Below are 72,089 nucleotides of genomic sequence, written 5' to 3'. Positions count from 1 at the left end.
CTGTTTTCAATTTCTATAATTCATCATTTCAAGAATATAATATAAATGGAATCATGCAGCATATAACCTTTTGCAATTGGCTTTTTTCTCTGGAGATTCATCCAGATTGTTGCACCAATAGTTCGCTCCTTTTTATTGCTGAGTAAGAGGCATGGTACGGATGGAGCACAGTTCATTTAACCATTCACCCATTAAGGACATCTGGGTTTCTTTGTTGACTATTACAGGTAAAGCTGTTATAAACATTTGTGAACAGGTTTTTGTGTGAACATAAGTCATCATTTCTCTGAGATGAATACCTAGGGGTGCAATTGCCGGCTCGTATGGTAGTTGCATATTAAATTTTTAAAGGAATTTCCAAACTATTTTCCAGAGTGACTGTATCATTTTACATTCCCATTATATATACATAACTTATCAAAGTTTATTGGCATCATTTTAACAATTTAAGTAAAGTATAGAAAACTTACCTCCCTTGATGACCTTTTACCTTGCCTATTGATAATATAATTGTCTTAAGTATTTCTTCTATACACATTTATTTATTATTTATTTATTTATTTATTTATTTATTTTTGTGTGAGGAAATCAGCCCTGAAGTAACATCCATGGCAATCCTCCTCTTTTTGCTGAGGAAGACCAGCCCTGAGCTAACATCTATTGCCAATCCTCCTCCCTTTTTTCCCCTTTTTCTCCCCAAAGCCCCAGTAGATAGTTGTATGTCATAGTTGCACATCCTTCTAGTTGCTGTATGTGGGACGCCACCTCAGCATGGCTGGACAAGCCGTGTGTCAGTGCATGCTCAGGATCCGAACCCAGGCCACCAGTAGCAGAGCGCGCGCACTTCACCGCTAAGTCACGGGGCCGGCCCCTCTATACACGTTTAGAATCACATCTATAACACAGATGATGTTAAAATTTTTGCTTCAACCATCAAACATAATGTAGAAAACTCGAGATGAGAAGAAAAGCCTATTATGTTTATCCATAATTTTGCTGACTGTGTCCTTTCTTCCTTCTTGATGTTCCCAGATTCCTTCTTATATCAGTTTCTTTATTTTTTAGAGATCTGCCTTTAGCCATTCTTTGTAGGTCTGCTCAAAACAAATTGTCTTAGTTTTCCTTCCTCTGAGAATGCCTTGATTTCCCCTTCATCCCTGAAGGATATTTTCTCTGGGTATAAGATTCTGAGTTGAATTTCTTTTTTTTTTGTCAACACCTGATGAATATTGTGCTACTTCCTTCTGACCTCCATGGTTTCTATGAGAAATCTGCAGCCATTTGAATTGTTTTACCCCCACAGGTAAGGTGTCATTTCTTTCCAACTGTTATCAAGATATTTTTCTTTGACTTTTGTTTTCAGAAGTCTAATTATAATGTGTCTCAGCATGGATTTCTTTGGGTTTATTTTGTTTGGGGTTCTTGCCAATTTGGAAGTTTTCAGCTATTATTTCTTTGAGTGCTTTTTAAGCTCCCTCCTGTTACTCCTTTCCTCAGGTCTCCAATGATACAAAAAAACAAAAATCTTTTTTTATAATTCTTTGGTTCCTGAGGCTCTGTTCTCCCCCTCCTCCCCTCCTCCCCTCCTCCCCCTCCTCCTCCCCCTCCTCCCCTCCTCCCCTTGCTCTTCCTCCTCCTCCCCATTCCCCTCCTCCTCCTCCTCCTCAGTTTCTCTCTGTTGTTCGTATGAGTGATTTCTATCGTCCTGTCTTCCAACTCACTGATTCTTCCCTCTGTCTTCTCCATTCTACTCTTGATCCCTTCCACTGAGCTTTTCTATTTGTTATTGTATTTTACACTTTATATCTTCTATTATTTTGCTGAGACTCTATTTCTTTGCAGAGATTTTTGATGTTTTCATTTGCTCTTATCTCAAGCGCATTCTTAATTGCTCATTGAAGCATTTTTATGATGGCTGCTTTAAAATCTTTGTCCAATAATTCTAACATGTCCATCTTCTTGGTGTTGGTATCTATTGATTGTCCTTTTTTTTCCACTCGGAGATTTTCCTGATTCTGGGTATGATGAGTAACTTTCAATTGAAATTTGGACAGTTTTTTTAATGTTAGAAGACTCTGGATCTTATTTAAACCTTTTGGTTTAGCTGGCTTTCTCTGACACTGCTCTGGCTGGGGAATGAGGGGTGGTGTGTCACCTTGTTACTGCCAGGTGGGAGTAGAAGTCCAGGTTCCCCCCTCAGCCTCCTTAGTGCTGAGTGGGGGTGGGAGTTTGAGCTCCTCACCTGGTCTCCACTGACACTGTGGGGAGGAGGCCTCATTACTTCTGGGTGGTGATGGGAGTCCAGGATCCCACATGATCTCCACCGACATGGGTGGGAGCTCATTGATGGCTGGAAGGGAAGAAAGTTCTAGCTCCCTGCTTGACCTGTTTCAACACTACCCCAGCTGGGAACTTGGAATGCTTCATTACAACCTCACTCGGATGGAAGTCTACGCTCCCCACTCAGCCATTGCTGGCCCAGGGGACGGTGTGGCTTCAGTTTTTTTCTGTAGTGTTTTGCTGGAGTGGAGTTGTTGTTTTCTAAAAGTTTCTGTCTTGCTAGGCTACTCCTTTCTGAGTCCTTTGCTGAGGCTTTTATTCATCTGAGAATATTGGCATTTCCTGGTTGGTGGTTTCATGCACTCCAAGTCTGGGATATATGAAGCAGAAAGAAAACTCAGGGAACTCACTGCTGTGTCCTTTCTTGGGTCTCAAGGTCCTAGTCAGCCCACCTTCTTCTGTCCACCTTTCAGAATCTTCTTATGTTTGTTATATATATATGATGTCCAGTGTTTTGTTGTACTCAGGGGGAGGAATAGGGGAAAGCATGTCTACTCCATCTTCTCAGACGCAGAAGTCACTCAGTCTGCATTTTAACAAGTCCTCCAGGTGATGGTGATGCTGCTAAAGTTCTCAAGAATCTGTGCCTTCTTTTTGTTCTCATATCCCCTTTCATTCTACCACAGCTGTGGGGCAAAGAACTGAGCATCCGCGCTTAACATAAGAAGTTTTGTGTCACTGTTGCTTAGCAGAAAATCTCTTCCCGTCTCTGTAAATCCTCTTACAGCTCCCTTCTGTGTGTGTGCCTTACATCGCTTGAAACTAAAGGGTTTGGGATAGCTTCAGAGGTGAGTAGACAGACTAGAGTGGGCTTCAGGGACCCAGGTCACAGCAAGAATACAGTCAAGAGTGGCCTTTGAGTGGAATGCCCTAGGCCAGAGTTTGTGGTTCATACTAAACATGAGAAAACAGGCAGAAAATGTGGTTCTGATTTGGAAATTATTCAGAAACGTGGCTGAGCCTTCTCCAGCACAAAGGGAGGATGCGACAGTCATTTCCACCTGGGTGTGTTTGCCCCCTACCCCTTTCCTTCCCAGTAAGGGCAGAGTGGGAATTAGCAGCAGCTGAAAGCCCCCTGGGGAAGCTGTCTAGTTGGAACAAGATTACAGAAGATAAAAATGACATCTTTAAATTGGCCTTAAGCATCCAGTAATTTCAAGAAGTTATTTGTTGATATCATTAGAGCAATAAGATTGCCCTAACAGCAACATACTTTTTTCAGGTTAAGGTGCAATAGTCATTGTTGAAATTTTCCAAAGTAATAGTGTGTATGAATGTAGTTCTTTCATTGCTTTTTTTTAAAAAAGTCAAGATTGATCATCAAGATATTCCTTTGCTGTTGACATACTGTCATCAGATGCCCCTTAATAGATGAGCAACTGAGGAAGTGAGGTGAAGAGAGTTAGTTCTCAACAACTCTTTGTTAAAGTTTATTAAAAATAAACAGCATCAATTAAGCACTTACTGTGCACGAAGTGATGTTCATAGAGCTTTTTATACATGTGCACATTCTAGGTCTTTTAATTCTTGTGGCAACCCTATTATTACCATCATCCTGATTTTTCCATGTCGTCTCATTTGTACCCATGGAATTTTAATTTACAGAGGTCACCAAGTGATGACACAGAGAGGTCAATGCCATTGAAAGAATTTATTACTTACACTTCCCCAGAGAAGAGATCATGCCAGACCATGCAGGGCCACAGGGAAGCACCAGATCTGGACAGAAGCAGAAGCAAGAGGAAAACGTAGGACAGAGCTTTATTGCGGTTTCTATAGGAGAGGCGAGGCAGGACAGAGCAAACAGTTTAGGATTGGCTGGTTTGAGTAATTTCAGTGAACTTTGGGCTCTATGGGTGGTCTCTAGTTGTCTAGTACCTGGCCTTGGGATGCTTTAGGGCAGAAAAAATATTGACGTGGTGTAAGAGAGTTAGATAAAGAGGGGTATATAGACTTAGTATGGGTTGGTTTGCATCTGAAAGGCATGCTCCCTAGTAAGTTGTTTACTATCTTTAGGGATTAAGTAGTCCTGGGAGAAGCAGTCTCTCTCCACGTCTGCAAGGCCACCAAGATGTCAAAACATCATAAGATACAGAAAATAAAAATATAAGATAAATACAACTGTGAACACTGAGGCATGGAGAGTTTAAAGGACTGGCTCAAGGTCACGCAGCTGGGAAGAGGCAGATCCTGGATGTGAACAAGCTCCAGCTGCCTCTGAAGGACCCACAAGCTTCAGCCTCAGACCTGGTCCCTGGTTCTTGTCACCATGCCACACTGCCTCTAATGAGCTCAGGTACAGACTGCTGGTGGAATGTGAAAGAGAAGTGCTTTAAAGAGAGCAAAGAAAAGAGCAAAACCCTTCAAACTAGAGATTGAGAGATAAAGCTAATAGAAGTGGGATCATTTAGCCTGGTGAAGAGCAGGGTGGGGCGCGATCTTCGTTTGTGAAGGTTAGTGATACACTGGACGGTGAAGAGCTGGGATTTGTCCTCATCTCCCATGAGGGACTCAGGACAGAAAAGCAAATGTTCCCAGGAACATCGATTGTAAATGGTGGTGAGTTGCAGATTAAGGATACAAATCTACTTCTCAGGAAACTGCTCTCCCCTCTGCCCCAGTCTGTGCTTATCTGCTATTCTTCTCGTAATTATCAAAATAATTAAAGTGCAGAGTGATCTGGAAGCATATCTTCAAAACCTTTTCCTTTTATGTTATTCTACCTTAAATAATTATTTGTCTTCTCACGTTTGTGAAGGGTTTGAATTTTACTCTACTATATTCCAGCGCAAGAAATATCACACTATCATTCTAAATCATATTTAACCAGATTCTAATTCTCTAATCGTCGAGATGGTGAGAAATTCATTGCCAGTCATATGGGTATGGGACTGGGTTGGAGTGGTCCAGGTCCTGCACTTCCAAGGTCTCGCAAGCGAATAGAGATCTAGACAGTTGATGAAACATTAGCATTTCTTGTCTTCCATATGACGATTAGAAAGAACTTTATTATTCAAGTTTTCATGATCATTACAAAAGCAGAAGACTCTGTGTCTCTATGGTCCCTTTAAATCTGGGTGGCTCTGCTATACCTGTGCCAAGCGTGGTCACAGAAGTGGTGGTCTTGGTCCTGGTGCACAGCCTTGCAAGATGCACGACCTGTTGACAAAGGAGTCAGGGTCGATCCTGCTACTCTGTCAAGTACTACCTTCCTCTTCCCAGGCTTTCAGAATCTCCTCCATCAAAGACATGGAATTGTCCTTCCAGCTTTCCAACCCAAAGACGTACTTTCCCTTCTTCCTCCTCTCATTCATTTCTTTAATCAATTCAGGCTTTCAAAAACAAGCCAATAAGAGGAGTTGTCTTTGAGTAACTTTCGCCTTTGGCCTTGGAACTCAAATACACTGAACCAAAAAGCTTTCCCCATTTTGATGAGGGAAGAAAAAATACAGTGAGAACAAAATGCAAATTAGTATCTCAGTAAACCACCCTATCGTCATTCTCACAGACTTAGCGCAGGTTGTATATCTCACATCAACAAGGTGCTGCAAATCTATTCTTAGTGAGACTTCAACCTCAAATCACCATCTGCCATCAACCTGCTGCCTCCAATAAAGGGCTTTGTAACTATTAGAGACCAGCTGGTCATTTCTCTCATTATGTGATGCAAATATGTTATACAAAGAGAGCATAACATGAAATAACATTTCAGAATATAATGCCACAGTAGGAAAAAAATCGTAAATACCAACAGAATGCATTTTTTTTGGCCGTGGGACTAAAAGCAGTTTGTTGGAACTCATTTCGTTTGTTATAACTAAGCCACTCTGGAATGATTTCTTGTTTTCCAATGTGTGATGGTTCATTTCATGCATGGAACAACTGTAATGACAACAGCTTTTCACTAAGTCTTTGCTTTTGGCTTTAAATTACAATTAAAATAACATTACTCAGATCTCGGTGGTCCCTCATCTTTACCTCTCATGCTTAGGTGGTGGTATCTATCTAAAATTCTTTGCCTGATGTAGAAATACGTGAGAAGCTGAGAAAATTAATTTTAATGAAAGCATGGATGGGAGAGAAACAGATAATATTCCAGAAACTCAGAGATGGCAAAAAGCTTTTAAACAGAAGCAACAACCATCATGAAATGCATCAATAAAGGAATTAAAGACTTGGGAGGCAGCCAAAATATATAGTTGCAGGCAAGTGACTAAAGGGTGTTAATAAATTTACACCCCATTACGGAGGACAGTCAAGGTTAGTGTTAGTGTTATAGCCAAAGAGGAGATGTTTGAAAATAAAATAGATAACTTCCACACGGTTGTGTTTTGTGGACTCTGGGACCACACAGGAATATTCAGGATGAGGCAGCAGTTAACCCTCCAGTCTCCAAATCCATCCCCATCTGGGATTTTTCTTCTCCCTCTTCATGAAAGCCAAGCCACTGAAGCCATGACTTTTCAGGGTATCCGGAGTCAGCAGCAGCAGAGCATGGATCACCTATTCTCTGTCACCAGTCTGATCAATCCCGGCTCCCAACTCTACTCTGTCCCATTCTCTTCTTCCCCTACAACCACCGCCCTTACTTAGGTCCCATCATCTCTCAGTTCTTTCACTGTAACAGCTCTCAATCTCCTCTCCCTGACTCCAATTTAAAACACTCCTGCAAGAATTAGCTATCCAAAATGCAAATCTGTACATGTCAATCCCTTTTACGATTCCTGGTTGCCTACGGATGAAATCAGAGTTCGTTAGAACATGTTTTTGTCTTATTCTCTCATTTTTAGTCTTATTTGTTTTATTTCTACATCTGAGCCCCCATTTTATTTTGGGAAACATGCCAGTGTCTGCTATTCATAGGATGCATGGCCTCTCTCTGATAGTTTTCCAAAAAATCTTTTCTTTTTATGTGACCCAGGGCCCATTTATGTTGCTTGCTAGTACAACCCTGATCTGTAGGGGCAAGTCTCTTTCTGGTCTGTTACTTGTTTTTTCTCTTCAGCCTTATTTCTTGGTACCCTCAATTCTCTCTCTGTTTAATCCTGTCCTCCCAATCTACCTGGAGTCCACTGAAAGCCTGATGCTCTCTCTCCTCCAAGTATCAGTCCATGCTATTCTGTCCTCCCTCCTAGAACACCCTTCCCTGGGCATGTTCTATCACATTCTTCAGTTTAAATGTTGGCTCCTTCAGGAAGCTTTTGCTTGTACTCAAACAATGGGATATCTTCTCTTCTAGGGTTGTATCTTTACTTCCTTATTGACACACAAGCCACCTGTTCACCTTGTTGGGTTTTCTTTTGACTGTAAGTTCCATGAGGATATGGACTTTTCACTTAAAAATATTTTTTATTTAATATTTTTGCTATTATTTCTCCAGTACTTAGCTCCTCAAAGTGAGACATGGGAAAAACAGTAATTATCCCTCATCAAGTAAGTCGTCAAATTAACTTAGTTGTAAGTGACTTAAACATGCATATTTTCTTTTTTTTTTCCAATAGTAACATATACTTGAATATTGCCTGCCAGGATGAGGTTTTCTACATTTCAGTTAATCACATCTCATAACTTTTGTCTGCTCTAAATAGAGTTTTCTTTAAATAAATTCATTTTTATTAAAATAAGTTTATTTAAAAGGCAAGTTTATGCCACTACTGTAAGTGAAAAACAAGATTATTTGCCATAAATAGGATTAATACTAATTAAAAGCAATACACAAATAGTAAAATTTTATGTCTGATTATTAATACTAAACAATGTATACATACTTTGAAATTTGTCTTATGTGGAATCAGTAGTGTATGTACCACACTTCAGAACCAGTGTGTTATATTGTACCGACCATCTATAGTCTTGTTTTAAGCGAATCTTTGCCCTGCATGATTCACAGAGTTAAGACCAAGACGTGAGATTAAATTAAGCTCTTCTTATAAACTGTAAAGCTCTACACAATGGTTATTAGTTTTATTTTATTTCTATTGGGGGAAGTAAGCAGGCAAAGGAAGAAGCCGAGGAAGAAGTGTGGGGCGGGGGGGGACTCATACTCCATTCAGATAGTTGCTGGTGAAGAAGTAGCTCCGTTTTACTTAGTCACACTTTCTAGAGATTGCCAAAATTCAACGCTATTCCAGGCAGTTGTTTTCATGTCACTTACTCATTATCAAAGTGATTTTTCAGATTGCAAAGTTAAAAATGTTTCCTTACAAACTAAACATTATTTCAGTCTCAGGGAGTGCGTTAGTTGGAAACAAAAGTTATTAGTACATTAACTCTACTACCAAAATAAATTTTTATTTAAAAGTAGAGTAAATATGCACACAAAGTAAAAGCTTACCATACTTTTATAGAACAAATTCTAAATGATTCCGTTACAAAGAAGCTTTATTTCCATCTTTCTTATTCATGTGCTTAGTTTTGAATTCTGTTATTAAAAACATGATGAACACCCACGAACTTGCTATCCAGACCAAGAACTAGAACATTAACAATGACTTATATCTACCTTTATGCTTTCTCTCATCGCACTCCTTCCTCTCTCCCAGAGGTAATTGCCATCTTGAATTTTGAGCTTATCATTCTCTTTATCAGTAGCTTTTTTCCCCCATGGTTTTAGGATATATCAATGTCTAAACAATACATTACTTAGCTTTGTTTAATTGGAAAATTCTAGAAAGGGCATCAGGCTGTATGTAGTCTTCTGAGAATTGTTTTTTGCACTCGATACTGTATTAGGTCACTAAGATTACTCCATATTGTTACATACAGTTGCAGTTAATTATTTTTTATTGCACATGTGTGCATGCATGTGTGTGTGCAATATGAAGCAAATTATTTATCCATTCTTCTGAGTTGGGCATTTGAATTGCTTCCAATGTTTTGCTACTACAGCTGTGCTGTTGTTGTTGAGCAAACACAGATGAATAACTCGAGAGCGTGTCCCAAGGCTTTCCTACACAGCACTGGGGAAACTTGTGGGGACGGGGCAGTAACAATCTAAAGACTCTCAAAGCTGTCCTTTGGCGTAGCTACTACCTGCGACCACTACTACGAAGCAAGTGAGGCCTTGTTACAACACGCAGCTCCTATATTAAGAAGATAAACATAGTGAATACTTGGCTACCCTCAAGAGGAAAGAAAATGGATATGACATTTTATTTTCACAGTCTTCATTATAAAAGTTAATTATTCAAAATAAACAATTTCTTGTTCATTTGATTTTGAAGATTGTTTATGCAAAGGCTGAAGATTGCTATCAATCAGTAGCTCTCAAACTTTGCTGCATATTGGAATCACTCGGAGGTGATTTAAAAAATTCTGATGCCTAGGCCATTCTATAAACCGATTAAATCAGACTATCTTGGTGGGACCCAGGCATCAGTATAATTTTTAAAGCTCCCTGCGGAGTCCAATATACAGCTAAGATGGAGAACCACTGTTCCAAGCCATGCAATCCAACCCAAGCTGTGTGTTAACCAATCATACTTAAACTGGGTGTAGGTAGGCTGACTACTTAGAATCTGGGAGAAAGAAAAAGCATTCAGAAAACAGTATCAAACAAACATTAAAAAAAGCATGAAGTAAAAATTTAAAATCTACTATCATTTAAAAAAACAAGAGTCCACTAAACAAAATAGTTTTCCTGAAACTGAAAAACACTCCAAATCACCTGGATTCTCACAACGTAGAAGCAGTTGCTTCTTGTGTTTTTCTTTCTTTCTGTCTCTCTCTTCAAAGTACTTTTTTTTTTTTTTGCTGTGGAAGACTGGTCTTGAGCTAATATCCATTGCCAATCTTCATCTTTTTTTGCTTGAGGAAGATTAACCCTGAGCTAACACCTGTGCTGATCTCCCTCTACTTTGTATGTGGGTCACCGCCATGGCATGGCTGACGAGTGGTATAGGTCTGCGCCCAGGATCCAAACCCGTGAATCCTGGCCGGTGACGCAGAGCACGCTGAGCTTTAACCACCATGCCATGGGCTGGCCCCTCTTCACAGTACATTTTTAGTTTACTTCCTCACTCCATGCACCCCAACCTTGGCCCACAGGCTCTGGAAAGAATTAGAAAATGAACCACTTCCAGACCTAAGATTTGGCATTGAAATCCATTTTCTTATCTTCTCAGTCACTTTTCTGCTGTTCCTCCATGTCTTTTTCATAAAATATCACTCACTTTCATCACATAAAGAACTCTCTTTGGAAACTAAGGCAGAATGTTTGCCCTTCATCCAAGAAACTTTAATCTACAGCATTTTATTATTCAGTGTTTATTTAGTGAGCATTTGTCGAGCAGGTGCTATGTGCTGTGTACTCAGCAAGGTAATGAGACCGTGGGAATGAACAAGGCATAGTCCACAATCTGGTGGGGAAGACGGATTTCCAAACAAATAATATCTTTAAAAATTAATTAATTTAATTTTGAAATCATGACATATTTATGTGTTTTAAAACCCAAAAAGTATAAACGTAAAAAGTCTCCCTTCCATCATAGTCTGGTTCATAAACACCCTCTAATAGGTAAGCAGTGTTATTAATTTATTGTGTATTTTTTCAGAGATTTTAGCATACATGCAAATACAAATATGAAGATATATTTATCATCCCCCTTTTTTCACAAAGAGTAGATTATTTCACACAGTTTTATACTTTAATATTTTTCACTTTACATATATCTCAGAGATCTTTCTGTATCAATACTTAAAGACCTTATTCATTATTTTATATAGGCACATAGTTTTCATCGTATTGATATTCCATAGTTCATTTCACTAACATCCTAGAGACTTTCAAATTTTTTTCCAATCTTTTTCTATAACAAACAATTCTGCAATAAAGAACTTTGTACTTATGCCATTTCATCATCTCATATGTGCAAAATCCAGGATAAATTCCTAGCGGTGGGATTGTTTAGTCACTGAACTTGTACTTTTTTTTTTTTTTGTGAGGAAGATCGGCCCTGAGCTAACATCTGTCAATCCTCCTCTTTTTTTGCTGAGGAAGACTGGCCCTGGGCTAACATCCGTGCCCATCTTCCTCCACTTTGTATGGGACTCCGCCACAGCATGGCTTGCCAAGCGGTGTGTCTGTGCACGCCCAGGATGCGAACCGGCGAACCCTGGGCCGCAGCAGTGGAGTGTGTGCACTTAACCGCTTGCGCCGCCGGACCAGCCCCTGAACTTGTACTTTTGATAGATGGTGACAAATTGTCACGCACTGAAGTTATGCTAGTTTCCACACTCACCAGCAATACAGTGTATGGAGGTACCTATGTCTTCACATCACTGCCAACACCATACGTTCATCGAAATCTGAATTTTTGCTGATTTGATGCATGGAAAATGATGTGGTGTTAATTTGTATAACCCTATTCTGAGTGAGATTAAACATCTTTTCATAGCACCAGCGTTCTGTAATTGGGGGTAAAGGAAGCACTTGAACTAAATACAATAGAAACAACAGAGAGGAAGCAACTTATCGTCTCTGCCCCTGAAAAGAAAACTCAACCTAAGCACAATCCTCAGCAGTTTGCATCGGATTCTTTCTCGAAATGTCTTACCGAGTCGTGATGAAGGCGGGACGAAGATGTGGTTTCCCGTACTTTTCTTTTCTGCTCCATCTCTTCTACTCGATCATTTAAAAGGCACCACCGTCTCAGCTTCTAGATTGCTATCAGTGATTGCAAGAAGTTTGATTTTCATTCAGCTTCATTGAGTTCATGCTTATGCCTGTTCAGTTATTTTGGTGACATTTTTACTACTGCCTTTTATTCATATGATTTTTTTAAAGTTCTAATATATTATTACGTGTTTAATTCTTAAAAATATAACTACAGGGGCTGGCCCAGTGGCGTAGTGGTTAAATTTGCGAATTCCGCTTCTGCAGCCCAGTGTTCCTGCTTTTGAATCCTGGGCATGGACTGACACACCTCTCATCAAGCCATGCTGTGGTGGTGTCCCACATACAAAATGGAGGAAGATGGGCACAGATGTTAGCTTGGAGCCGATCTTCCTCAGCAAAAAGAGGAAGATTGGCAATAGATGTCAACTCAGGGCCAATCTTCCTCACCAAAAAATAAATAAATAAAAATAAATTAATTAAAAAAAATAATAAAAAGGACACACTAAAAATATATATATATATATAACTGCAAAAAGTTTCTAACTTGAGTAGCATTTTAGAGTTTACAAAATGCCTTAAGGCATATTATCTCATTTAAGACACTCAAGAGCTCTGTAATTTACTCTTGAGAAATTGCCTCCATTTTAGCACAGAGAAATTAAGTTACTTGTTGTCAGTCTCACATCTAGCCTAACCTGAGGAATGTAGGAATCCACACCCCAAAATTTGAACTCCAAATCCAGTACATTTTCTGACTAGACTCCAGGTAGCTGGCTGTGACAAAATAATCTTTATTTCTCCTTTGCCTCTGTTGGCGTCTGTCTCCTGCATCCACAAAGGGGTCATTAGCAGCCTGGTGAGCAAAGGCATTAATTGGCTTTCAGTCAACTGACTTCCCTCTCCAGACCTCACTCTCATTGACTTTTCTCTGGGTCTAGCTGTCAGCACACACATTCCAGTCAGGTTAACTTAAGAGACTTACTTCATAGGAAAGTTGGTGCTCAATTGATTAGGAATTTCTTCCAGCCTCCCCCTGACCTGGTCTTTCTATAAAGTTTGTCACTACAATCAGAAGGACTGAATCACCTACCTTGTCAATTGGGATATTTGTTCTTTGTTCTAAAATAAATTAACACAGTCCTCAAAGAAACGTTTTATCCTTTTGATATCCCTCATCACCACCATTTGAAGTGTTTTTGAAAGGAGCAGTTGAATCAGAACGTTTCATGAAATCATCAGTCTTATTCCTTGGAGGTGCAGCCCTAAACAGCATATGCGAAAGACCCGCACACATTATTTTCCTCTGCCTCAGAGTCTTTCATCCTCAGCACGGAAGCTGTGTGTGGTTCCCTTCTTTGTGCAAGGGCACTCTGTTCTATTTTGGCCTCCATGGCACCAACTGATAATTTCATAAAAGATTCTGATTCAATTGGATGAAGAAATGTTGAAGGTGCAGAGGGTATGGCCAGCTCCCCATTACTATTATTATTTTTTGGCTTTGTAACTATTCTTATCTAGTAATATTAGTGATTTGCAATAAGCTCTCTTGACCTCATCCCTGTGGACATTAAAGAAACAAATCCAAGACTGAGTAACGAATCTTGCCCTGTAATAAGTAAGCTGCCTTGTGTAAAGCCAAGAAGAAAATACTGAGTTGATTAACTCCCTTAGGGGTAACAAGCTGACCTCAGATTCAATATACATGAAAGGTGATAAAGACACAGACATGGTTTTGAAGAAAGCTTACAAACAAAGCACAATTAAGGAGATTAGACTGGAAAATGCTGTTAAATTCAATGCCTCCCAAAGAATTAATGCTTTCATTTAATAACAAATTCTGTTCTTACCATGTTTACCTTCAGTTTCTCTGTTTTTTACCTTTTCCTCCACAAAACTTATTTCCTTTTTCCCACCTCTATCTCCTTTCACTTCTGTATCTCCAGAACTGAGTAAACATTCTATAAATATTGGTTGAGTTAATGATTGAATGGATCTGAGGCCAATCCATCCTTCCCTGACTCTGGTTCATCTCCCCCTCTTTCAGGTGAGGATCTGCTCTGTCTTATACTTTCCACCTTTCTGTTTCTGATGTTTTGGTTTTTCCCTTTCAACATTTAAAATTACTCTTGTCTCTCTCATCTTGAAAAAAAAAAAAGTAGGAAGAGCTTTTGTCAATCCAACGCCCCCCACAACCATCATTCCACTTCCTTCCCAGTCTGACTTTATGAGACATCTGTCTAAACTCCTTGCTTCCTTTCCTCACTTCTCCCACATTTTCCAATTCATTGCAGTATTGCGTCTGCCCATTACAGTGACCCAGAGAACCCAATAGACCACTTCTCGATGCTTATTGAACTTGGTCCTTTAGTAGCACTTAACCTGTTAACCACTCACTCCTTGAAACACTCCTTTACATTGGCTTCATGACCCAGAGTTTTCCTACTTGCTTTTTTCCCCGTCCTATCTGTTTCCTTTGAAAGCTTCTCTCCTCTGCCTGTTTCTTAGACTTTGGGGCCCTCAATATTGGTGTCTGTCAGAGGCCCTCTACATTCTCTCCCCAGGGAATTTCTCCTACTTTCCTAGCTTCCATGATCTCCCTCTCAGGGAGCTCTCCCAGACTTACTTATAGAACCGAATAGAAGTACTGCTGGATAGCTGCACCCAGATGCCTTTAGGCACTTCACCCTCAAAATGCTCAAAACTTACATCACCTCTTCTGGAATTCTGTTTGTCTTCCTTATTTCCCAATTTCAATGAATGGTGCTCTCATCCTTCCAGTTGTCCAATCCAAATCAGAAACACAGGTATCATCCATAACCTCTCCCTCATCCTCACTCCTCTATCGAATCACGAGATTCTTTCATTTAAACATTTACCATGTTTCTTTTCTCAGTCCCCACAAGCTCTGCCCTGGTGCAGGCCACCATCCTCCTTCACATTTGTCACTAAGACTTTCTCCCAAGTGTCCTGTCCACCCTTCACTCACGCAGGCCTTCAGTCCATCTTACACAGCCAGACTGATCTTTCCATAATGCAAATTTGCTCACATCCCTCTCTACTTAAAGTCCACCATTTCCCTTTTCATTAAATCAAAATGCCTTAGCACGTTAGACAAAGTCCTACAGCAGTCTCACATATTGCCACTACACATTTTGTAGTCTCTGCTTCAGACTTAGTCATCTTTAGGTCCGGCTTAGCTCTTACTTCCTCCAGAAAGTTTTTTCTGACCATGAGAGGCTGAACTAAAAGTCCTTATTGTGTTTTTCCATAGCATACTAATATCATATTTTTTCAGTGCATTGTAACTGGCTTTTTACTCATAAATTCTCTGAAGTATAAGTTCTTTGAGGGCGAAGGTCACTTTTATTTTGCTCATCATTATGTCCCAAGAATATTTCCTGGCATATACTAGATACTCACTTAATATTTATAAGACAGAAAGATGAGTCTCTCTAAATTACTTGACATAGGTCCAACTAGTCAATAAAAGGTTGGAATACAATAGTGAATAAAAACGATCAAGGTAGTCCTCCAATAAAGTTATTTCTTTTCCCTTTCTTATTTGGTTCCCAGGAAGTCTTTACTTAGAGCTCTGAAGTGGGTTAACTTAGTGTTACAGTGATTTAACTTCTTATACTGAAATCTATTGCTGTTTAGTGCCACCAAAAGTATAGAACTTTATGGCTGAAATTGTCTTATCTATAGTTCAATGCCCCGTGAAAGTACTGGAATCATATTTCTGGAATAAATTGAAGTCTATCGAGAATGAACAGAATGTACTAGTGTTGGGGTAACTGTTCCATAGACTGACACTTGGATTCGTTCTTGAATTTCCCAGTTGCAAATTCAGTCAATTATCAGATGACTTCACAAAAGAAAATAATAAGGATTGTTATTAGCAATGATAAAACTATCTCATGGATGGATGCATCTATGCTATTTACTAAACACATGAATGCACAAGTAGTTTCAATTCAATTAGTATTTACTGAGAACCAGAGACCCAGCATCAGATAATACAGCTCTACAAACCATAGCAGAGCATATAGAAAAATGCTGTTCTAAATAATACTTTTGTTCTTCTCCTACTTTAACATCTTAAAATTAATGATAAGGGCCGGCCCCGTGGCTTAGCGGTTAAGTGCGCGCGCTCCACTACTGGTGGCCTGGGTTCGGATCTGGGCGCGCACCGACGCACCGCTTCTCAGGCCATGCTCAGGCCACGTCCCACATACAGCAACTAGAAGGCTGTGCAACTGACACACAACTGTCTACTGGGGCTTTGGGGCAAAAAAAAAAGGAGGAGGATTGGCAATAGATGTTAGCTCAGAGCTGGTCTTCCTCAGCAAAAAGAGGAGGATTAGCATGGATGTTCGCTCAGGGCTGATCTTCCTCACAAAAAAAAATAAATAAATAAAATAATGATAAAAATGATGCATGTCTCGTAAAAAAGGGATAACATTTATATAAGCCTTTTTTGGTTATCTCATTTGATCCTCACAAGAGGACTGAGCAAATATTATCATTTTCACTTTAGATGTGAGGAAACTGAGGCAAAGTCTATTTATGCATCTATTTATTTATTCATCACCGGTTGAACATGTCCTTTGTCCTAGATACCTTGACAGACACAGGGAGACGTGAAGAAAAAAAAGATTCTTGCCTGCTCAGTCTCTTGCACTTTTCAGGTAATTTACTTCCTGCCCTCACCCTCACGTACCCCCATTCCCACCCCCCAGTTGTTTAGTTCATGGGATAGAGCTCTGTGTAAGAGGGCCGGGGCGGGGGGTGGTGAGGGAGAGGGAGAGAAGAGGAGAAGAGCACGAATGGGGATAAAAATGCACAGCTCTTGGGAGACAGTGAGTATCCTAAGGCCACTCGCTGCTTTTCCCTTTCCGGTTCTCGTCTGAATATGTCCAGCTACATCCTCTTCATTTCCCACCCTTAAATGCCACCCAGTTCTGTATAGCCTTTTAAATCACCCTCCTTCCACACTCTCCAGGCTGGATATGGTTAACAGGTACTCAGCTTCTATTCCTTCGATGTGTCTTTTTGAATTTCAGAGGTTGGAAAGCCAAATTCTCCATTTCCAGACTCTTTCGCAGCTAGTTCTGCATGCCACCTAGATATACTCATGCAAGATTTGGAAGCTGGTGAGTGAGGTGGATGCTATCATCCTTCTGCTGTTCCTGTTGGCAAACAGGGTCTACTGTCATGAGTGTTGAGAAGCCGTGTGTGGCTTGGAGTGGACGTTTGACTCTGAGTTCCTGTCTAGTTGCCGGCCACGTGGGTGTCAGGAGGCAGCTGAGGGCGTAGTGGGGCGTTTCTGATCCCTGGATCAAAGCTATGGCTTTAAATTCTTGCACTCAATAGCTCTACTGGTAGAGCTATTGTAGCTCCTCCTCATTGTAGCTCCTCTAACCCTTCTCATAATTTTAGAGGCATTTAATTCCTGTATTAAATCTCTTTCTGTTTAAAATATCTATAGAGGCTTCTATTTTCTCTATAGAACTGTGAACAGTACACAAACATTTACTCAGAGAATTTCTGTGTTTCCAACCAAATTTGCCTTGGCTGAGACAAGGAAGATATTAAGAAAATACCATTGAAACAGAGAAAGTCCTTACAGAACGTATGTTCTAGTGACTTGCATGGGCACATGCAGCTTGTAATGATGAAGCCTGGGTTTGAATCCAAATCTTCTGACCCTGGATTCCAGAGTCTCTAACTTGTATCACACCATCAATTTTCCAAAGCAGCTAGAATATTACTTCAATACCTGGCAAAAAGCAGAAAATCAGCATATGTTTTTCCAATTGAGTTGAATTTCCAACATCTCACAGGATATATTTTAAATATCAACCCAAGGATCACTATGTGAAAACCATTTCATTCTTTTTGGAAACAAGTGAAGAAAATCCTTTATATTTGGAAAAGCAGAATAGAAGTGAGAAAAAAGTAGAAATGTAAGATTTTAAATATTAGAAAGTAGTGGTAATTTATCCTGTTACAGTGAAAAAAAAATAAGTTTTGATGGTGAAATAAAACAATTCAATTTTCAAAGATTTAAAATTCATGGACATGTCATACATGAAAATTACTTCTGACTCTTAGTTTTTATTTAAATTCCTTCTCATACCACAGTCGATTGAATTGTTCACCAAAATTTCCATTATTTCAGAGTAATATAGTTTAACAGCCAACCTGGGTCTAGTGAATGCTCCCTAAGGTCGCTGGACTGACCACTGACCTGATAGAATTATGTAGAATTGTTCTATGTACCCATTTAACTTACAGAATTTCAACTATGTTTTGTTGATATTTTAGAGAGCCCTAAATGTAAGATCTCTGATAAATTTTATAAGTTAACTTGTATCTTGTAAGTTATGGATAATTTAAGTAAATTACTGTCAAAGGTAACAAGTGGCATGGCATAGGTATGAACAAATAACTGGATAAAGAAATGACAGATTCTACCCACAGGAGATAAGAAAAGCGTCTGTTCCAGGTTTCAAAAATAAGCAAGAGTGGGCCAGACCTGGGGAGTGGGAGCAAACAGCATCCTAGTTAGATGAAACAGAACAGCACTGAGGAAAAGAAAACCACTGTGTCCTAGGAAAGTCTGACACATAAGGAGAAAGTCATGTTTGCGTCGCTCTAGTGAGGCCAAGTCATGAGGGTATAGAGGGTATGCTTTTGTTCTCCGGGTGGTGGGTGGTCACAGGGACATTATTAAGGGGAGTGCCACATGCAGATTTATGGTCAGAGGCAAATCTGGTGGCGGTATTAAAGACAGATGAGGAGTTTAAAAGGGAGCTCTGTGCAAAGAGTCTGGTTCATGATAATGACAACAATAGATCTGCAAAGGAGAGACTGAATCTGACAGAAATTTTGAGAGATAGAATTGACTAGCTTTTATGAATAATTAGATGTGTGTGTGTGTGTGTGTGTGTGTGTGTGTGTGTGTGTGAGTTTGAAAGAGAATTCTGTGTCCCAGGTTTCTAGCTTGGAAGAATGAGCAGATGGTGATGCCATGAATCTGAGAATGAATGCAGGAGGAGGACCTTAGTGTCTGGAAATGATGATAAGTTAATTTTGAATACGTTGGGTTTGAGGTAACTGTAAAATGTTAAGTTGGGCTTGTTCAGTAAGAAATTAAGTATACAAACTTGGAGCTTAGTTTGTATATTTTGGTTGAAGCTAAATATTTGTTCTTCATCAACAGAAAGTTACTGAAGAAGCTGATGAGCTCACCAGATTAAAGCGAATTCATTCAGGCCACAAAGACATTTCATTACAGAGGTACTGATGTGGGTAAAGATCATAAAGATGGTTATACTTCTACACCATTATTTTCCATCCTATTGAATTATTAGAGGAAAGAGACGGAAAATTTTTACTTCAATTAACACAGTTGATTTTCTCCTTCCATTTATAAGATGTGTATATGCGTGTGTGAGTATGTGTACATTCACTGCCATATTGCTATAATATTGATTTTGACATCAACATCAATCTGAACACACACTTTAGAATATCTCAATCCATCAAATATTGTTCACCCATTACAGAGGTGAATCTTATTTGAATTCATTGTTTGATTAGAGCTTCATAATAAAGCATGTGTCACAAGTTCTTTAAACTCTTTACCATCGTGATATTTACCATCACTTAATAGATTTATGTTTTCAAATTTAGCTGGGAAAAAAATGGTTATTCTTTTCTAGGTATATTATAACTGCAATTTGAACACCCAGATAGGATGATTACCAGTGAGTAAGTGTTACGCCTGCCTTTGATTGCACCAGGTGGACTGTTATCAATAATATAGCCAGGTGTAACCCAAAGAATATAGCAAACTATCTGTATGAGTAAGATGCTGGATTGACAACGGGGATAAAATGAAAGTTAACATATTGAGAAGTGTGATCAGCCTCAGCCATATTCCTTGCCAGAATGATGGCAACCAGGCTTATGTTCCCACCTCTACTCCCAAGCCTGACAAGAGACGTGTGTCCTTCTCTGAGAAACTTAACTGTCCCAAAGAAAAATACTGCAGATTCTTAAATCCAAGGTTCTCTAACAAAAAATTCTGCTGATCACTTGGTCAGCCTAGAGTTTAACCTACCAACTAATAAGCTGTATTCAAGCAAACATATTTCTTAATTAGCTTTTCAGAATGTCATCATTAAGAATGAGTGGGCAGCCAAAGATCACCTGATATTTAAGGAAAGATTCTTGTATAAAAGAAGATATACTAAAACAAGTAAAAAAGAATTCAGAAAAAGCATTCATAAATGTAGGGAACATAATAAAATTTCCAAAAAACTAAAATCAGTACACTCCGAAAGATGGGACAAGGTATTATAATAATTACACAACAAAGTATTTAATTATAAATTTATAGACCACTAGTCATAGAGATCCTAAACCTTTTTTTTTTTTCAAAGAAAATAGACAAGTCACATACAGAGGGTTATGAACAAGAATGACATCAGACTTCTCACACATCAGAAACTGCAAAAACAATGGAACAGTAGCTTCAATTATGAGTGAAAATTATTGCCAATATAGAATTCTGTATCCAGCTAAATGATCAATCTAGTGTGGAGATAGAATAAAGATATTTTCAGGCAAACACCATCTCAAAAAATTGTCTCTTATGTACTTTTCTGAGAAATCTTCTGAAGGATGTGCTCCACCAAAATAAGGGAGAAAAGAAAACAAGAAGATGCAGTAAACAGGACACAAAAGAAGAGAAAGGCAATGGAATTCTTAATATGAGAATTGTTAATTGGACCTACAGAGCAAGTAGTGAAGACTGGAACAAAAGGATGGACAATTTCAGTATGGATTCCTCTCAGAAAAGAAAAGAAAAAAAAAAAAAAAAACCAATAGATTATGTAATAGGTTTGACTGTGGAGATACTGTGTTGAGAGATGTTTACAAAGTTACTGTATGGTGTGCAAAGACTTAGCTGTAAATTCAAAGAAAATGAAAAAATAAGGCAATTGTAACTCCAGGAAAAACAAAATGTTGTTCAAGTAAGAAAATAAAATAAAAATACATGGCACAACACTGAACAATATTGATATAGTCATAATAAGAAAAACATGGAATAGAAATTTTTAAAGCTTTATTACAAAAATGTCAAACATACAAAATTATAAAGGATAGTGTAATAAATCTCTTGTACTTTTCACCCAACAGCAACAATTATTAACCCTTTTAAAATTATCACCCCTTTAAAAAATAACCCATCATTCTATAGGTTAAAATAACATTTCCATCATTCTATTCCCCAAATCAACAATAATATCTTAATATTATTAGTTACCCACTCAGTATTCACATTTCCTCAATTTTCCTATAAAAACTTTTTCCTTTTTTTAATGATATTTTTGCTTGAATCCAGATCCAAATAACCATTTATTGCAATGTGTTAATATGTCTTTTGACTTTCTATTAATCTATAGGTTCTACCTTCATTTCTTTTTTTTCTTTTTCTGCAATTTTTTTTTTCTTATAGAAAACAGATTATTTTTCCTGCAGAGTTTCTCGCAGTTTAAATTTTGCTGATTGCATCCCATGGCATTCTGGAACATAGTTGAAATACATCAAATATGTTTACATCTATGCATTCATAATAATATCAAGAGGTACTTTACTGATTATCTTTGGAGGAAACCAGGAAATCAACTCATTAAATTAAAGTTTGGTAAATATAGGGAAACAAATAGCATTTATCTTACACTTCCTATTCAAACTATAATATTGGGAAACAAAATAATTTATGAGAGTAAGTTTATCTTTACAAATGTTTTTGAGCTTATAAATGAAGGAGAAATGATAAAATTAGGATATCACCATTTTGCAACCTTTTATCAATTAATAGATGCAGTCCTGATCATCAGTGGCTGCCAACATCACAAAAAGAGAGCTAACCAGAATTATGTACTTCCTGATGGAATTATGTTACCCAGGAGATAATCTTGCTATTAAAAAAATGTAAAACCTGAAACTGATTGAGCCTTAAAAATCTATTTATAAATACATAAGGTAATGTAACAAGTATGTAAGGGAGAAAGACTAGAATTTTAATTTAACCAAAAATTATAGTAAAATCATATCTGGAAACTAGAGAAGGCATAGGAAAGGACTGAAAATCCTCAATTGCTCTGATTAAAAGCAATAGATAACATCAAACTATGCAAACTAGAGCACATACGTTATTTAGAGGTATGGAGATAAATATTAACCAATACAAGAGTTTGAAGGGGTTGCCGTTGATGACTAGGTAAAGAAGGGAGAGGTCAGAGTATCATGGGTTTTTTTTTCCAGCTTTATATCATTATTTGATTTTTTTTTGACCTATGTCTTACTTTGATAAAAATAATTTTAAAATTAAAGAAACAAAAAAACAGAAAGATAGAAACATTTAAATTGAGTGTCTTTTCCTAACAAAGTCATTGCTTACTATGTGTTCTGTATAGATTTTATGTATGTTACTGTTATTATTTAGTAGAAACTTCCTTGTTTTGGCACATCTCCAACCTCTTCCCTGCAAGAAGATTCACCTCGTCATGGTGCTCCATAGCTCTGCAGCCCTCTTCACTCTCAAGAGTGTTCTGGTTTGGCCAATGAATTTTAGAGTCACTCTATAAACAACTTCCTTTTTGTTTTTTTTGCTACTTGGACCTGATCCAGACCACTCCAGTCCCTTAGACATTTCAGAATAGAATTGGAAAGAAACTCTTAACCATCAGTTATTGGAGAGGTTCACAGGTTATTGGAGAGAAGGCACTTCCTTTGTACTTTTAACTCAGTTCTTCAACTCAAACTAATTAGCTTGAGGGTGGAGGGAGTGGGTGGAGATTTCTCTAAACAAAGGTCATATTTCATATTCGATCTTCGTAGACTAGCAGAAGAGTAAAATGATCATAAATGTGTAAACTTCATTTTTAAAATCATTCCTGATTACTTCCTCATGAGAGGCCTTTTCCATAATTAGCAGAGATCCTTGGTAATAAAGTTATTACTTTATATCAATTCCCTCTCAATTGACTTGTGAGGCCCAGAATTAAGGTAAATATCTATCTGCATAAAGCCAAGATAACTTCTCAGCTCCTAACTTTTTTCAATTTTCTTATAGAAATTCCCACTTTTTCTTTCTGAACTATTTAAACAGACAGAACAGTTCCTTTTATTCCCCTCAAAGATATAAAATGATTACATCAAATAAGAATATGTATGAAAGGTCTTTTGAACCTTGGGAAGCTGTAAAGAAATATAAGGTATTATTTTATTATCTCTTCTCAAACAGGTAGAATAGTGCAGAGAGAAAATGTTGCTACTTTATCAGATACTTTCCATGACCTACACAAAAGGTTCAAAGAGATTTCAGGACAATCTCTGTACTGGGAATTTGTTAAAGATTATCTAATCTTTTAATCATTTACTGCTACTAATTTTGTATTTCTTATATCAATTCTGTGTGTTTGCCATATTTCAAAAAATCAGTGGAAAAAAAGACCATTGTCAAAAAGGGGAAAGAGAAAATATGTAAGTTTGTCAAAGAAGATGTCATAAATTAATGACAAATCAGTGGAAAATTGATAAACAGCAGAATTTTTAGCAGACTATGACTTTAGGAAAATCATTATGATCAAATACCAATAAAGAATGGTAATAAATGGATGGAATGTTTTTAGCTGAATGTCTCTCTCTCTCGTTATCAGGTACAATTCATTATTTTGACATATGTGCTTCCTGTTCACCAGTCGTTTAAGAAGTTGAGCTATAATTGTCTTTCAAACCTAATGTGAATTTTATTTTTGTAAATTTTATTGTGTTGGCAATCTGATTTTTATTTTTAAAGTTAAAAAAATGTCCTTGTTTTATTTGAAAGGCATTTACAGAACTTCTCTGCTTCTCTGAAAATGTAACCCTGTTCTGTCACTTGGCTTAATGCTCCACACATGTTTTCTCACTTAAACTTTGCCTCATTTGGCTGTGGTTTTTTTATGTAGCCTTTGAAACCATCTCTCATGGAAAAATGCAGCTGTGAGCAAGATTTCCTAAAAGGTACATGGAATTAATTTTCCAGGCATTTCATGCAAGGGCTCTGATGTATCTAAAGGAGAGATTTTGCCAAAAGGAGTTTTAATGTAACCAAATGAAAGAGGGAAACAGCCAGAAAGGTTAAGGAAGCAAGCAGAGCCCTAATGAGGAAACGAGAGAAGAAAAGACAAGGCAAAAAGGAGCCAAGAAGAGGGGGGAAAGAAAAGAATGTGAAGGAAGGAGCAAGAAAGGAAAAAGCAAACACATTCCATGGGAGGGAAGGAGAAAAAGGAAGAAGAATGGAGGAAAAATGAGAGTCGGTGGAGAGGGGAATCTTGCTAGAGAGAAGAAAAATTTTATTTAGTATTTTCTATTAAAGCATTTGCTTAAACTGATCAATATCTCAATTCTGTCACCAAAAAAGATTATTTTACATGAGATCAGTGAATTTTAGAGTCTTTGAATTTAAATAAACTAATTTCAGCTAAAAGGGCACATTGTTAAAAAAGAACAATAGTTTAAGTATCACTGTTGAGATTTTTTTTCCATAAACAACATCTCCCAGCCACAAATTGTGTTTTTATTGACACTATAAGGTTAGAACCTGAAACTACAATGTTTGAATTTACTAATGCACAGCTGGTGAGCTTTTCATGCTCAGGGGATTGTAAAAATATGGAATCGCGTGGCTGACTGCAGACTATAAACATAAAGACTGTATTTTGTCGATTCTTTCTATCTCAGTGTTTCACCTCTTATTTACTCTAAGCTCTCCAGATAGATGACAAAAATCCAACAATCACAGAAGAAACAAAATGTATTTTTAATATGCATGTGAGGGTTCAGTGATGTATTTTCCAGCATTGTTCCCAAGGAGAACATAAACTTCAAATGTATGTGTAACACATTTTTCCATAGCATAAAATATTTAACATACTAATCTAATGCAAAGAAATTAATAATTCGTAACTATGTGGGACTGTAGGGTTCATTTATACAAGTTTATGATCATTTTACATATACTCTGCTGATATAGATGGTTTTACAAATCACCAAATTAGCACAATTCCTTGGGTGCAGTAAAAGTAAAGAAATTACTTTATGTGAATGAATGCTACATAATAGCTCCGTGAAGAATTATTTCAATATTGAAAGATTGTTCATAAGGAACAGAGAATAAAGTGAACAGTGTGAGATGACCTGTTTAAGGTTAGACAAACACAAAGAATTACATTTCCCAAATATTCCATGTCATTAAAAAAAAAAAGCATCATAAAAGCTTGGAAAAAAAGGTGAGAAAAAAATTTTTAAATTTAAAATATAGCAGTATATTAATGTCAGATGTAAAACTATGATTCTATTATATATGAATTACATTGAAATATATCTTTAATAATCCTAATATAATTAAATTAACACAAAATGTATTAATCCACCACTATATACAGTTTGAAAAAAATGCAGAGATTCTGAAATTAGTTTGATGATTTCATATAAAATAATTAGGCTGAAAACATAACATTTCTTCTTTTTCCTCTCTTTTTGTCTGTTAGTATGTTCTTGAAACTTGACTCTGCAGTTATTTCTTTAGGGCTGTGTGTGTGTTTTGTTTCGTTTGTTTGTTTAGAAAACTAGCTTTTCTATGACAAAGTAATCTATATAATCTTATCAAAATGTGTGAATCATTCACGGATGTGACTGAAGCTTCTGAAGAACAATATCTGATTCTACAAGAGGATTTGTGCTGTAACCTTAGAAAACATCAATGCACTAGATACTATATAGAATCCTTTTTCATTTTATTTTTACTTGGTAGAGAGAGTCAATATAAGGGCAGTCACTTTGGGCCACTGTCGAGTTTCTGTTTTCCAGTTTTATGGAATTATAATTGACATATAACATTATATTAGTTTAAGGTGGCCAGTCTGGTTTACGGCACTTGGAATTATAGAACTGATCTGTCAGATATCTTGCATACCTTGAAACAATGTGAGATCATGGAAGGAACTCTTGGTTGAAAGACAGTACACAAGGCTTTTATCCTACTCCTGCCATGTTGGTTAATTAGTTATCTTAGGAAAAACAAGAATAGGAGGATTTTTTCCTCTTTAAAAATAGTGCACTTATTAAGAAAAAAGAAAACAGAAAGAGCACTGCTCTTATTAGAACCATATTTAATGTTCACTAGCCAATGGCAAGATTGATGTTGTAAAATGCACCTTTTAACTGCAAAAAGAAAATATCGAATATTAAAACAGTACTTGAATGCCTACAACAATGGGCTCTCCTCTGAGCACCCTCTGAATTTCTTTACTTAGCACTTGCCACATGACATGGTGGCAACTTCATTCATTAGCTCATTCAGTCATTAATTCATTCTCTCATTTAACTGTTGTTACCATGGCCTACAAGGATCTGTCCCTTCCTTACCTGTCTGACCTCCTCTCTTTCCAGCTCACACTGGTCCTGGCCCATGAGGGTACTGGCTGGTACTCTCACATGCCAGGCATACTCTTGACTCTGGCTGTTCTCTCTTCCTGGGATTCTCCCCTGACCCCCTGCCCCAAATATCTACCAGGCTCACTTTCTCACCTCCTTCAAGGCCTTGCTCGAATGTCACCTTCTCAAGGAGGCTTCGTCATCTGACTCCTGAGTTAATAGTGCTGACTGCCTTCTCTGATTATGTTCATTGTCGCTCTCCCTCTTCCTGTATGTAAACTACACGAAAAAGGGGATTATTGTCTAGAGCAATGTCTGGCCCATAGAAGGCACTAACTCAAATATTTGTGGAATGATCGAAGTTAACAGATAGATATTGAGTGTCTGCTCTCTCTCATGATTTCTGCTTAGCATTAGGAATAAAATGAAGAACAAGACACATTCTTGAACCCACAAGAGTTGATGTGGTGGAATTCCTGGGACACCCAACAGAGATTCTGATTCAGTAAACCTTGGGTGGAGCTAGATATTTGCGACTCCGCCAGATACACTAGAGGTTTCGGATGTACCCCATTCCCACTGTGTCCTGCTGGCAGGCAGTAAAGTTGTCTTGTTACAGGATCTTTGACGCTTAATACAATGCCTGAAACATACTGGGTATTGAATAACTCTCCCTCAGTGATGAAAGGAACGTTGTGATAAATAAGATGTACTTTCTGTCTTCCAGAAACTCATAACATAGACAAAATTTCTACCCAGTATTGCTTTTTTTTTTTTCCAAATGCACTTCTAACACTATGAGAAATGAATGCTCTACATACGGAACAGTTGAATGATAAAACAAACAAGTGTGTAAATATGGAAATTCAGAGGAGGGAACACACCTCAGAAACACTCCACTAAGATTTCCACTGCTCTGATCTTGGAAACCATATTTAAAAATTGATGTCAATGTTATCTTGAGATGTTATTTAAGAAGTCAATAAATGTAGTGCTTAGTACACGTGGAAAAAACAATGACTTTTTTGATAGCATTTCACATTTATGAGAGGGCTGGGGCAGTGCTGGTGATGCTGTGGTCAATAAACAGGCTGTTATTACCAGATTCACAATACACATATCTGTCATTACCAGATTCACATCTCTCCAAGATGAATGTGCAGGCAAGACTCACATCATTTGATACTCGGGCCAGGAATTGCATTGATTGGCTCCAAAGGGACTTTGACTATACTTTGGAAAGGGAAAGTTTCAAGCACCACAATAAAGTTTTACTATAACACAACTTGTTATAGCATAGAATTCAGAATAAAGCCTGTGTTTATTATTGGGAGTAAAAGAAAAGCTTTATTACAAAGCACAGAATCATTTATAATATGGCTGATAAACATAGTCGGCTGCCTGAAGACCAAGATCCAACAAGAATAGTGTTCTAAGCTAGGCTCTGAGACACATAACCATTCTCAGACAAAAAGTTAAAATAGATAAAGCTGATTTTCAGTGGACCCAGATCTCCTTTTTTATGTATATCCTCCCGCCATCCGTTTTTTTCCTACTTCAGACATCCAGTACTCTCATCTCTCTCTCTCTCTTCTAATAAACCTCTATTTTCTGGAAAGAGGCTTATATCAATAAATTATGCCTCAGTGTGAATTTGTCAATGGGTTGCTTATTCAAAGCATAACTTATCCCAAGTGTATTTGCCTTGTAGGGCGTATCTCTAATTGTGGAATCTGAGTGTTTTCCCCAAGTTAAATGAATTTTAGCATCAGACACTGGGAACAGTGCAGGTTTTGAAGAGTATGGAGGGGTTGATTATTGAGTATCTATTACGTACCAGGCTCTGTGCGAGACATTTAGTATTCATTATCCAATTTAATCATCACGAAGAATCCTGTGAGGTGGGTAATATTATGCCCTTTTTATGGATGAGAAAACTGAGACTTAAGGTTGATTTACTTTCTCAAGTTCGTGGGGTTCAACCCAGGTCTTTCTGACTTCAGAAACTCTCAAGCTCCTGCTTTTCCACATCCCACACAGCCACAGATACATGAAGATGTGGGTGGCGTATACTGCCGGGAACTGGAGAAGAAAACAGGAATTACAGGGGAAGGGGGAAAGAGTGAAATACATTACACAACTGTGCACACCTTTAACTAAAGTTATGAGGCCAAAGTTATTAGATCATTTGGAAACATTACTGTCCATAATGTTGTCAAAATGGTATCTAGAATTTATGGTGGAAGAATGAATATTTAGTATGTATTAAGTGCCTACTCTGGGTCTAGCACTTTTCTTTTTTTTTTTATTATTTTTTTTTATAATTTTTTGTTTATTGCAGTAACATTGGTTTATAACATTGTATAAATTTCAGGTGTACATCATTATACTTCTATTTATGCATAGATTACATCATGTTCACCACCCAGATACTAATTACAACCCATCACCACACACATGTGCCGAATTATCCCTTTCGCCCTCCTCCCTCCCCACTTCCCCTCTGGTAACCACCAATCAAATCTCTGTCTCTATGTGTTTGTTTGTTGTTGTTGTTATCTACTACTTAATGAAGGAAATCGTACGGTATTTGACCTTCTCCCTCTGACTTATTTCACTTTGTATAATACCCTCAATGTCCATCCATGTTGTCACAAATGGCTGGATTTCATCGGCACTTTTCATACACTATCTCTAATCCTGAAAATAAGAGTTGTATTGTTATCTCTGTTTTGTCTTCTCAACTCACTGATTCCTTCTTCAGCCACGTCCATCTTACTCTTTATTCATCTTATTCATCTTACTCATCTATTGTGGACTTTATTTTGACTATTATATTTGGGATAACTAATATTTCTACTTTGTTCCTTTTAATAATATTTTGCTTTTATCATGTTGCTAATACCTTCTGTTATCTCCTTCAATACATTTGGTTGGGTTATTTTAAAGTTTTGGTTGGTCTATTCTAATATTTGTGCTTCAGATGGCATACACTGTTGAGCTGTTGGATTTCATTTAGGTAATTAAATTCCTTAGGTGTCGAGTTGTTTTAGCCTGTGAGTGCATGTATTTGAGGATCTCAGCTACTCTGGCAGGTAAGACGTATTGTAGAAGGACCAACGGGCAGGGCTAAGTTCCAGAGTGAGAACCTCAGTCACTGTTGATAACTCCTACCTACCAATGAGTTTAAAAAAAAATTTTCTTTATTAAAGCAAAGTCTACCACTACACAACTGTTAGGATGCCTAAAATTAAAAAAAAAAAAATTTAATAATATCAAATGCTGGTGAAGATGCAGAGCATCTGAACTTCTACGTTCCTGGAGGGAACACAAATGGTATAGTCACTTTGGAGGGTAGTTTGTCACTTTCTTATCAAGTTAAACATAAACTTAACATTTTACCCAGCCATTTCCCTTTTAGTAATTTACCCAAAAATTTATTTCACACAAAAACCTATAGGCAAGTATTTATGGAAGCTTTATTCGTAATTGCACCAAACTAGAAAGAACCCAGATGTTCTTCAACTAGGGAATGGATAAACAACTGTGGTCTATGAATGCAATGGAATGCTACTCAGCAATACAAAGGAATATGTTATTGATGTAACATGGATGAGTCTCAAATGAATCACACTGTGTGAAAGAAGCCAGACCCAAAAGGCTACACGTTGTATAATTGCATGTGTATTCCATTCTTTAAAAAAAGGTAAAACTATGGTGGTTGTCAGAGGTTGTGAGTGAGAAAAGGGGCATACAACAAAGGGTAGTGTGAGGGAAACTTCAGGTTGATGAGTCAAAACTCATTCAAACATACACCAAAAAGAGTGAATTTTACTGTATGTAAGTTAAATTAAGTGTAATTTTTTTAAAAAGCAAAATCCACTTTATTTGAATAATTCTTTTTCATACTTACCTTTCAGACAATAAAAGTGAGATAAAAAAATACCTTGGAATATTTTGTATTTTTAGTTTAATAAACAGTCTCATGGCTTTGCTGCAAAGTCACACATGAACTGTTTTCATTGGATTTATTTTAAATGTTTAATAAGCACTAGAGTCTGAAGAAAAATGTTTCCAGCTTTATTATTTTTTAGGTTGTGCCAAATCTTGCTTCCGTGTGTGTGTGTGTGTGTGTGTGTGTGTGTTAAGACCACTTTGTTTTCTTAACAAGTTGCTTTTGAGGAGAAAAACTTTCAGTTCCGTTAATGGATTCTCCCCTTCCCTCAGCTTATTAAACTGGACAGAGATGAATGAGTTCAAATGCAGGTGGACACGCAAAAAAAGACTACATCTTGAGGGGAATTCCCTCCCGGGTTGGCTGGCCCTTTATTCAAAATTACAGGTGGAAAATGCTAAGGTGATCTCACTCTCATAAAAATGGGCCAGCGTTCTCTAACACAGGTGTTAAATAGGAATTCAATCAGAGAACTGTTGAAACCACATCTGTCCCCTTCAGTGTGCACAGCTGTCTGAATACATAGTGAAACTCTCAAGCCTTTTTATCAGTAACTTGCTTGAAATGATGGATGAACAAACCACACTTAGAATTTTGATTTCTAATAAACATGCCAAAATGGCCGTTCAAATCCAGAAAATAGATCCCTCCCTCACTTCTAGAGCCCAGTGTATCGTCCTTGGTAACTATTTAGTGTCCAGTAAATAATTGAGGCGTGAATAAAATAAAACTTTCTAGTTCTAATAAATAAGTGACTTTCCCCAGATTTCATCACTTTTTTGTCTGTATCTTCTATAGTACGGAAACAATACCTTAAATACAAATTACACTACAGGACAGTGAGAATAAAAAATTAATTAATTACTAACATCAAAGTGTGCTGAAATAATACAGAGGTTTTAAAATATAATATTGAATCTGTGGTGAGAATTCTATATAACAGACTCAATTTTGGATCTTCTCATTCTCTGAGTCCTTCATTTTATTTACATGCATTTTCGTAAAGGTATCTTTATTTTGGATCTCAACGCATCTAACAAGTGAATCTTACAGGATCAGTTTATAGAGCCATAACATGTTTAGAAGAAGATGAAATAAGGCGCACCATCAGATCTTAGGCTCTTTATTTCACAACACTCAAACTTCGCTTGGTAATATAATCCTTGTTTCAACTTGGGTGGGAGGTAGAGAGAGGGAGAAAAAAGAGACAACTAAGAATAATAACTTAATTATTTATAAATGTCTATGTCTAAGCATTTCTCCTTGTGGTGACTATTTCTCAACACCCCGATCCACCCACTGTCTATCCACTGCTTGATTTTTTTCCTTTTGAGAGTAAGTTAGCTGATTGTTTGCAATATCCCCAGTGCTACAGGCTTAAAAGATAAAAATAAGAAGAATACCACAGTGCACCTTGGGATGAACGCACGGCAGAGCAAGATGGCTGCCATGACCATGAGACATCATTTATGATGGTCTTGGTCTTTGACTTGTATAGTTTGGAAGAGAAGAGAGGTGCATATTATTTACCATCCTCAAGCCATTGTAAATGTTACTGCTTCTCTCTTGTTTGCATAATCTTACCCGGAAAATTAGAAAACAAATCATCTCAATTTTTGATTCAGCTGGGCATAATTGGGACCGGTGGTTAGAACATTGTCCTTCATGAGGGAAGAGGATGATGATGATGATGATAGAAATAGTAATAATTATAATAGTTCTCCTTTTTTGAGTACTTATGATAAGCCAGGTATTCACTAGCATAAGATATGCTTTATATAATTTATACCCAGAAGTTGCAAGAGTCAGGTATTAGAGTGAGTCTCCCAAAACTGTGTGATGCTAGCTTTGTGGCCAGATCACATTCCTTGCCACCATAGCAGCTCCAAGCACTTTTCTCCTGTACCCCACTGCAGTCATGCCATCCATCTAAGCTTGGTGTGCCAAGGGACCTACACCTCAAAAGCTGAGCAAACTGGCACAGGAGCCTTCTTTGGGGAATGTTTCATGCTGTGGTGACCATGGAAGCACCCAGGTCGTACTTACACACTATAGCTATCCAAAATATTCAGAAAGCCTTGTCAAGTAAATCACCTGGACTCACCTAGTCTTCAATGCCAGTGATTCCTCCAGCTCCCTCCCTACAGGCAGGGGAAGTTCTCAAAAGGAGCCTGACCAGAGCACCACAGGTTTGTCATTAAATACGTATGCTGTGTTCTGCTTCCCCCATCTCCTCACCAGGGACACAGTAGCAGGTGGGGGTGCTTAGTACAGGGAGGCGCTGACCCTCCTGTCAGATCTTTCTGACCCTACAGCAGGTTTTGTTTTCAATTTCCTTTTGCAGTGTGAGGCCTAAAGTGACTAAAAGAATACTCGGGAAAATGGGAGATGAGTAAGAAGTCCAGGAAAGAAAAACTATGGTAATTTCCATAGTCATTATATTCCTTTAAAACAGGGTCCTCTAAATTAGAAACTCCCACTCTTTTTTATTTGTAGTGCTGGATGTACATGGGGCCCTCAGCACGTGTTTGTTGAATGAATTATGCCAGTTCTGAATTACCCAGTAGCCAAATTGAGGATTGTGAGTTTTCTGGATATTTGCTTCTCTTAGTTGACAATTTATAGAAATAATTCTACCATTTCGTGCCTTTCATTGAATCTAAAAGAAACAAAAGATGAATATAAATCCAATTTATTTGGAAAGCTAATAAAAAATAATTCTCTTGCATTATTTGTCTACTTTGGGTTTTTTGGGGGAGGGATGGGTGATACATAGATAATTCTGAATTTTTGCTTCAAGTTTTAATTTTCAGAAATATTAACTTAAGTCTGGTTCAAAACCCATTTTTTGAGCCAGTGCTTAATATTACGGTCTTTGTATTAATTATACAAAGATGAATCAGCAGTGGTTCAACCTTCTGGCAAGGTGAATAATCCGATATTTGGTGCACACAAGAGTTTGATGGCCATTTCTGCCCATCTGCCATATTGATAAATTTCCTTTCTAGGTTTCCCTTCTTTGAATGTGATGCCAATTGTGATTATTAACTGGACTTTCTAGATTTAATTTTGAGGCCAAATTGATTTTTTTTAAATGAAAATATGATTTTATTCCTTTTTAATTAAAAACTTTTCAAGCCCTACTGTCCTTCAAACCCCGAAGCCTCCAGAGTAAACTCTCTATAGATCCCTTCTCTTCCCCTAAGGAGGCTTTGTGTTGGCACCTACCAAAATTGATTATTTATTTGTCTGCCTTTTCATTTAGATATTACCTCATTAAAGGAAGGAATCACATCTTTTATGTTTGTATTTTCATTCTTTATATTTGTTGAATAAAAGATGGAATGAATAAAGAAAACATAACACTTTGTGGATTATGAAAAGTCAGCAAAAGTAGAATGTTGTTGATGTGAGCAAGCAAAATTGGTACATATAAGTGGTAATAGATGAGGCAGAAGTGTTTTTGTTTTGGCAAGCTTTTTAGAACATACTTGCTAGGGGTGTAGGATACTTAGAGAAGACTGTCTTACACACTGAGTTGAAATATCAGTCACCAGGGAATAGACTAACAGTCTGTGGTTAGACTGAGTATATTCATAGCCCATTAAAAATGCATTGTAAGGCACATGTTGTGTTTATTTTCCCATCAAATAAATTATAGCTATTTTGATGACAAGAGTATTACTAGCAATTTCTAAGTAGGCTATCTCAGATATTTAGAGGTATTGGACAATACCATAGCTATATTTCATTGTCATAAGAACATACATGCAACAAAAATAATATGTACTATTATGGAGACTTCTCAACTGTATTTGGGCAATTTTACTTCATATATGAAATATTTACCAATATGAAATGTATCTTTAAAATATAGTGTATTTTTAAATTTTTGTTTTAAAACTAAAGAACAAATCAAGAAAATAGAATGTTGTATAAATGGTATGACAATAGTTGCTTAAATTGTACTTTTGCAAGTGTTTGATTTTATTAAAATTCACTTATTTGTTACTGGATGATGATTTACACAACTATTACTGTATTAGTGTAATTAAAAGATCAAAGTACAAAATTTTTAGAAGGATACAAAGAACATTAAATAAACATTTGTGGGATTTTTTTTTTTTTTGTCCTGCAGAAATTTGGAAAAAACTTGTAGTTGTTTGCAAGATAATTGTGAAACCAGCAGCTGGTTCTTAGTTATTCTGAATTTTTTAAAGAGATTTGGAATGGAGTACTTTTACCAACAAGAAACAACATCAACTCACTGAAGTTCATAAAACAAAAAAGCAAATGAAAAGAGTAATATTTGAATACTTCAATTCAAGTGTCACTAAGCACTAGACACTTGTTCTAAAGCAATGGATGAAATAATATCAAAGTTTGCTATCTTTCAGCCATTTTCTTTGATTTTTTTAGAAGAAAAACTGCAGAATATTTTATCAAATATAACAAAAATGTATGAAGAGTTTTCTGGTGAAGACATTTAGTGGGAAATTTTCAACTCCAAAGACATTTGAAAGCTGCTAGAAGAAACAAAGACATTATTGAAATTTCTAGATTTATAGTGAATGGGGATTTTTATGAATCTCTGCCAAACTTGTCATTATTTCCCATCCATCACTATCCATTGTTTTAAAGTCTCTCTTGTTACTTCGGTAGCAGTCTTTCCAGAAATGAGAAAGAAGCCCAAGAAAGATTCCTTTATTTTAATTTTATCATCTTCAAGATGGACATATCCTTTCACTCTGTACATTTGTTCAGCATGTGAAACATTGAGTGCTATTTGGAGGAAGGAATTACAGAAGCTGGCCTGAGATCCACTCACTCCCTTAATAGGAAGGAGGTATACCTCTAGGGGCAAGAAAAGAAGACTAATCTATGCTCCTTGTCAACTGGACCTCCAGGTAAATAAACTAATGATATTTGCTAGGAAGAAGAGGTCTGATCGTCAGGATGTCTCTGGCGAAAGGATTACTTATAATAAATAAACCCATTATCTACTAGGCATGACTCCCTAGCTAAGCTGTATACCACATTCTGAGGTATAACATGAAAATATTTCAGAAGTTTAATGTTCTTTGAAGTATGAAGAATCGCAAAAAAAACCTCAGGAGACCTTGTCTATTGTTCTTGTGTCCAACGTGGAGAAGATGGACCCATGGAGACACATGAGAGGCTCCAGACCTCTCTGCTCTGTCTGAGTCTCTTGAGTGTCTCTAACCTTAAAGCTGTTAGTAAAGATTATCATTGGGAAAATCTCTGACTCTTGAGAGTGGGATTGACAATCCATCATTTGCTTTAGCTCAGCTATCAAAAATAATCTCAACTTTTTTTTTTTAGTATCCACTACCATTTTTTCTTTGATGTGATTTTCCAGAAGATGACTTTGGGGACAAATCTGAAATTATTTTTCCTTCAGAAGGAATAACATGTTTAATTTTAACAAAATATTCATTCAAAATTGGGTTGTAATTTGAGAGCAATTCTACTAACTCTAAAAATTTCCTTTGTAGATGACTCCTCTCTATGATCACAGAAGGGAAGGTGTTGTGTAACTAAAAACCTAATTATATCAAAAAGATGATGAAAAATGTCTCCTCATTTTTCCTTTCTTTATTCATTTCCGTATGATGGGTTTTAAACAATTTTTGGGAGTCTCAGTAGCATTGCTGATGTTTTCCGTTTTTGTAAGTAGCAGAAATTTTCATATATCTCAAGTTCAGGGACTTGAGGATTGTATTTCCACTGTGTTTTAAAGCTCGTTACAAAGCTGTATGTTCCAGCTTTTGTCTCAATATCTGCAAACTGTCTTCAGTGAAAAAGGAAGCAAAAAATTTTTGATTTTGAATAAATCAAGTTCTCAATTTGTTTATTGGCCATTTGATAAAGAGTTATAAAACCAGGAAGTTGCCATGTGTCGACCACTTCCTCTGCTATTTTTTTCCTTCTCATTGAACTGGAAAGGTTCATCTTTAATCTAAAGAAGTTCACTTCCTCTCTTAACCAAATTAACTCTCAAATCATCTGGAACCGGTACTAGCCAAGCAGCAATATCAGAGTGAATTAAAATATCATTAGTTATCTCTTCTGTATCAAATCTTGGTCTTGGTCTTTACTAGTCTCTCTTTCCTTCTGTCTCTCTTTGTCTCTCCGTCTCTGTATCTCTTATTTCTCTCTCTCTGTCTCTCTGACTCTGTCTCTCTTTCTCTCATACACACACACACACACACACACATATATATTGTACATGTTGATTCTTACCAACATTTTCTTGCTCTTCCCCATCGTCCGTGCTTATAGAAGATGATTCATTGTTGTTTTTCAGCCCTGCCCTCTCCAAATCTTGTGTTATTTTTAGTATAGATTCTTAAGATACATAAATTTGCATTTCTCCAGAATTTTTGTTAACTATACACAATGTTGAGGGATATAATGTTGCAGCAATGACTAGATTTCTCACTGGTGTTCAGAGAAATATTAAACAATTAATCCCAAGTTCTTATTTGACCTTATGAATAATCATTCTCTGAATCTTTGCAGAAATCATTCTAGTGGAAGTATTTCTTCAGGTCTGTCATTTTTTTGGAGCTTTGAGGAAAAATTATTTATTCTTTTTAGTCTCACCTCATTACCAGAAAATGCAGCAGAATGAAAGTATAATAGTAAAAGACTTTCCTTGACAAGCTGGGATTCTTGTTATGAAGCTGAGCATGTAGGAAAGACACATTTTGAAAAGTTAATCTCAACCTTTGAAGTACTGTGTGATCTAATAGGAAATATGGATCCAAGAAGATCAGCTTATATTTTGCTTTCTGCTGAATGGAATCTTTCTTTTCTGAGTTAACTTTTTTCTTGTTTGAAGTTTTGGATGAAGTTAATCAAACACAAACATATTAGCAAACATCTTAAATCAGACTTGAACAATGACCAGGGAAACACCGAGCTTCGGAGTGGCTCCTTGAAGATCAGAACCTGGACACTGAGAGGTCAACCATGCAACAACATAGTGTAAGAAAATGGATATGTATATAGAGAAATGAATCAAATATGAAGAATAATGCCAGGAGAAATGACAAAAGATGATAGCCTTTCACTGCCAAAAGAAATTTAAAAAGCAACATTTGAATGTCTCAATTGTTTTCACTAAGAACTGGACACTCATTCTAAATCAATGGATCAAATAACATGAATGTTCATATTTTTCAGCTATTTTCTGTGATTTTTGAGAAGAGAAAGTTCCAGAAGATTTTACCAAACATATAAATTTACTATTAATGTTGTCATGAAGATAAGGGGAATTTTTCAAGTGTAGAGATATTTGAAAGCTGGTAGAAGAAACAAAGACATGTATAGAATTGAAATTTCTGAAATGTATAATGAATGGGATTTTTGCAAATTGATGCCAAATTTCTCATTATAGCCAGACAGTAGAGGGGATGTAAAGAAAAGGAGAGAATGGGTCTGAGAAATATATAGGAGCTGGACTCAATAGGACTTGGATGTGGGAAACAATGGAAGGATCTAACATGACACTTACTTTCTGACTTGGATGATTGGATGAATCTTAGAATCATTATCCAAGAGAGTATTGAGCACACAAGCAAGTCAAGGGCATGAAGGAGACAATGACTGAAGTTGAAGGGCCTGTGAGTCTTCACAGGAGAAATGTTTACCAGGCAGATGGACCAAAGATCCTGGAGGTTAGGAGACACAACATGGCTAGGTGTTTGGATGTTGGATCATCATGGAAAAGTGGGAGTTGAGCCTACAGAAGTGTATGAATTCACTAAACAGTGAGAAGAGGGACATGTGTGGGACCCTGAGGACGGACAACATTCATGGGGTGGGAGCAGCAAGCCATGAAAATAAAGACAATATTCAATCAGATACCAAAGGAAGAAGTGGCCCAAACGGATCAAGTGCCACAGAAATGACGAGAAGTGACACTGGGAAGGTTACTGGAGAACTGAATGGAATATGATGTGGGGACATCAAGTAGCCACTACTCCTTCAAGAACTTAGCTTCAAAGGGAAGGAGAGAATAGTAATTAGAGTAAGAAACAGTTTTGGTCAGGGGTAGGTCTGATTTTTTTTTTAATGGAAAAACTTTATCCTATTTATTTTCTGATTATGAAAGGAGTATATGTTTCTTGTGCATAATCCGAGAAGGTCTACATTAAAATGCGAAAGCTCATCAGTTCAACACCTAGTAATAGTGTTACAATTACTAGGAACCACACCCCTCCCTTTAGTTTTTGGTAGCCCTTTGAAGTTCTAGGGTAACTTAACAAAAGAGGCAGAGAGATTTGTTAAAGAGGAGGTTTTAACATGGCGTCTCTTATGTCAGATCTCAGTCAAGCCTGACTCAAGAGAGAAGAACTTTTACAAAGTTTTCAAAAACACTAATGTTCCAAGGGTTTATTGACCACCTCACGGTAACTCCCACCTTCTATCACTCTAAATCCATCACAAGAGGACCGATAGGAAACAGTCTTGCTCAGCCTTTGGACACTCAAGACTTCAGTGTGGATTTGTATTGGATTTGTTCCTACCTGAGAGAGACGAGAAGCAATAGGAATACCAGAAGCTCTTTGTTAGGGCAAAAACACACAAAGCCAACAAACAGAAACAAAGGGAACTGCCAGCACAACACAGCCCTAATTTAATTATGAAGAAACATTACAGCCAGATTGAGAAACATTCTACAAAAAAAATGAGCAGTACTCTTCAAAAATGGCAATGTCATGAAAGACAAGGAAAGGCTCTGGAACTGCGCCAGGTAAAGGAGGTAAAAATACATGCCATCTGACTAATAATATAATCCAAGATTTTCTTTGGCTTTAAAGAACATTGTTGAGGCAAATAAAGAGATCTGAATACAGTCTGTAGATTAGATAATAAAGGTGTATCAATGTTAATTTCCTGCTTTTGATAATTATACTGTGATTATATAAGAGATTGTATTTAGAGTTTGTTGTTATCACTTTCTAGGTATAGGATGGATCCTCATCCAGAATTTGGTTCCATCATTGAGATTTATGATGCCATAGACGCCTAAAGAGGATATGAAAAGATTTCTTGCTTACACAATTGATGTATCTTGGGAGAGCAGGGCAGGCCTCCCAAGCAGGTCTGAGGCAGCAAGGACAGGAGACTGGTTCAGGGTTTTCACTGTGGTTAGGGCATGGGGGCAGACTGAGGGTTCCCCACACAGGCAGGGGCTTGCACAGTCCGAATTTCCCGACGGCACCAAAGGAAAGAGCATCAGGCTTTCTCATCCGATTGCTCAGAAGGGAATGAGGGGCTGAGTTTTAAAAGCTGTCATGTAACATCAGAAAATGGAGTCAGACTGTATCACAAGGTTAAAAGGGTATTATTTCTGCAGCTTACTCTCAAACAGATCAGAAAGAATTCCATCTATCTATCTATCTATCTATCTATCTATCTATCTATCTATCTATCATCTATCTACCCATCTATCTATCTATCTACTTACCTACCTACCTACCTATCCAGAGAGAGAAAGAGAGAGAGAGAGAGACAGAGAGAAAGATAAAGCAAAAGTAACTTGTTAACATTTGGGGAATGTGGATAAAGGCTATATATAGTTCTTTGTACTATTTTTGCAACTTTTCTGTGTCTGAAATTATATCAAAATAAAAAGGTTTTATCTTGAAGTAAGGGAACACTAGACCATTTAAAACCTTCTTTTTGAGAAGAAAATGTCAGATTCCTAGTACAGAAGCAGCAGCAAGGAGGCAAAGGGAGCAATCTAGGAAGTTTTCTCTCCTCTGAGTGAATTTCCAACTCTACTTAATGATAGACTTCCTCATGATTATAAATACACCACAGTTGTAGCCACTGACTACATTTTGGTATATCCCCTTCTAGATGTTTTCCTATGCCCCTACATACATGTATCCAATACGTAAAATTTGTATACCCTTTGACTCAAGAATCCCACTTATAGAAAATTATCACAAATTAAAATGATAAGTATACCAACATACGTTGTCGGTATGTTTATCACAGCTTTGCTTATAGCAGTAAAGGGAAAAAATATAGGGATAATCCGAACATCCTTACAAGAGAAATATGATGAGTTTGTCTGTCTGCATATGAGCTAATAGAAGTAGGGGTTACAATTAAAATAAATTTGCCTTTTTATAGTGGTCATTAATTGTTTTAGTTTATCCAGCATCAATTCTCCAGTCTTTGGTTAACTGCGCTCTCAAATTGGCTTTGAGAAACTACCTATCCACCAATGGATATGGTCTTGGAGAGCATTTCTATGCAGGTGCTGCCCACCCCTGGCTAAGAGGTGGGCATGTTCCCAAGCTAGACTAATCAGTCTCTCTCTCTCTCTCTCTCTCTCTCTCTTTCTCACACACACACACACACACACACACACACACACTATATGGAGCACATTCATCCAATACAATGGTACTGTAAAGATAATAGAATACCCATCTGTTTTCCTTCCTAGATCACTGGAGAGCCTCTGGTTTTTACTTAAAAAAAAAAAAAAAAAAAAAAAAAAGACTAGTTGGCCATCTTTCCTTTGACTTTGTGAGATATGCCATGTCTATGCAATAATTCATTCATTCATTCATTTTTGCTTTGCTAATCACAGTCCATTTCTGTAGATTGCAACCAAAGAAAGCTGACAGATACAGAGAATGAACAAGTGAATGAATGAATGAACTAACAAACATCAAAGAAAGACACATCTGGGATGACGAAAAAGTGTGTGATATATTACAGTGTGGTTATAGAGGCAAGCTGAAAGAACAGAGGGAGAACAAATTAGATATAATCAGATACAGCTAACATTTTTTCCCAATCTCTTGACTTGATGAAGCTGCTTTTAAACTTTGGTTTTTATGGAATTAGAATGAGATTTTCTGGCAGAAGCTCATTTGCCAATTTAATTAGTAATTAGTAATCTCAAAGGTTAATGTGGAGTTGCTATTAATTTTATTTTAATCTTGATATTCTTCTGTAAAGGACAAAACCAATGCATATATTCAGATAGCAATCATTAGCTTAAACATTCTAATCAAGTAAAATATTAAATAGCTACAGCTTTTAAAAACTTGAAATAATATTTGGATTCTCACATTTACTTTATTCTATTCATGTTTTATTTCCTCAGAGAAATGTGAAGAAATGCTCATTTTTCAACATGCTTAAACTTCCAATGGTCACTAGATTTCCACTGTGTAACTGTAGCACAATATTTAGTGTTTAGAGGAAGAATTGCAGAAATTAACCAATTCCATTTGAAGTCCACTCTTATAATGGTATCCTTTTTCACAATACAAATGGCTCTTTTTCCTAATTTTTAATAGTTTTAGGGTAGATAAGTCCTCACTGAAAGATTTACCATTATATCTAGGTTTACATTAGAATCATAATTTTATAGAATGTCAGAGCAAAGAGTTTAGAGATAAAATGTGTAAGCCAAACACATTTGTGGTGAGCAAATTGGTAGTTGGATGTATGGGCAAAATTATGGTATCTAAAATGTAACATACCTTCTCATTATCACACAATTCCTGGTTGAAAATGTATGAGAAAGTGGATCCAGTCTCAACTGAAGAAATTTGTCATGAATTCTATGATGAATAATAGAGAGATCAGCTTGGAGCCCTGCCCTTGTAGGCATCGTCTGATACAGGAATTAGGAAAATGAATGTCCCCCCTTGGAACTTGTCCTATCTCCTCTTAGTGGCATGCTAGCAGAGGGGTCTTATTTTCATCGTCATTTTTTTTTTTCTCTACTGGTTGCATTGCAACAGGTCCTAGAGAAAAAAAATCAAGGAGTCCAGTCTCTGGCTAACCTTTGCTCTGGGCTTCTGCCAAGAATTCTAAGAACATAACCATTTGGGAGATCAAAATACTTATAGATGATTATACTCTGCTTCCTAAAATATTTCTGTTACTCAAGCTATTGAATAGAAAAGAAGATATATATATCTATATATATATATATACGTATATATATATATATTTCATTTTGCTTTGGATAAACTTGCTTTAACAGTGTCAAACCAACCTGGACCACCGTATTTACATTGTGGGATATGAGACAGATTTTGAAAAAGGAACTATCCAGTGCGATGTGGAAAAAGGATTTTCTAAGTTCAATTTTAAAAGGTGTCTCTCTTGTATTTGACATGGGTGATTCTAGTTGTAATTTAATGCTTATAAACTATGGTAAGATTCTATCCACTTATCAGATGATTGTGTGGGTGGTGCATGCACGAAAAGCTGTGAGTATAATACAGAATCAAGGAATTGCTAGACTATCATTAAAAATAGCTTATGGATATTATTTATTTAGCTCTTGCTGTGAATATTTTATCTAATTGGATACTCATTTGATATTTACTTTCATCCTACCTTCTGAGATTTGAGACCTCATGCATCCATTCTATGGTAAGAAAGCTCCAACACTCACTTCAAATGTGCTGCTGGGGCTCCATAGACTCCAGAACACCCCTCATAGTCCATGTTTCTTTGAATGTAACACTATGGGATGGAGGAAAACACTTAGCTTTGTACGAACCCCTTCAAAATTCACCTGGCTAGGATTTTTAATGTCCTGCTCATATTTTCCCATATTCCAAGAAATCAAAAGAAAATTATGAGCCCTCTAAACTTGTGCTTTTTAAAAAGTCAAATATGTAAAAAACATTAGCACCCTCTCATACTAATTTATAAATTTTTCAGTTGGGTCATCCATCTTCACCAGTGACGTCTTTACCTTTACCTAAGTTTACTTGCTATTCATTCTCATCTCTTATCATTTATTCATGCATTCGACAACTATTTACTGAGTGCCTGCTATGTGCTAGCACTGTTCTAGGTGCAGAAGATTCATCAGTGAAAAATAAACAGACAGAAATTACTGTCTTTATGTAGCCTACACATCTCATCTGCCACTTAGCTTAAGAATGCCTAGGAAAGTGGATTTTAATTAAGATTGTTCTTTAAAATGCAGATGGTCTTCACATGACAAGAAAGTCATAAAGTGTATTATAAAAATTTATCTTTTAGATGATAATCAGAATTAACTTCTCACAAGTGATATCTATATGTCTCTTATATATATATATATACACACACATATACACATACACACATAATATAAAATAATAAAAGATCTTATTAGAACATAATCTATTAAAATGGAAAGGATAATAAAATTGAACAAGGAGAAGTGTTTCAATATATATGTATATTGGATGAAGGTGTTCACAAAGTAAGTTAAAGAGAAAAGGAGATGGATGGAAATATTTTATAGGTATGAAAAGGACTTGGACACTTATAAGCTTTAGGGGCCAAGGAAACTTGCTTTTTCATTACATTCAAGTTCAATTTAAAGCATATGGCTCTCTCTTCTTTGGTACTTAAATTACTTAAGTAATTTTTATCTCACTTCTGAAAAAAGGGGAAGACGAAGGTGGGAAGGAGTAAACTACTATAGATAAAATAGCAGTTGAGAGAGTAGAAGAAACTCATACATAATGATATAGAGGAAGAGCAAAGGTAAGGAATGGAAAAGAGGTGATTCATTAGATTATGCGTGACACCAGCCAAAAGTCATCAGAATTAGCCAAAAACCTAGAGATGGGTGGTTGATTGCGGTGAGACTGGATTAAACAGCCTAGAATAGTAACTGGAACATAGTGGGTCTTCAATAAATATTTGCTGAGTAAGCAAATGAATGAATAAATAAAATTTTCACTTATTTATTGAATAAATGTTTATTGAACATCTAATATATGCCAAGAAATGTTCTAGACCAAATAGATAAAAATTTGTGACATCATGGGGCTTATATTCTAGTAAAGGAAAGGAGAAAATAAAATTGAAAATATAAATTAATCATAGAGCATGTTAGCGGATTATAAGTTAAGAGAGTAAAATAAAACAGAGAAAGTTTGTGGGAAGAGTTTGTAACTTTAAGTAGGGAGGTCACGAAAGGTTTGTCAGAAGAATTTCAAGGAAGTCAGTGTGGCTAATGCTGAGCGAGCAACAGCAGCAGGAGATGCTGTAGGAGATGAGGTCAGAGAGGGACGCCATCGTGGGGACTTTAAGCCATTAAATTGACTCTTGTTTTTACTCAGTGAAATGGGACACCATTGGAGGGTTTTGAGCAGGGACTGATATGATCCAGCTTACATTTAATAGGATCACTCTGGCTGCTGCACTGGGAATAAACATAATGGGTTGGAAAAGGCAGAAGCAGGAAAACCATTGATCAGGAGGCTTGTCAGGGTGATAGCTGTGGAGGCAGTAAGAAGTTGTCAGAACTTGGCTATATTTTCAAAGTAGAGACAATAGTATTTGCTGACATATTGGATCTGGGTTGTGAGAGAAAGAATAATTGCAGGATTTTGGTCTATAACTGCAGTGTGGAGTTGCCATTGCCTGAGCAGAATTTGGGGGGCTGGAAATCAGGGCTTTCGTTTTGGACGTAAGTTTGAAGATGCCATTAGACATCTAAATGAAGATGTGCAGTAGACAGTTGGATATGTGTATCTGAGATTCTGGGGAGGGGAAGGGGCTGAAATTACACATTTGTGGGTCATTAGTAGTACTTAAACCCAGGAGGCTGAATGAAGTCTTCAAAGATGTGAGTATTGATGGGACAGAGATCTAAGGACTGAGGCTCGGGACATTGCAACCTTAGGAGACCTGGGTGATAAGAAGGAATGAGCAAAGGAGACGGAGAAGGAACAGTCAATGAGGCAGAGGAAAAACCCGAGACACTGTGGCGCCCTGGATGCCAAGTGCAGCAAATGTTTTTTAATCACCCACTTGGGATTTGTAGGAGTTGTAAACGTGGCGCTAATTCTTTCTTCCAACAAACAGCTATGAGCAGTTATTTTGTCCAGGCACTGTGCTGGCCAGCAGAGATACAGACAGCAATAAGACTTGATGCCCAGTCCCCCGTGATCGAGGAAATACATGAATAAACAGTGACAGCGCAATGGAAAAAGTCCTATGATAGAAATCTGCGTAGACTGCTTTTGGAGGTCGGGGGACGGCATCTAAATCACATGAGTGGACTTGAGACCTTGAATCAAGAGAAGGTTCCAGCTAAATGAGGAAAGTAGAAACAGGAATTCCTGTGATTAGTTTCCTCCCTCTCTCTTATTTGTTTCTTTTGTATGAATATCTGTTACTTTACTGGGATTGTTTTCTTATGTTTTATTTAGTTGATGATAGTTTCCTTCTCTGAATTTTAGTGTTTGATTTTACTTTGATTATTGTATTCCATTCAAACAATTTACACAACTGTCTTTTGGGTTATTTTATAACTATGACATGTTCTTTACTTCGACCAATTTTTATACCTGAAAATTACTTTCATGTTCTCTTTCTCAACTTGCTTTTGAAAATACTTCTCCCTCAGAAACTCCCTTCTAGTTTAGTCCATAACCATGGTACAAACAAAAGACAATTCTAAGTCTAAAACTTTTAGGTAATCTCAAGAAAAACAATGATTTCTATGAATATGTTAAGCAACCAAATTCCAAAAGATTGGAAATAGAAACAATATTAGTGGAAAAAATATTAAATATCACAATTTTCTCTTGAAATATTCGTTTTCTCAGAACCAACCAGAAGACACTTGCCGGATCCCTATATTTGGTGAATATACCTCATCCATTTCTAACTTGCCCTGTGGTTTTATTTATTTTTTGTTTTTGCTTTTTTAAATATACTTTGTAAAGAAACCTCCCACCAATAGGTGGCGTTTGGACTCTAGAAAAATATCAAATATCTCTTGACCCAGGAAACAGTACACGTGGAGTCATTCACTTTCTTCATTTTAACAGAACTTGCCACGATATTATTTAATGCGTGGCTAGTGCCGTCACTGTTTTTTCATATCAGTCTGGTAAGCATTAACATATGTTGTACCAGAAATAAAATGATGGGGTAAATATTCTTATTCCAACTCCTTAACGTTAATAACTAATTTATTCAGAATCTTCTTCCAAACTTCATTTTCAACAGGGAGATGGAAAAAGGATGATCTAACATTTGAAATTAAAAATATACAAACAAGTTGTTTGAGTATGATTTTATGTGAAGCAATTGAAATTGAAGAGATTTGCTGGTCAACTATAGAAAAGAATATAACACCCTAAAGAAGCTTAAAGTTCCTGTACAACCAACTTTGTTTATCTATCAAAATACTCTCCAAAGATATATAACAAATAATTTATTTGTGAAGTTGTCTGTGTTCTTTCAAGATTAAAGAAAAATAATGGCATTACCGAGAGCTACAACAATGGTATTTAGAAGAGACTGGGATGACAAAGGAAGAAGATAAATGCAGCTGAGAGTGGCAGTTCATGGGGATATAAATTAGGTTGGTAAATCAAAGCTATTGCATGAGTGTTCTTTAAGCAATGCAACCATAAACATATAATTTTACTCACTATAACATTTTACAGAAAACAACAAAATAGTGATGCTTGGCCAATCGACCAGTTGTTCAACTGCATAGAGAGGGCAGTTGATTTATTGTAAAATCATTGAATAAATCGAGAAGATTTTAAACCTTCTTCCATACACCAACATGTTGCTCTGAGTTAATTTACCAATCTCCACGTAAACCAGGTGTTTGGAGATGCTTTTGAGGTAGGAAATCACCTCTGGCCTTTGACAGAAGAGATTCCAATTAACTTTGCTTTTTCGGGGGAAAGTTGGTTACAAGACGACTTAGTGATGTTACATTTTCATATTGCACTATTATCATTACTGAATATAATACACTATTTTTCAGTTTCCAGACTGTTATAACACATTAATAATTGGAGGTAGAACTCACTTACAAAACAGGCAAACTGGACATGGATTTTGATCAGTTCATGTCCCCAAAATGTAACTCTTCTGTATTGGTTAGGACACCTTGGGTTGCATCTAATGAAGATAACTCGAGCTAATTTAATCCAAAAGAGGAATTGATTAGAATCATGACTTGTAGGAACTACTTGTGGTACAAATATCAATATGTCTCTTTTATTTTCCAATTAAGCTCTCAGGCTCACATTAATAGGAAATCCAACATCTTTCTTTGAAGGAGTTCTCTACTCGTAGTTTGGGCTTCCTCCATCCAAAGGGGTCAGACCTGTTTCCAAATATGAAGTGAAGGGAGAGTTGGGGAGTCTGGCCCATCCTGTATCATGCCCTGTATCACTGTCCCCGGTGTCACAACTAAAAAGTGACAGTCTAGGTCAGTTGCCCATCTGACAACCAATGCACCTTTGTCTACTGCACTACCATTGGTGATCCAGCTCCCTCTGCATGCAGCAACATGCCTCCACACTTAGGGCCTCCAAATAAGAAGTTTATTTTTAAGTTATGCTCATATGCTCAGCCATTGCTCCTAGGCAAAGCCACATGCTGGAATGTCTAGGTCTAGGGGAGCATGCAGCCTCACTCCATGCTACACCAAAATGTCGTTCCTTGTGAACTCAAGGCATTGGAACTGCTCCCTGGGCAGTAGTACAGAACCTTCCTTCTTTCTTGTTGACTTTCATTTGGGGGTCTTTGAGATCCTTTCCTGCCAGTGGACCTCATGTGGAACCATCACAATCCATCAGAAAGGTTCTAGTTATGTTAAATTTCAAAAGGGAAGGAACTGCAGTCTCAACCTCTGTCTTCCATGGGGCAGCATCACATCAGAACACTATGCACATCACAAATATATTTTTTATATTGTAACAATGTCAGTATTTTTATTACAGCTGTTGACTATGAAGATGGATTGTTTCCATATTTATATTGACAATTTTATGATGGTGGCAGAGTCTTGTTCTACAAAAATGGATATATTATGACAGTTTTATTACCAATGGGAATGAAGCATGTTATTCTAAGACGTATTATACATTATATATAATATACATATGATGTCACACCACATTAACTTATGAAAGAGGAACAAGTCTGATAATTGAAAGACTTGTTGATCTGACCATATCTAAAATATGTTTTGATGATAAATAAGATGTTCTTATAGCTGATGTATTTAGTGATCAGCAAATATCTAATTTAAAAAATTTCCTATTAATACTAGTAAATGGTTAAATTTTACATTCTATATTTTAGTTAATTTCATTTGCTATTTATTTACTGTACCAGATAGTATTACTGAGTTCTTGATTTAACTGTACAAGTATTTTCATTGTGGTATGAATCACTATGCAATAAGCAATATCCATGTGCCATTAAAAACCTCTAAAGTATTTCACACATATAAATTAGAGATTACCATGTAATGAGACACAAAATAAATGATAGTTATTGATTATTTGTTGTTACGAAAAATCCACCAGTACAAAAATTAACTCCTAACAAAATTTAGCAACTTATTAGATAAATATATCTGAAATTGTTTTAAATGATAAAATGCTAAACTATTATTAGATATTCAAAAACTTTTTAAAAAAATAGTAGCTAAAAAAACCAGAAAAACTATTATAAAAGACAACAAAACTATTATAATCATTGAATAAAATTTTGGAGAAAATAGATGGAAAGATAGAAGAAAATGAAAAGTACTTCAGAGTGCCTAATGTGAGCAGAATGTGGCCACAGCTAGGGTGCAAATGAAGCCTGGGTAACTTGACTGTATGTCTCCACGAAAGCCATTACTACAGAATTTCAAGAAAAATAAGGAACAGAAAATCACAAAAAAATTATCACACCAAGCACACTGTCTGCTGGTCTAGGTACATAGTCTAAATAAGCAACAAATTTTAGTTTTCCAAAAGATGGATTTAATATGATATTTTCAGAAATTTATTAGACACAATTTTTCAAAATGGTGAAAAAGCCATTGCATCCTATTTAGTTTATTATCTCTGATGATTATGTAATTTTTTAAAATTTAAAACCCTTTGGATGGAAAAATCAGTTGAAGTTAGAGACTGATTGTACCATTTTTATCGGCAGCACTTATATTATTTTTGTAAACATGAGCAAAGTGAAATACTCATCAATGGTAGTGTTTTTAAATTGAAATTGTTTTTATGGATATAATTATCAGTGATACGATGAAAACATTATATACTAACGATAAAAATATTGATGTGCCATTTTTGAACTCATAATACCTGATTCAGTTTTCGGCAAGGTTATGCTCACCATCTAGAAAAATCATCCAAGAAACTTTACGTGCACGACAATGGAAATTTGCATTTAGCAGATACCAAAGCCAAATTTGAAAGCATTATGGCAGAACTTTTATGCAGAATACAGACATTGACAATAAATAATATTGCATATTATCTAAGGGATGAAATACAAAATCAGATTCTGGAGAAGGGTTTTATATAAATAAACAAACAAACAAATTTAATAGACTAGATAAAAAAGAATGAATCTAAGAAAAAAAATTTTAGAAGCGTGGGATTCTAAATTATTTCAGTTTGAAAACATGGAAAACATAATAATTTGCTACAAAACATTCTGGAAAAAAGTTCTAAGCATTCTAAATTTCTTGTTCTGTAATGAAGCAAAAAACTCTTTTACTATCACTTAGATTTTTTCCTTTTTTAACATTATCCATGGGCTATATAATTACTACTCTTTGGCTTCAATGAAATATTGAAATGTTTGGAAAACACATTTAACAAATGCAAATTTGAAACCATTGCAGAATCCACAATGAGAAATTTAAGTCACCGCCATTAGGCCATTAAAACTCAATTAGATGCAGTGTGTGCTCTTATAGAAATTGCTGGTGATATTAATAAAGAAGTAAATTACAGAACACAAGCCAAAAGTATTTCAAAGCTATCTTTTCTGATATTTATTTTCTAAGTAATATTTTGGCTCAATGTTTTAAGTGAAATGATGCATAAACAAAAATTCAATATACATAACGTCCTTGAAAGCATCAAAGTGATTCCAAATTTTTAAAAAATTAAGTGATAGTATTTACAAAGTCTATATCATTGATGCCAAACAAAATGTGAGTATATTTACATTGATACAATTTCTCCAACATAGGAAGTACTAGAAAAAGAAGACTTATTTTGACCTCACACCCCATTATCAGTTCACAACTCAAAACTAAATTTCAAAATCAATTTCTTTTTTTAAATTTTGTACACGACAATACCATTTTGAAAAAATAGCTTTATGGTCAATAAAAAATTTCATGGCCTTTTAAAATATTTTTATGACACTTAATTTGAAGAATTATGATGAAATTAATCAAGGAAAAATAACAACTCCGAGTGAGTGCTCTGCTGTGCTTTCTGCCTGATGGGACAGAGAAAATCTGATCAAACATAGAGGGATTAGGCCAGTAGGAAGAAGTTTTTGGATTAACCATCAAAGAATAATTCTGAGGCAATTAGTTTAAAACATTGAGGATTTACTCATATAGAAGGAAACACAGAAACTAGGGCAGAACTCAAGCACAAAGCTACCAAGTTTCACTTGTGAAACTGATTGGTTGGTTTAAACAAAACCTTGGCGTGTGAGTTCAGAATTGGTTGGTTACAGCGGAGCTTGGTGTAGGCCAATTGTTGAACCTTGAATCCTTTTGTATATTTTTTAAGAACAATGCCACAAAAAAGACAGTTAAATCTAGTAATTTCTGTACAGATATAGCACAAGTGAGCATTGAAGCAATCATAAAGAGTTTTGTTTCCTACGAAAGTAAGATGTAGAATTACTTTATAATAAATTATGTCTTGTAACTCTGAGTTCCTATTATTGTAATTAAAATTTTAATTGTGTGTAATTTTATGTTTACTACTTTGATTTGTGTAATTTACACAAAAGTCATTTTATATTTGTTTTACTTGTTATTATAGATATATTAAAATATACTAACTTTAAAAATACTTAAGTTTAAGGGATCCTTTTCCAGTTCACATTTAAAGCACTATTTGGGCTATCAGTATCCTGCTGATATAGCCTCCACAGAAAATAGACCTCAGAAAGTTTTCAAGAATTTTCAACGTCTTTCTAAAACTGTGCTTCATCATGTCACTCATCTTGGCCTCCAAGATCATCCACAATATTATTTCAAATTACTTTTCTAAACATGAACTTTCACTTCACAGCCCTAAATATAGCTTAAATTATTTAACATTTATATATTGCGTCATGATTTGTCCATCATCTAGCATGCCCTTGCCACTTGCTGCTTGCCCAAATGCTAATGATCCCTTAGTACTCAACTCAAATCCTGCCTTTTCCATGAAGCTCCCCCTGACCACTTCACTCACAGTGAACTCCCTCTCTTCTGATTCCCGAAGTACTAATTACTATCACCAGTCACTTGGCACTTGTATTGTACAACATGACAATGACAATATAACTTGTATTGTTGGCTCTTAACTTGAGCTCTGCCAAGTATCTCAGGACAAGCTCCTTGAAGGTAATTCTAAGGTTGAGGGGCCCAAGAGAACTTTCTTAGATGACGGAAATATTCTGTACCTGTGCTGTTCAATATGGTAGCCACTGGCCATGTTTGGCTATTGAACACTTGAAATGTAATTTATTTAATTAATTAATTTAAGTTTAAATAGCCACATGTGGTTAGTGTCTTCCATAGTGGATAGTGTAGCTCTAAGACCTTTTATAGTGATCCAACCCAATGGCTAGAGGAAGACGTCTCCAAACCCCCAGTGAGGAGAAATTAAGACTTTATAAGGGTAAATTTACAGGAAAACATTTTAACTCTGTTAAATTTTCTTTTATTTTACTTAAAGGGAGCACATTAAACAATGGGTAGTAATAGCATTTTAAACATTTTAAATAAGTAATGATGGGTATTATGAAATTAATCTTCAATTGCCTTTGACCCTGAGATGTTACTGCTGCCTTGATTATCATGGTGGCCGTGAAGATGAAAAGAGGAGAAAGACAGATCCCACGGCCCATGGGTGGTCACAGGGAGGAGAAGCCAGGCTCTTTCACATGTGTACTCTATTAGGCTAATTTCCCAGCCAGCCCATTTGTATGTTTCTCTACAGTGTTTCAGATTTTTTTGAAATTATTTTCTTTACTCTTTTGGTTAAACAAAAACGAAACAAAATAAAATATAAAGATCTTTGTCAAAGCCTCATTGCATATCTTTCTAAGATTGTAGTGAATCATGTAGCAACCAACAACTACGTGCCTGGCACATGGGAGGCACTCAAGAAATATTTGGTGCGTAAAATCAACATTAAATGGTATTCATGAAGAGAGATCAGTTTTTACTATGACATCCTTAAGTTTTAAAGTTTAGACTAAAAACGCTTCTGCTTTTAGAATCTGCTTTGTTTCAAGTTTGCCAACATCTTGAGACATTTCAGCATTGTTGGAAGATGCAATTGACTCTTTGAGATTGACTCACCTCCTGTCCAAGAGATAAAACCTAGGGTCTGATAATGTCGCTTATTCCATGCTGTTGACTCCTTCAACCAAACATTTTATGAAGTTTTTTAAAAACATTTTCATCTATCAGAATGAAACCTGAAAAATCAGTTATGATCTCATTCTGAAGTTTCCATAAGGCACACCAAGGGTTAGTTATATCATTTCTTCCGTTGACTTATACTATTGTTAAAACGCAAGAAATTGTACAGCTATTCCACGTTTCCTTTGATGTAAGTTGGGATTGCGTTTGCGTCTGATGTCTATCTCTTGAACACTGGGATACATTCTGGGAACAGGCGCATTAAGCCCTGGGATGTGGGAATAGTTCTGGTTTCTGCTTCTTTGCTGGTCTATGTCACCTGTGATGAGCTGTCCTGTGAGCAAGTTTCCTCTGCTACTTGTCCCTGCAGCTGTCCCCACTCAGAGCCTGCTCTCCACCTCCCATCCCTGCTCTGACAGATGTGGCTGCTTCAGCCCTTTGTGGACCCAGGTGTTCTCTTAGTCCTAATCTTTCAGAATACATGGAGCCAACAGCTTCTCAACAGGGGAGTTCTCATGCGACACAAATCTTTGCTGAAACCCTTATGTTTGCCTCCCAGACTTTATTCTTCAAAAGAAAAATGAGAGAGAAGGAGAAGGAGAAGGAAACTAAAAGACAAAACGAGAGGGAGAGAGGGAGATAATTTTCTCCATTTTCCAGCTAATGCAGAGCAACAACATAAGCCCACTCTCATGCAGCCCCAGTGAAAAACAGCAGTGGTGACTCAGATCTCCGTATGCTTGAATTTTGTACAAGAAGAATTCACCAGGGGGAAGGATTACTATAGGTCTTTGTAATTGCTACAGATCCAACACAGTGATTCACACATAGCAATTGTCAAGTATTTGTGGATTAACAAGAAGGCAAGTATAGTATCTCCCCTCCAAATCAGCTTTCATAGAAATCCATAGTTCCATTTTTATCTCTCAAACTGAATAGACATTTCAATAGAGTTTTGTCCCTATAAATGATTTTATAGTGTGGTTTAGAAATAATTTTAATCTTTTTGATTCAGTGAACTAAAAATGGATACCCAGGAAGCATGTTGGTAAATGTGGGAGATGAAACTGTATGGAGAGGAGGGGAAGGTGGGTACACCCGGAAAATAGCATCAGATCTCATTGCAATAAGAGGTCTAATTCTAGCTGAAAATGGCATGTTCACGTTCACCCATCACCAATTTCAAAAGCATAAGAAAATTAAGCCTCTTTAAATTAGTGATTTGAAAGGAACACTTTGAAAGGAGGCTGCAAAATTTTTGATACACATTTTTTTATCAAAAGAAAGTTTGTTTCCTGTGTAAATTCTCAAAGGCAGGTAGTAGTTTATCGAAATTCCAAGAATTAATCTATCCTGTTCCAGGTGTTCTGCTCTACCTGCTTTATCTACAGGCCCATAAAGAAATGGACAGTGATTTAATTCATGCTTCTAATTCATCAGTGTTTGCAAAAGCTCTATAAAGCGTATCTTACCCTTTTTCTTCTTGCCTACACAAACACAAACACATATAGGAACACACACATATGCTCAGCAGAATGTGACAGCAGTCGTGGTATCTGGAAACTATTCTGGGGCTCAATGCATTCCAGCTAACTAAAACACACACACACACACACACACACACACACACACCAGGAAGTCTAGGTTAGAGATCTGCATTTGCATCACATGTAAAGTGTTTAAAGTGTTTGATAGGATAATAGAACAAGGAAGCTCTTTCTGCATCTCTGGAGTAATCAGAGAATTAATTCTTACAGTTTCCTTGACTACCTAGGAAAACTGTCCCACTATAGAGTTCTCTTCTATACTCATTCATTCACTCATTGCCTTTATTTCTTCCTCTGAGTTTCCTCCAGAAAGCAGAGCCTGAGACAAGAATTTATGTGCAGATAGTTTCTTTTGGGAAGTGATCCCAGGAAACAGAAAAGGAAGACCAAGGAAAGAGGCAAAGCCAACCCAAAGGTGTGTTCTCAAATGGTTCACCATTGTGGGAAACTGGAATTCAATCCCACAAGGGCCTTCTGACAAGCCATACTGAGTGTGCCTCAGATTTGTCCACTGGAGAAAGGGAGCATTTATTTACCAGCTCCCATCTTTCATTGGCCCAGGGCTGCCCTTTGTTAATTCTCTTGTTCTACATACTGTTGGTGAATGAATGGGAGATAGATAGGTGTCCACAGGTGTCCCAGATCACAGTGTTTGAGAAGACCAGGGACTGACGACAAGTGACACATGATACAGCAGAAGTGGGATGCTGTCAGGTTATACCTGTGCAAAACTGGCTGCCACAGAAATCTCTGGAGTAAACAGTGGGCTGAGAGGTGTTTGATACATTCTTTTAGCATCTATTGAGAATGACACTTCAATGAGACTATGGATAAAACAAACACAAACAGGCCATTACAATAATATGTAGAGAGTTAGGCCATAATAGGGATAAGACAGGAAACAATTAACTAACCTTCAGCATAAGGTTGTGTCTGTTACATGTGCTCTTGGACATTTGCTGTAAAAAATTGGAGTAATGGTGGGGCGGAGATCAGAGAGGAGCACAAACTAGCAGGGATGATGTTTACTGACAGCAAAGAGAGTTCCAGTGGATGAGCCTGGAATGGATCTGCAAAGAGGGAAAGAAGAACACAGCAGCAGGGCTGGGTTTGAATTGGTGATGGGAGTTGGGGGAGGGGATTGGGGCAGCTGACTTTCATATGAGATACTAAGGAGGAAAGAAATGGGGAAAGAAGATTTTAAGAGATTTTGCTGTTTATGAATTGAAACCACGTTTGGTGTTTTCCAGCAACTTAGGTAGAAATATCATTTGTTTTTCTCAGTTTTAGTTGCCCAGCTATTGTTTTAATTTTTTTCCCCATTGCAACCCTGTACTATAAGGAAGAGTTCTAAATTAAGGGCAGGAAAAATGGGAGTGAAATAATTAGACTAGACCAGTCACCATTCTCACTATTCTGGATTTGGCTCCTTTAAAAGTATTGACAGCTGTGGTGGATGCTGTGGTGGGTGGGCCAGACATTCCATTGGGAATGGAGGCCTTATTCCCCTAGGTGCTGGGATTGCTGCCAGAAGATTGGCCCTCCTTTCAGGGGTGGCATCAGTTCAGAGAGCCACCTTACCCAGTCGCACCCCATTCCTACAGTGGCCCATTGCCAATGATCAATCAATGTGGGGTATAAAGGCCCATTCCATCACCCAACTGGGGACAACTCCAAAGGGTCATCCCAGCTTCAAAACTCTCTGTAGGGTTGGCCAAGTCCTCAGTTGACCTGGCTTCACAACTCAACTTCTTCCACTGTTCATAGTGCCATAATTTGGTTTTATAGTATCAATGCATGAGATACATATTAATTTTCCTTAAACATAATTTTTTCTGCCATTGTTCTACCCCACATGCTATAATAACTGTTAATTTCATGGTAAAATCAATACAAATTTCTTCCTGTTTTCCATCTTCTCTATTTAGAATCACCTTGTAGCTGAGTAGATCTCCATCTTCTTCTAAAATGAGCCCTTATCCCAATCAGTCCATCGCCTCATTGCCTCCCACTCATGCCGTGCTCACTACTGCTTCTGGGCTCTTGTTCACATGGTTCTCTTTTCCTTAGTGCCTTTCTCTCAACCCACATTTCTTCCTCAGTTTATTGAAACTATGCTCATTCTTTATGGCCCACTTCATATTCTGCCTCCTCTGTGATTCCTTTTCTGACTTCTACTTTCTTTGTTCTTTCTCTTCTCTCAATGGTTACTATGTATGCTGTGCAATAGCACTTCCTTATTGTGTTTTTGGAGTTTATTATAAGTACATCTTGCTAACTCAGACTAGATGGCAAAGTGTTGGGGGCAGAGCCCAAGCTTGGTCCTTCTTGGTGTCCACTACAGTATCTCACTGTACCACTTGGTAATAACTATCATTTATTAAGCCCTTAGTCTTTGCCAGGTACAATGTTTAGCACTTTCCATATGTCAACCAATTTAATTTTTACAAGTACCTAGTACAGTATACACTATTATTATCCTTCTTTTGCATTTGAGGAAATTGAGTCTTAGAGAGATTGAGAGACTGCTCAAGATCACACAGTTGGAAACAGCAGAGCTTGATCTATTTCACCGTCAGGTCTTGGTTCTGAGCCCCTCTACCACATGCTTCCTATACATTCAAGAAAGTGTAATGGATTGACTGACATAGATCTAAATTCCAAAGTATGGGATTTGTTTGTGAGCGCCTGGAGGACAAGATGAAACTTCACTCCCCTAGGATACATCATTTGTTTTGTCAACGACATGTTTAGTAGCACCAATGAGAAAACAGCTATGAGCAATAATAATAGCTAACACATGACTTCCCAGCATCACTTCTTTGTACTAAGTTTGGCATCAAGTTATTCATTTACTCCCCAAATATGATTTGGCATCACTACATGCATTTTAGTCATCATGAAGGACATCAAAATATTAGTCATGTCCCTCAAGGAGCTTACATTATAAATAAAGCCCACATGGAGCTTGCAGGCATCTGTATGCTGTGGAGGTTTCCCAGAAGAGATGTGATGCTGGAATCATGACTCATGCATACAGAAATCACAGATGTAATTAAATTCATCAATGCTCTTTCACATTTGCTGTTTCTGAGGATCAGACAGAGAAGAAAATGCAATAATCTGAAGAGAGTATTCAGAAACACATCATGCTCAAATTATCATACATCTGTGCATCACTTGTGATCATGGCATTTGTGTCACTTCATCCTATAAAATAGATCTTGTCTAGTTCTAAATAATAGCCCAAAGCAGCCATGGCTAGAAAAAAAAAGTCTTTAAGATCTCCATTTTCTCTTAAAAATTTGTAAGAATTCAATTTTCCATGTGTTTCAATTTTTAAAAATTTTTAAATTACCCCCAAAAAACAAATAGATTTGAAGTGAAAGTCATGCTCAAGTCATTGTCTCATGGATAATTTGCCATTGTACTAAAGCATAATCGATTTTGGAAAAAATTAAAGAATCGAAGGCAACTCACACTTCACATCAGATTCAATGTCTACGTAAATACGCTTCTTTACCATGATGGCCCAATATGCTTAGGTATATACGGATCTTAGCAGCAACATTTTTTTTTTTTTTATTTCATTCTTGTTAGCCATGCCAGCTATCAATGAGGAGGGAGTCCCAGAGTGTCACAAATCAGTGGTAAGGTGCAATATTTAAGGATACTCTTGGTGGAAATTTTGATAACTGCATCTCTTTGCTATGAGGTCGTATCTCTTGCCACATCAAGAACTGAAAGAGTATCTGATCCATTGGTCAGTTTCTTTTTGTGTCTCACAGAAGTATTCCTCAAATAACTAGTTTAGTGAAGAAATATGTCTGATGTTATTGTCCTTTATTTTATCTCTAATACTGTAATTTTCATCACAGGTAAATGAACTGAGATTTTCAAATAACTTAGAGCTGCCACAATCAAGTCTTTTCATCTGACTCTCACATTTCATTTACCTCGCCATGATCCTGTCATGGCTGTGAAAATATTTACAATTTTGCCTTGCAGTTGTTGTTTGAGAGTGTTACACCCTGGAGAAAAAAACGCTACATAATCCAACTTTGTGAACAAATCTTCATCATGAAGATAAACAATATATTCACATATAAAGATTTTTGCCCTTTTTCTTGGTGTCATTTTGGCCAGGATCTTCCCCCCAGCTGAACCAGTAAACATCTCTATTGTGAAGCAAGCTTACCAAATGATTTCTATTTTATTTCACATTTGCCACAGAAGATACTGGCGACCGTTTGTTGGTTGGTTCTTATTAACCTCATCTCCTCCCTTAATTTCCTGTTTACCAATCCATTTAATGCGATAGCTCAGACCCTTGACTGGATTCAGTAGCTGATTCACACACACACACATGCATGCACACACAAAGATTAGTAGAGCTGTAATTTCAATTCAGATATATTTCAATGCCAGTCTTTTATAAAATATATATTAGCCCCTTTGTGGATATCAAGGTCACATGGCAAGAAAGATGATTCAGGTTGATAATAATAGTAATAATTAATATTTAAATTTTACACATTAGTTTGTAAGCAATTTATAATTTATATCTATTATCTCAGTCAACTCCAAGTGCTTTAGATTTTCTCTGACCCTTCTAAACCAGCAACACAATGTGTACCATTTTATAATTCTGATAAATGTGAATGGGAACTCCTATATATCCTATATCAATATCCACTTTAGTTCCAGGGCTTTATAGAAACACAGAACAAGATTCTCCAGTGTCAACAAATATTTCTTGAGTGGCTGTGATGTGGCAGGCCCTATCCTAGGTGCTGAGGATAAGTGAAAATAAGACAGATACATCTCTGCCTTCAAGAAGAAGCCCATAGGGAGAATACAATGTTTTTTCTTCTATTGTGAAAATGGTCATTCCTACCTAATGGTAGAAATGTGCCTTGCTATAGAGTAAAGCAGTTGTTAACTCTTGCTTAAGGTCACAATCTACAGAAATTCTACCACTACAATAAATGCCAACAAAAAGTAAACTGTTAAGTAAACTATGATATGTCCATACCGTAGAATACTGCAAAGCAGTTAAAATGAATGATATATCATTCAGATCTATATGTGTTGATAGAGAAAGATTTCAAAGTCACATTGCTAAATGACAAAAGTAAGCTGCCAAAAATTCACTTAGTATGATGTCATTTATGCAATCCAAAATCATATTAAATGAGTGCATAGAAAAAGATTGATAAGAGTGGTTATTTTGGAGAAAACTGGAACTGGGTGTAGGATAAGAGGTCTAATTTTACTTGATCATTTAAATTTTCAGAATGAAAAATACTTATGTATTACTTACATAATTAAAAATACATTTTAGACATACTGTGTTCATGGATTACAATACTCAACCTAATAAAGATGTCAATTCTCCCCAAATTGATCTATAGTTTTAATGCAATTCTTTATCAAATCCTAGAAAGATTTTTTGTACTCAGTAAACTTTATTCTAAAATTCATATGGAAGGGTGAAGACCCTATAACAGCTAAAACAATCTTGACAAAGAAGAATAGGGTGGGAAGGAATCACTCTCCCGCATATCAAGCTACATATAGTTACAGTAATGCAGACACTGTGATAGTGGTGGAGGGATAGACATGTAGATCAATGGAACCGAAGAGAGAACCCAGAAACAGACCCATTTAAATATGCCCAACTGATGTTTGACAAAGATGCAAAGGCTATTCAATGGAGGAGGGATATTCTTTTCAACACATGATGCTATAACAATTGAACATCTATAGAAAAAGAATGATAGACGAAACATCACACTTTATACAAAAAGAAACTCAAAGTGGATCACGGACTTAAATGTAACATATAAAATGATAAAACTTTTAGAAGAAAAACATAGAAAAAATTTTCAGTATTTAGAAAAAGAGTTCCTAGGTTTGACACCAAAAATATGATCCATAAGAGGGAAAATGGAAAAATTGAACCTCATCAAAATTAAAACCACTTTCTCTGTGAAATTCTATGTGAAGAGGATCAAAAGACAAGCTATAGTTTTGGATAAAATATTTACAAATCCCATATTTGAAAAAGGACTAGTGCCTAGACTACATAAAGAACTCTCAAAACTCAAATGCCAAAATTCTCAGTTCCCAAAATTCATAACTCAACAAAGCCAAACAATGCAATTAGAAAATGAGCAAAAGACATGAACAGACATTTCACCAAAGAAGATTTACACATGTCAGATAAGCACATGAAACGATGTTCAGCATCATTAACCATCAGGGAAACACAAGTAAAATCACAATAAGATATCACTACACACCTAACAGAACTGCTAAAACAAAAAATGGTGACAACACCAAATGCTGGCAAGGATGCAGAGAAACTGGATCACTCATACATTACTGGTGGAAATGTAAATACAATCATTGTGAAAAGAGTTTGGAAGTTTCTTAATAAATTAAGCACGCAATTGCACTCCTGGGCATTCCTCCCAGAGAAATGGAAATTAATGTTTACACAAAAACTTGTACACGAATGTTCATAGCAGCTTTGTTTATAATAGCCAAAAACTTGGAGCAATCCAGATGTACTTTAATGGGTAAATTGTTAAATCAACTATGGGGCATCCATACTATGGACTATTATTTGGCAATAAAAAGGAACAAACTGTTGATTCACACAGTGACTTGGATGAACCTCAAAGGCATTATGCTGAGCAAAATAAACTAGTTTCAAAAGGTTAGATAGTATATGATTCCATTTATATAACTTTTTTGGAAGTGAAAATATTTTAGAAATGAACAAATTAGTGGTTGTCAGGGGTTAGGGATAGAGGAGAGAAGGGAGGTGAGTGTGGTCATAAATGGGCAACAAGGTACCCTTGTGGGTATGGAACTGTTTAGTGTCTTGATTGTGGTGGTGGATATACAAAGCTACGCATGTGATAAAATTAGATAGAACTAAAGACACAGAGACAGAGAGAGAGGGAGAGGGAGAAGGTGGAAGACAGAGAGAAATGAGTACTAGTAAAACTGGGAAATCCAAATGAGCCAGGTGGATTTTATCAATGTCAGTATCCTGGTTGTGGTATTATACTATAATTTTACAAAATGTCACTGTTAAGGGGAAACTGGGTGAAGTTAACACAGGATCTCTCTGTATTATTTCATGCCACTACATGTGAATCCACAATTTTCTCAATAAAAATTTCAATTAAGATATACTTTAGGAAATAATGAGAAAAAAACATTCTTTGCTTTAGCTACAAGCATTGCCTCTACAAAAAGGCGAATTGGTGGTTCATCCATGTGAGAATCTTGGTTAGATTCTTATATTCTATGAAAATATACGTTTCTCATCATCCACTCATTTGATTCCCAAAGTATACATTTTCCAGAACAATACAAAATACGTTTACTGCAGGTTCTCACCAGAGAATACAACTTAAACTATCTGCTGTTCATGACACATTTTTGAATCACAAACCCCTCCCAGAATCTAGAGAAAGCTTTACTCCTGTCAGTAGAAAGTACACATTTGTGAATGCACACACACACACACGCGCACTTGCACATATACACATGTTAGCATATGATTGAAGGAAGGTCACAGACGCTGAGAAGCCCATTTATGGACCCCTTGTTAAGGGTCCCTCTTCTATAAGTTCTGACTTTGGTCTTTGGCTCAAACAAAACCATCAGAAAGATCCACACTTTTACATCTGGATAAGACAGTGGATTGCGTAGGTGAATCATCCTGTCCCATCCAGCTTTTCATTGAAATTATGACAGATAATTAAAATAGGTGGAAACAGTATCATCCTTGAATGCTAGTTATCAGTTGCGAATACACAGGAAAAAAGAATTACAAGAAATTGTTTTTTTTTTTTTTAGTGCAGATATTTCCAGATTTACCCATGACTTTACATATTTCACCTGGGGACTAAGTGGGAAAAAGCTATGGAACAACTCTCCCAACCAACTACTCCTCCATCAGGGGGCCAAGTCACAAGGCTGAGGACAGGATGTCAGGCAGTCAGGAGGCCCATCTCGATTCCATCAGGGCTCCGGGAAGCATGCCCGTGGCCAGAGTGGAAGCCCAAGGCAGCCCTGACCTCTAGTTTAAGCTTATCTGAGACTGTCCCAGTCATGCAAAGGGTGGGGCCCTGCCAACACACGCTGATAATGAAGGCAATCTTGTCAGGGGGAGAATGAGTACTCTGTCTCGGCTCAGGGCTGACAAAAAGAAGATAGAAAAAAGCAAACTGAAAACATCGTCTTCCATAGAAGCTCTGATTCCATTCCACCTCCCTTCTCCCTTACTCCAGGCAAGGTAGAATTACAGTCAATTTAACCTTTTTTCATTCCTTTTACCTGAAAGATCTGTAGGACAATCTTCGACACATTCCTCAAAGTTGTCAAACGGTCAACTCTCAGTTTTTCTCTTATTTGACTTCTTAGTGGCATTTGATGTTAGTTGACAACTTCCTCATTCTGAAAACACTGCTACTTGTCTTCAGGGCCCCACAAACTCCTGCTTTTCTTCCATCCTCATGGGTCGCCTCATCTCAGACTCCTTTGCTGGTTCTTCCTCCTCTACCTGAGCTCTAATTATTGCTTTTTCCGGGGCTCAGTCCTCTCTGCTGCCACTCTATTCTTAGCTGATTTTACATAATCTCATAGCTTTAAATACCATCCACCAGTGATGACTCCCACACATGTATCTCCAGGCCTGCCTCTCCCCTGAGCTCCAGACTCACATCTAACTGCCAGCTCAACCTCTCTGCTTGGGTGTCTAATAGGTATATCAAACAATATGTGGAAAATTGAACTACTGATCAATCTCTACTGTATCCCCCCATACACTCAGCCTTCCTCAGGCTTTCTGACCTCCCCGTTCACACAGATGTTCAAGCCCAAAAACTGAACTTGATGCTTACATTCTTTGTTTCCCTCATATCTCACACTGAATCCATATAAAAGCTCTTTGGCTTTATTTTCAAAATACATCCCGAATGTGACCCCTTCTCCCCATCATCATGGTCCAACGCAACATCATCTCTTGTTTAGGTTACTCCCAACAGTCGCCCAGGCTTCTATTCTTACTCATCCCAGCAGGGTCTAGTCTCTACATAGTGACCAGTGTAATTCTAGCAAATGTAAATCCGATCAAGTCAGAACCTAACAATGGCTTCCCAGCACACTTCCAATAAAATGTAAAGCCTTTTCTCTGGCCAGAAGACCCTACATGATCTGACCCCAGCCCATTGCTCCCATTTCTTGTCCCCCGCCTCTTCTTTTCATTTAACTCCGTTCCAACCCCCCATCCTTGTGGTCCCTGAACACACATCCTATTCCCACTCTAAGGTCTATGTATCTGCCAATTTCTTTTCTTGGGGTACATTTCCCCTACGCCTTCACGTGGCTAACCTGTCACGCTAGGTTGCTGGTCAAATGTCATGTTTTCAGGGAAGCTTTCCCTATATTTCCTATCCATTCTCCACCCTTTATTTTTATGTCTTCAGATAATTTACTTGCATGTAAAATTATGTTTGTTTATTTACTCCTTTACTAGAATGTTAGTTCCACAGGAGCGGGGATTTGTACTTGTTGTTTATTTTGTTTAAGCTCCCATCCTCAGCCCCCACAACAGTGCTCTGTGCGTGCTGGTGCCTCTGTGAATATTTGTGCAGGAAGAAATGAGTGAGAGAATCGCATTCAGCTCCCAACACTGTCCAAACTCTTCTATAGAAATGAACAGAAGGAAGTTGATGGTCATATGATAGTAATGTTGGTAAAAGAGAACCTAATCTGAAGAAGCAAAACAGACATCTTCCTATCAGATAGTTCTTGAGACAAAAAGAGAAATATACATGTAATGTGTTTAATTCATGTAGTTATCAAGATATAAGAGAACGTTCAAGAGTTGGGAGGTCATAAAAAGGAAAAATATGAAAAGTACATTTCATGTTCAAATGTACTCATGAAAAGTTCATTTTAGCTATTTGGGGGTCTTTTGTGGTTCCATATGAATTTTAGGATTGTTTTCTTCTTTTTTTGTAAGAAATGCCATTGGAATGTTGATACAGATTACACTGAATCTGTAGATTGCTTTGAGTAGTATGGATATTTTAGCAATATTAATTCCTCCAATCTGTGAACATAGGATACTTTTCCATTTATTTGTGTTGTCTTCAATTTTGTTCATCAATGTTTTACAATTTTTAGCATACAAATCTTTCACCCCCTTGGTTAAATTTATTCCTAAGTATTTTGGTTTTGATGCAATTGTAAATGAGATTGTATTCTTTATTTCTTTTTGGATAATTCATTGTTAGTGTAGAAATGCAACTGATTTTTGTTTAGTGACTATAGTTAATCATACCATATTATATATTTGAAATTTGATAAGAGAGTAAATGTTAAATGTTCTCACCACACACAACAAAAAGGTAACTATGTGCAGTGAAGGATGTGTTAATCAGCTTGGTTATGATAATCATTTCACAATGTATATCTATATCAAATCATCACATTGTACACCATAAATACATAAATTTTTATTTGTCAATTATACCTCAATAAAGCTGGGGGGAAAAAGGAAAAAGTGCATTTTAAAACATTTTCACTATTTTTCTGCAGATATGATCTCTCATGAATCCTGACTTTCCAAAGGGGGCAGTGATCTGGCTCTCCACTCTAGTTAGGTCCAAGGTTTCTCTCTTTCCCCCACACATGTGGAAGCTTTAAGCCAACTGGATTCTCACATGCTCCCTGGGGATTCCAGCAACTCCTTCACTATCTACCTCTCTCCACTTGTTCTCCTGCAGTTTTTTGTGAATTTGGAGTGATTCATTCACTTTCCTGAAGGCTCATCCATTTATTTAAAAGGATAATTTTAAATAAATTATTTAAATGTAACTAGCTAGAAACTACATTTCCTTTGCAACCATGACCATATGAATTAGTTCTGGTCAATACAATGTGATTGGAAATGATCGAAACTTCCAGGTTCCCTTAAAGATAAAGCCACTTTCCCCAGGACTTGATTTTTCTCATCCTCACATGCAGCAACATGGACATGTGGGACATGTTAGCTGTGACCAGCATTGATAGACCAGGTGATGACAGTCGACTAGGGGATGACAGGACAGCAGTATGCAAGGATCGGGGTGCTAGAATGACGTTCTGTAGCAAAGCTGATCTGCCAACCTGATGTGGTTACTACTATGAGAAAGAGAAATAAACTCCCCCCTCATTTATTTCAGTTTCTTTGTTACATCTGCTTATACTTTAACCTAACACGACTACCAACCTAGGGAGGATGGGACACCAGGTTAGCTGACTGTCCTTATCAAGAGAAAACTCTCTTTCCAAAAGAATTGGGATGCTTGAAACTCCCCTGAAAGTGGACTCAATTCTGGGCAGCCAAAGCAACAAATGTCCAGTAGAGCTTTCATGGGGTAACAAATATATTGTACAGCTGTCATAGAAACAGGCAATTTAAACCTATTACTGTGTTTGCTCCAAGAATATCTCGAGGACTTTGTCCACTGCATCTCTCCCTATATTAAAGTGTCCCTTAAAATACTTTATATAGAGCCAAATGCCCAGAAAAGCTTTTGTTCCCCTGGGGCAGTGATCTGATTTTGATTTTGACAGAAAAACTATGCATGAAAATGTTTTCCCCGTCATTTGGTGCCAGGAAGGTTAGAGTCAAATTTACAATTCGGCCAACGCTTGTATTGCTCTTTATGGCCTGCAAAATATTGTTCTTTCTGGTTTTTGATCTCACTATCTTAATCTACTTTTTGTTTTCCTAGATTTTGACTTTTAAACTTTTTTTTTTATATTTTAGTATTTTATTTTATATGCTTTTATTGTCACCAGACTCAACTACTATATAAATTGGTGGATCATAAATAAATGAGAAAGAATTCAACAAACAGAACATTCATGATTCTAAAAGATACAAGTTCAACTTTTTCTAATTTTTTTGGGAACTCTTATCTATTGTTTATAAATCCCTGCAGAGTTCCTATTCTCCTTTCAAGGTTTCTTTGTATATTCTCCATTCTCCTTTCCCTCAATCTCCCTACCAAACCCTTACATCTTTAATTATGGCCGTTTAGCCTTATGTTAAGAACACAGTGGGGTCCAGGGTTTGTGGGGCCTAAAGCCTGGACAACGTTGGGGACCTCCCTTTACTAAATGCACCTAGGAATTAAAGTGAGTATTTGCTTAGAATGAGAAATCATAACAAGACATAAATTTAAAAAAAAACAAACTAACAACCCAAGCACAGTAAAACTGGAAAAAAGCTAATATTATTAAACCGCCTGACGTACCTCTATAATCCAAGTGTTTTCCTCCATTTTTCGGTTGCATACTCTTCAATCACATCTTGACATACCAACAAATTTGGAGTACCATTTTCTACAGCTAGAATATAAAGATAGCTGAGTCTATTTTATAATTGGTAATTAGGGAAGTTACTTGTATCTTTATAACCCATTAGTAGGAATATTATTCAAACATTTAAGATGACTATTGAGAAAATATTAATGATCAATAAATAACACATGAAACCTGATTTTAGGGGATATTTTACAGTGTAGGGACAATATTAAATACATTTGGAATCTTTGACACTTCTAAGCAGTTTGCACTTTATATACGCTCTTTGTAGTGGTATATTGTTAAGTTATTTTTTCATCAATGTCAGTATTTGGTGTCTAGTTAACATGAAACTAAATACTTTTCTAATTAATTCATACCTCTTCATTAATTACATTAACAAACAAGCAGAGTCTATACTTTAATTTGAAATTTATATCTTCCTCTTAATGGATGATTGCTTTTGATAAGGTGAAAAAAAATTTTGTTATAAATTGCTTCTTGAGGTAAAAATAATTTCTATTGACTTAATTATTCATCTTTATCACTTTTGTTTCCTATTCCCTTGATTTTATGATTTTTTTTCTCTTAGTGCTTTTAAATACCTAAATTTAAAGATAATAAAAGAAGCTTTTCATTTATGTTACAGTAATATGCAATTTCTCACTTATTGTATTACAACATTTCAAAACATCTTTTTAAATTTCAGAAGTATTTTTTGAGCTTATTAAGTATATCATTCATATCAAAAAAAGAGTCAAAATGGTTGTTTATAATATTATATGCTGAGGGGGCGGAGTCAAGATGGCAGCGTAGGCAGACTCTGAACTCACCTCCTCCCGAGGACACAGCCAATTTACAACTGCTCGTGGAAAAATTACCCCTGAGACAGAACTGAAAACTGGATGAGAGGAACTCCTGCAACAACGGACAATCCTAACTGGGGTAGAAGAGGCAGAGGCTCCCTTCCGGAGAGAAAAACGCCGCCTTCACAAGCCGCCAGCTTCACGGCCGCTGGGAGCAGCGCACAGGTACGCAGCCCTCCCTGGAGGCGCCGGGCCCTGAGCCAGGAGCACCCCCGCTGTGGGCATTTTGTGGACCCAGCACAATTGAGACCAGCAGCATAATGTCTGACGTTGCCTGCTACTAAAGCATTGGGGAGCACCCCCAGAAAACCCGGTTCACAAAGAAACTAAAACTGGCTCTTAAAGGGCCCGCGCACAAACTCACCCGTTCCAGAAAGCATCCTAAAATCACCAGAAAGAAAGGTGCACAGTGCTTCGGTGACAAGAGACTCACCTGATAGGCCCTGAGTGCATCTCGGTGAGGGGTGAGACCTCTCCAGGGACTGGGACATTGGCGGCGGCCATTGTTGTGGCCTGGTGTGAGCGTGCTGACACAGACGCCATTGGAGTTCTCCCTGAGGCCTGCTAGCCCAGGGTCTGCTCCACCCGCTAGAGCACCGATTTAATCCAGCTCAGCCAGGGCAGGCAGCCCACCCTAGAGACTGGCCCCACCCAACAACAAGCCCTCAGGCAACGTGTGGGCCTGCATAGATTGGTGACTGGATTCTCTGCAGCCTGGCAACTGAGCTGACTTGAGCGGGGCAGGGTGTGCACAAGGAGCGGGTGGAGAGTGTGGGGCGGTGGCAGAGTGTGTGGGGCTCCCGCCGTGGAGAGACTGGGTCCACTTGGGGAGGTTGGGGCGCTCACACGGGGCAGGACTGTGTTGACTGTGTGTGTGGACCTGTGTGCGCCAGGGCTTCTCAGCCACAGAAGACTTGTACTTCTCAAAGACCCACATAGGAGGTTTGCTCCACCTTCCAAAACCTGAAACAATTGGGTGCTCCTGTGCCTGAGGCCAGCCCCACCCAGCTGCAATTCTCAGAGAGCTGACAAGAGACCTAATAGGCTAGAGGCTTACAGCAATTGTAAGGCCCTGAGCCTAACAACCTGCCACGGTGGGGGCCTACTCACTTAAAAGAAATACTGCAACACAAATGTGGTATTAGAACTTGCAGCCAACTGTGCTGGGGCTCCCCACAGCTGATAAAGAGACTGAAGGGCCCACAACAACTACAAGCAGCTGAGCATTACAACAGCTGGCCAGGAGCATAACTCAGCCTCCCTGGGCGCCTACAGGGAGAGCAAACAGGCCACAGCAGAAGGATACACGTAGCCCACATAGGGGTCACCCCTGGAACATTGAGAACTGAGGGAAGCACACTGGAAGCCTCCTAAGCCATCACTTACATAAGGTCACCTATCCAAGAGCAGGAGACGTAGCTGACCTACCTAATACGTGAGACCCAAGCACAGGGAAAGAGGCAAAATGAAGAGGCAAAAGAATACATTCCAAGTAAGGGAACAGGACAAAACCCCAGAAAAGGAACTTAGTGAAACAGAAATGAGCAACCTACCCGACAGAGAGTTCAAACTAAGAGTGTTAAGGATGCTCACTGATCTGGGGAGAAGAATAGATGGACTCAGTGAGAATGTCAACAAAAAAAGGGAAAAGATAAAAAAAAACCAATCAGAAATGAAGAATACAATACTGGAAATGAAAAACTCATTAGAGGGACTCAAAAGCAGAGTAGAGGATACAGAAGAACGGATCAGTGAGCTGGAAGAAAGACTAGAAGAAATTACCCAAGGTGAACAGGTAAAAGAGAAAAGAATTAAAAAGAGTGAGGACAGTCTAAGGGACCTCTGGGACAACATCAAGCGCACTAACATCCGTGTTATATGTGTCCCGGAAGGAGAAGAGCGAGACAAGGGGGCAGAGAATCTATTTCAAGAAATAATAGATGAAAACTTCCCTAACCTAAGGAAGGAAACAGACATCCAGGTACAGGAGGCACAGAGAGCCCCAAACAAGATAAACCCAAAGAGGCCCACACCAAGACACATCATAATCAAAATGTCCAGAATTAAAGATAAAGAGAGAATCCTAAAAGCCGCAAGAGAATGTCAAGTTACATACAAAGGAAACCCCATAAGGCTGTCAGCTGACTTCTCAGCAGAAACCTTACAGGCTAGAAGAGAATGGCATGATATATTTAAAGTGCTAAAAGGAAAAAACTTACAGCCAAGAATACTCTACCCAGCAAGGTTATCGTTCAAAATGGAAGGAGAGATCAAAATTTTCCCAGATAAGCAAAAATTAAAGGAGTTTGTCACCAAGAAACCAGTGTTACAAGAAATGTTAAAGGGACTGATTTAAGGGGAAAAGAGAAGACCACAAATAGGAAAAATTATCTATTTCCACGATTAGAACGTAATGGATACAAATGCACAAAAAAGAGGTTGGATATGATATCAAAAACATAAAAGGAGGGAGGAGGGTAGTTAAAGAGTACAGCTTTCAGACAGAGGTCAAACTAAAGTGACCATCAATGCTGTATAGAAGAAGTAAGGAACAGAGAAGGACTACTAAAACACTGAGGAAAAAAAAAAAAAGTTAAAAAATGGCAGTAAGTACATACTTATCAATAGCTACTTTAAACGTCAATGGACTAAATGCTCCAATTAAAAGGCATAGGGTGGCTGACTGGATAAAAAAACAAGACCCATATATATGCTGCATACAAGAGACACACTTCAGACCTAAAGACACTCACAAACTGCAAGTGAAGGGATGGAAAAAGATACTCCACGCAAATGGCAATGAAAAGAAAGCTGGGGTAGCAGTACTCATATCAGACAAAATAGACTTTAAAACAAAAACTGTAAAACGAGACAAAGAAGGGCATTACATAATGATCAAGGGAACAATCCAACAAGAGGATATAACACTTGTAAATATCTACGCACCCAATGTAGGTGCACCTAAATATATAAAGCAATTATTAACAGACATAAAAACAGAAATAGACAGTAACACAATAATAGTAGGGGACTTTAACACTCCACTTACACCAACGGATAGATCATCCAAACAGAAGATCAATAAGGAAACAGTGGCCTTAAACGACACACTACAACAGATGGACCTAGTAGATATATACATAGCATTCCATCCAAAAACCGAAGAATACACGTTCTTTTCAAATGCACATGGAACGTTCTCCAGGATTGATCACATATTAGGCCACAAAACAAGTCTCCATAAATTTAAGAAGATTGAAATAATACCAAGCATCTTTTCTGACCACAAAGGTATGAAACTAGAAATCAACTATAGGAAGAAAATCAGAAAAGCCACAAATACATGGAGATTAAACAAAATGCTACTGAACAACGACTGGGTTAATGAAGAAATCAAAGAAGAAATCAAAAATACCTGGAGACAAATGAAAATGAAAATACGACATGCCAGAATTTATGGGATACAGCAAAAGCGGTTCTAAGAGGGAAGTTTATAGCGATACAGGCCTATCTCAACAAACAAGAAAAATCTCAAATAAACAATCTAACAATGCACCTAAAGGAACTGGAAAAAGAAGAACAAACAAAGCCCAAAATCAGTAGAAGAAGGGAAATAATAAAAATCAGAGCAGAAATAAATGAAATAGAGACCAAAAACAATAGAAAAATTAATAAAACCAAGAGCTGGTTCTTTGAAAAGATCAACAAAATAGACAAACCTTTAGCTAGACTCACCAAGAAAAAAGAGAGAAGGCACAAATAAGTAAAATCAGAAATGAAAGAGGAGTGGTTACAACAGACACCTCAGAAATACAAAAGATTATAAGAGAATACTATGAAAAACTATATGCCAACCAATTCGACAATCTGGAAGAAATGGATAAATTCTTAGAATCATACAACCTTCCAAAACTGGATCAAGAAGAAGTAGAGAATTTGAATAGACCAATCACCAGTAAGGAGATCGAAACAGTAATCAAAAACCTCCCCAAAAATAAAAGTCCAGGACCAGACGGCTTCCCTGGTGAATTCTACCAAACATTCAAAGAAGACTTAATACCTATCCTTCTCAAACTCTTCCAAAAATTGAGGAGGGGGAAGCTCCTAACTCATTCTACGAAGCTGACATTACCCTGATACCAAAACCAGACAAGGACAACACAAAAAAAGAAAATTACAGGCCAATATCACTGATGAACATCGATGCGAAAATCCTCAACAAAATACTAGCAAATCGCATACAACAATACGTTAAAAAGATTATACACCATGATCAGGTGGGATTTATTCCAGGTATGCAGGGATGGTTTAACATTCGCAAATCAATCAACGTAATACACCACATTAATAAAATGAAGAACAAAAATCACATGATCATCTCAATAGATGCAGAGAAAGCATTTGACAAGATCCAGCATCCATTTAT

The 72,089-nt window shown here is 37.1% G+C and overlaps 1 long non-coding RNA gene across 1 annotated transcript; it reads right to left on the bottom strand.

Moving 5' to 3' along the window:
- Positions 1 to 17,510: 17,510 nt before the first annotated feature.
- On the bottom strand, positions 17,511 to 68,214 carry LOC147914687 (uncharacterized). Its single transcript, XR_015554878.1, has 3 exons — positions 68,097 to 68,214; positions 66,749 to 66,842; positions 17,511 to 17,735 (listed from the first exon to the last, which is right to left on the bottom strand). It is a non-coding gene; the product is annotated as an uncharacterized LOC147914687 (long non-coding RNA).
- Positions 68,215 to 72,089: the final 3,875 nt, after the last annotated feature.

This window comes from Ceratotherium simum, chromosome 17, assembly GCF_057802395.1.
Source record: "Ceratotherium simum simum isolate JZ-2026a chromosome 17, ASM5780239v1, whole genome shotgun sequence".
NCBI classification, from domain to species: domain Eukaryota; kingdom Metazoa; phylum Chordata; class Mammalia; order Perissodactyla; family Rhinocerotidae; genus Ceratotherium; species Ceratotherium simum.
This window is presented reverse-complemented; position numbering and strand designations above follow the sequence as displayed.